Source organism: Clupea harengus, chromosome 22 (assembly GCF_900700415.2).
Source record: "Clupea harengus chromosome 22, Ch_v2.0.2, whole genome shotgun sequence".
NCBI lineage: Eukaryota > Metazoa > Chordata > Actinopteri > Clupeiformes > Clupeidae > Clupea > Clupea harengus.
In genome coordinates, this window is record NC_045173.1 from 24,532,288 (window position 1) to 24,603,773 (window position 71,486).

General features: G+C 43.8%; 5 protein-coding genes, 3 long non-coding RNA genes and 1 pseudogene across 8 annotated transcripts in view; 6 read left to right on the top strand and 3 right to left on the bottom strand.

Annotated features, from left to right (window-relative positions):
- The first annotated feature begins 2,438 nt into the window (after positions 1 to 2,438).
- Positions 2,439 to 3,796, top strand: LOC116218430 (complement C1q tumor necrosis factor-related protein 3-like). The gene is made up of 4 exons (XM_031560099.2): positions 2,439 to 2,493; positions 2,710 to 2,775; positions 3,073 to 3,195; positions 3,306 to 3,796. Exons 2-4 carry the CDS (start codon positions 2,733 to 2,735, stop codon positions 3,584 to 3,586), a joined length of 447 nt encoding a protein of 148 aa, XP_031415959.1. The 5' UTR covers positions 2,439 to 2,493; positions 2,710 to 2,732; the 3' UTR covers positions 3,587 to 3,796.
- A 14,523-nt stretch (positions 3,797 to 18,319) lies between these two features.
- On the bottom strand, positions 18,320 to 21,127 carry LOC105892123 (uncharacterized protein K02A2.6-like). Its single transcript, XM_031559927.2, has one exon. The coding sequence runs from the start codon at positions 20,801 to 20,803 to the stop codon at positions 18,830 to 18,832; it is 1,974 nt and encodes a 657-aa protein (XP_031415787.1). The 5' UTR covers positions 20,804 to 21,127; the 3' UTR covers positions 18,320 to 18,829.
- A 1,400-nt stretch (positions 21,128 to 22,527) lies between these two features.
- LOC105912787 (complement C1q-like protein 2) lies at positions 22,528 to 25,218 on the top strand. The gene is made up of 3 exons (XM_031559396.2): positions 22,528 to 22,531; positions 24,705 to 24,827; positions 24,938 to 25,218. Exons 1-3 carry the CDS (start codon positions 22,528 to 22,530, stop codon positions 25,216 to 25,218), a joined length of 408 nt encoding a protein of 135 aa, XP_031415256.1.
- Positions 25,219 to 29,004: 3,786 nt separating this feature from the next.
- On the top strand, positions 29,005 to 29,905 carry LOC122128633. The gene is made up of 2 exons (XR_006151519.1): positions 29,005 to 29,575; positions 29,699 to 29,905. It is a non-coding gene; the product is annotated as an uncharacterized LOC122128633 (long non-coding RNA).
- Positions 29,906 to 35,979: 6,074 nt separating this feature from the next.
- On the top strand, positions 35,980 to 36,716 carry LOC122128634. Its single transcript, XR_006151520.1, has 2 exons — positions 35,980 to 36,386; positions 36,510 to 36,716. It is a non-coding gene; the product is annotated as an uncharacterized LOC122128634 (long non-coding RNA).
- Positions 36,717 to 37,410: 694 nt separating this feature from the next.
- Positions 37,411 to 39,279, bottom strand: LOC105912788 (annotated as a pseudogene).
- Positions 39,280 to 50,579: 11,300 nt separating this feature from the next.
- On the top strand, positions 50,580 to 59,174 carry LOC116218330 (UDP-glucose:glycoprotein glucosyltransferase 1-like). Its single transcript, XM_031559397.1, has 7 exons — positions 50,580 to 50,583; positions 50,659 to 51,002; positions 51,855 to 52,015; positions 55,320 to 55,434; positions 55,773 to 55,889; positions 56,162 to 56,324; positions 58,957 to 59,174. Exons 1-7 carry the CDS (start codon positions 50,580 to 50,582, stop codon positions 58,980 to 58,982), a joined length of 930 nt encoding a protein of 309 aa, XP_031415257.1. The 3' UTR covers positions 58,983 to 59,174.
- On the top strand, positions 57,559 to 58,945 carry LOC116218382. The gene is made up of 4 exons (XR_004162817.2): positions 57,559 to 57,608; positions 57,701 to 57,759; positions 57,915 to 57,975; positions 58,378 to 58,945. It is a non-coding gene; the product is annotated as an uncharacterized LOC116218382 (long non-coding RNA).
- Positions 59,175 to 67,671: 8,497 nt separating the features above from the next.
- Positions 67,672 to 71,486, bottom strand: part of LOC105912810 (hatching enzyme 1.2) — a 4,920-nt gene continuing 1,105 nt past the window's right edge. The window contains exons 5-8 of the mRNA XM_031559398.1: positions 71,004 to 71,182; positions 70,750 to 70,831; positions 70,500 to 70,653; positions 67,672 to 67,785 (exon numbers count right to left, since the gene is read on the bottom strand). Coding sequence (XP_031415258.1) covers positions 67,672 to 67,785; positions 70,500 to 70,653; positions 70,750 to 70,831; positions 71,004 to 71,182 — 529 coding nt within the window. The remainder of the gene's footprint in view (positions 67,786 to 70,499; positions 70,654 to 70,749; positions 70,832 to 71,003; positions 71,183 to 71,486) is intronic.

Sequence of the window (71,486 nt, forward strand, 5' to 3'; positions counted from 1 at the left end):
AATGGCTCAGACTGAGCCATTCACTATTCCAGCCAAGAGACACATAATGTTAGACTGCAACACAGAAACAACAAAAGGCATAAACCGACCTGGTAGACAGACCTGTTTTAGATTGATCACACATGTAGCATAGTCATTGTAGTCATTCAATTCACGCCCATTTCCATGGTTCCTCATTGTTTCCACAGCTGATTTACAGTGAACTCTAACTACACTGGATACATTTCATGATTTATGAAATCAAAATGAATATGATGATACTGATAATGTAATGATTTTTATTAAATATATCACATGGATCTGTCTGACTGTCTCCTCTCGGTAGCAAGGACCATGGGGTGAGAAAGGGATCTGGGTGAGATCCTTAGTATTTATCAGCCTCTACACTGAGCCTGACTGACAGCATACTGCTCTATAATCTCAATCTATCAACCAACCGGTTTGCAAAACCAAAGCCTAGTTTTGTTTCCTCATGCTTTTCTTTTTTTTATGAATTCACTGTTTATTTATGAAACAGAGCATGACAGTATTATAAAAAACAGCAATAAATCACAATACTTCCATCCTCCCACCCCACCTACCCATCCCAACCTCAGACATGAATCACACATCTCATGGACCCAAAAATGACAGAAAGACCTATGAAAGTGTCAGGCTTTTCTCAGGGATTGAACCCGAGATGCTGGACCTGGGGAACCAGCGCTTAGCCCAGTGTGCTAATGAGAGGACCCAGTTGGAGGATGTTGAAAAAGGATTGTTTACTGCAAAACAGCGGTACTCCAAAACACAGGAGAGCAGTGAAAAATGCAAAAACACAGAAGATACGAATCCGGGGCAAAAGGCCATAAACTAAATAAGCTACTAAAAGTGTAGCTATCAGCGGAACTACGCCCTAGCAGCGAGAGGCGATGCTTGAGAGCAACGCGACAAAAAGCAGTACGAGAACTGCACAGTGAACGAACCTTGAACTCGCGCTAGGCATAGCAAGGAAAACACTAACGACCCGATGAGGGCCACAGAGATTAGCCAGGAATTTATACCCTAGCTCAGGGGTTTTCAACCGGGGGTCCGTGGCCCCCTGGTGGTCCGCGACGGCATTGCAGGGTGTCCGCAATATGTTGATCAGTTAACCATTGAATTTTTTTATTTTTATAAATTCGCTTTGATATTTCAACACATTTCCAGATTACTCTTGAATATCGTGAAAAATCTCGAAGAAATTACACTGACAAGTGCTACAGGCGGAATATGTGTGAGGGGGGAGGGGGCATGGCGACGGCGGTTAGTGATCTACCGGGATAACTGCACATATTTAAGTGTTATAGGCAAAACATCTGTGCAGGGGGAGGGGGCGTGGCGATGTCTAGAGATGTACCCTGATAATTTCACATATTTAAGTGTTATAGGCAGAATATCTGTGCAGGGGGAGGGGGCGTGGCGGCGGCGGTTACAAACACGCATGCGCGTGCAGGCACATCAGTGGGCCGCAAATTACTTTCTAGTCAGAATGGTGGTCCCTGGGACAAAACCAGTTGAAAACCCCTGTATGCTGTCCTCCACCTGCGTTTCCTTTTAGCAGGCTTAGACAGCTAGCTAACACTTTTCCTGAATGAATAAAGATGAACTACAAGTCTTGATTTTTTGTGTTTACTGTGGTTCCCCTTCTGCACTTATTCATTACAATACATAAATACCACGTAACACAATGTGGCACAAAGATAGCATGAATGCGAGAGCTAGCATCGTTTAGCTGCTATTTTCTAGCTTTGAATTCGTCATTTATAAACGTACATTCAACATATTTCCAAAAATGTCTAAACGGCATTTATACAACAACAAAACACAATATAATATGCACTTACAGACAAATACTATCCAAAGCTCTCGCGTGGAAGAATGCTCTTCGAGGATGACTTCAGCTTAAAGAAAACCAGTGTGTTCTCTCCTGGTACAACTCGATAAATGAAACCCAAGCTTGCGCGTCTTCCCTTGTGTGGGCTGTCCACTAGGTGGCAGTATTTACTTATCTCTAGCTACTAAAGCTACTAAATGTAGGTTTACTTACAGAGGGCAGAACACCCTGCCTTATTGTATCTAAAGTTCACCTGTGCAGTTTCCAGTTCAGAACCTCTCTTTTGTCAGTCTGAAAAGTGTGTTAATAACGTGGGGGTGAAAACATTGAATAGACAATTTACCCACTAACTTACACCCTCACAGAAATGATATCTAATCAGAAATCATTTTTTGTCAACAAACCGTTTCTGGTTTCTTGGAAGTCTTTGTGTACACTTTCTTTCATTTGTATGATCTGTTCATGATCTACAATGATTAACCTTAGGTAGTTACTCTTCCAATGTCCTTCATTACCTGGTTAATAAGTAAGTGCATTTTAAATCAGAATGCATATAAACCGGGGCTGAACAGGTCTGAACAGGGAGCTGAGAGGGACCGTGTCCTCTCTCGTGAGACAAATAGAGGAGCAGAAGACTAAAGGTAAAGCACAACACAGTAGTTAGTAGTACACAGGGTACAAGCAAAGACTACGAATGTAGCCAGTATAGAACTACGGAAAGGAGTTCTCTTAACGATTACATCCATCATCTACATCTTACATTAATTTTAATAGCACCTGAGTTGTCTGTTTGTGTGTGTGTGTGTGTGTTTGTGTGTGTGTGTGTGTGTGTGAACACATTTTCATTTCTCTTCCAGGGCTGCGGGACCTGAGAGATGCCATGTCTGACCTCAGGAGCCAAATGGAGGATCACAGGAGGACAGGTAACACACAACAGTTACTAGTATAGGTAACATATATCAGTTTTAGCAAAACAGACATTTTAACACAGCTTTATAAATGCCCCATTTACACCTGGCACAACAGTTGCTGGTAAAATAGGTAAAATATAACAGTTTTAGCTAAATGGTTTAATGAATGCCAGACATATTAACACAGCTTGATCAATAATGAGTTCTCCACAATTACAACATATGGTAATAGGTAGACAAGTACACTACACAGCTATTCTGACTTGATCTGAAGTGCCCAAAGCATTCATGATTTACTTTGTGTTTCAGAGCAAGTAGCATTTGGAGCATCACTGGGACCTCATGGAAATCAGGGTCCATATAACACTGAGATTACCCTGGTTTACAAGGTCGTTTTTGCCAATGCTGGGAATGCCTACAACCCAGCAACAGGTATATGTATTACAATTTGCTGCCAGTTAGCACCTGACTGAGATTAGCAATGTAATTAGGATGCAGCCCTGTTTTGGATTATGCATTATGTGCTGTTCTGATGGTCACAGGTATCTTCACTGCACCAGTGAAAGGAGTCTACTACTTCAGCTTCTCTGGTCATAATGTCTCCAGCAAGCCCATGGGTCTCAGACTAATGAAGAACGGCCATCAGATGGTGACAGTGTACAATCATGCTGCAGGTAATCGCTATGAGACCGGAACCAATGGGATGAACCTGCAACTAGAGAAGGGAGACCACGTGTACATGCGGCTTAGGGCAAACACCTGGATTGTTGACAATATCAATCACCACAGCACTTTCATTGGCCATTTGCTGTTTCCACTGTAAGAATACGATGGTTATCTACCCTGTTGTACCCCGGTGTGTATTGTTTTAAATGGTCATGTTAGCTTCTAATTGTTTGAGAGCAAGAAAATGAAAATTACAAATACCTTGATACCACACACTGTAGATGTGTCAAAGTCAGCCAAGGCATTTTTTTTTCTTTTTGATATTTTGATATTGAAGGTGTCACTGCTTACTAAGTAACTTACAGACATAGTTACAAAGTTACATACCATACAATTATGAGTAAATGTTTTGATGAGGGAAGTTTTTTTTTTTTACTAATGACTGATATATTTTCATGTAATGTATATCTGTGACATTGAGTGCGTTGACTAAAGAATGTGAATACTGGGAATGGGCTTCACTTTTGCATTGTTGAAATATTATGCTGTTGCTATATGCAGTAAGCCCTAATTGTCTCCTGAGTGGATGAAATGAAAGATATGTATATGTATTATGATTGTGTTGTTGATCAGATAATAAACTATTTAAATAAACCTGTTACTATCTACAAAATAACAGCGAACACACAGATACCTGAAGAACAAGATATGTTATGACACTAAACAGTCGTAAAATGTGCAGTTTAATCCCCAAGTGGCCAACAGAATAAAACAACAACAGAAAAAGGTACTGTATCATGGTCCACAGACTGAGATTCTCAAAATGATCTTTCAAACCACAGGGTTATAGGCCTACTCATCTGCACCTACCAAGCCTCTCTCTCCCTGGCTCTCTCGCTCACTCTAACTGTGCATGAGTTCTATGCTGTAAGCATCTTTGCCTATACGTGCACAGTATATTTAATGTATTCCAGAATGTAGTTACCACTCTTAAAACATAATACCACAAAATTTAAACCTTGTTTAGTTTGAAGAAGCTTTTGAAGACCCAACTCTTCAGAGAGCACCTCCCCTCCTAACTGGCACCTGACTAGCGCTTAACTTGCACTTCAGCAGTTACATTCCTGCACTTCTTTTTACTTTTTTCTAGGTCGTTGTTTTTCTAATTCTCATGTAAAGTAGTATTTATTGTTACACCATGCTTTTTATTGCTCTTAGCTTGACTGTTCTCTCCCTTGTACGTCGCTTTGGACAAAAGCGTCTGCTAAATGACTAAATGTAAATGATCCAATTTTTTCAAGGCATGGTATTTTTGGAGAAAACAACTTTAATGTTCCTTGGTTGTCATATTTCATTGTTACAAGGTGAGGAAGACACACGTGCAATTCACAACACAACACTTCCTTGTTCCTGGGTTATCATGTTTCCTTGTTCCTTGTACAGCAGTCTTTAGCATCAAAGATTAGAACTTGTTTGTCCTTGTGGGGAAAATCACTTGACAGTATGCCATAACAGTCATTCTGTCACACCCACACAACACAACATATTACATTTGACAGCGATAAGAAAAAAGATAACTGATATGTTTTGCCATGACTGGATACTCTGATCGATGACTTTGCTGAACTACTTTCAGTTAACTACATTTTTGAAAACATTTTTTAAACAGGAGATTTTCACATCCACATAGATAATAACATGGACAATAATACCGAAGAACTCTTTGCACTTCTTGACACTTTTGGTCTCTTGCAGCATGTTAAAGAGACTACCCACACCCAAGGCCACACTTTAAATATGGTTACTTCTAAAGGTCTCAACATTTCTTCTGTTGTGATTAAGGACCTAAGGACCCTTTCTGATCATTTTTATGTCTTCTTTGACTTACTGATCACTCTTGAGGTTCAAATAAGCTCTATCTCTGTTAAGAAAGGGTACATAAACGAGAGTACTAGTGTTCAGTGTATGAAGGCCATAGCTATGTCACCAACACCTCAACCCTCGGGCTCTAAGAAACAAAGACCAAGTCCGAAATCTTCATTCTAATAGTTCTAATAGACTCAGATATCACTTGTACCAACTGTATGAAAGCAATCACCCAAAACAGCTTTAAATCATCTTAAAAATATAGACAGAATCAAGGGTTTGGTGTCCCAAAATAACTAAGAGAAGGTCATCCATGCTTTTATTTCTAGAAGGGTGGACTACTGCCATGGTCTCTTAACTGGTCTTCCCCCAAGAATCATTAAACAGCCACAGCTCATTCAAAATGCTAGAGTTTTATACAAGATCAAGAAAACAGAGCACATTACTCCAGTTCTAAAATCCTAACATACAATTAGTCACAAAATAGATTTTAAAGTGCTACCACTAGTCTATAAGTCACTGAATGGTTTGGGCCCAGAATACAACTCTGATAAGTTTAAAAATGTAAAACTGAGTAGGGCCTTAAGATCCATGGATTCAGATCAGCTAGTAGAGCCCAGAGTGCTAATCTAACATGGTGAAGGAGCATTTAGCTGTTATGCTGCATACAACTGGAACAAACTGCCAGAAGATGGGCCCCAAATGAAGCAATATTTTCATTTAATAATATTCTCTTAATTTAATAATATCACTTCTTATTATGTGTGTATATACTGTATACTGAATATATCATCCTTTGTTGATTTGCACGCTGAGGCGATTTGCTTTGTTTCAGTTCCTTTTGCTTTTCTTTATGTAGCTAAAGCACAATGCCTCTGTGAATGAAATGTGTTACATAAATAAACTTGCCTTGCCTTGCAGCATGTCATGATGTAAAAGCTTTTCATAGGGTGAAAATAAGGACACGGAACTACATAGTTCACAGCCTGTGCCACTCACGGAAACAAAAGGGGAGTGTTCCAAGAATGTGGTTTAGTGACAAACCTAAGGTAAGTTAAGATTTAAGATTTAAGATTTAACACCATTTTCAACAAGAATGATCATAAGATTATCCCTCTCTCTGCTCTGTAAATTGCCATCACCTAATGACCTTTGACCCATGTTCCGTCTTCAGTATAACCTACTAGCCACTTTGCCCAGGTCAGATGCACACCCGCACTCTAACTGCCTGGATTATACAACATTCAGTCTCTCACCAACCAAACTCCTGACCATAAACAAAACAAGATTTTTTTACATCTTAGCCCTGTTAGGATTTGTTTTCATCTGTGTATTCTGTCCCTCTGGGAGAGGAGGTGATGTTTAACTGCTCTGTTGCACAAGATTGTTAAACTGACTGATCAATCCTCCTTTGAACTACTGGCTGTCAAACTCTGTGGATCTATACACTGTTGTTGCAGTACTGTAAAGGTCACCTAAGCCATCAAAAGTGTTTCTGAATTTCTGAATTTCTGAACTTTCAACTATGTTTTATGGATGATGGCAACGACAGGCAAGGTTGTAGTTCACTACCTGGGAAATCTCTCTGTTCCAGACAAATATATGTGTATCAGGCCAGTTTGGGCTAGAAATGATGTACATCCATTTTCTTGGATATTTCACAAAAGATCATCTTGGGAGTCAACCCATCCACTTTGCATGTGGTTTCTGGACCTGGGTAAGGCTGGTGTGTCTGTACCTTTGCTATGTTGTGATGCAGGAAAACTGGACGTGTGTATTAGGACAGTGCAATAATGTGCAGATATCCCCTTTACCTTTTTATAAAAAAACAAGCCCAAATGTTGAGTGTAGATCATCAAGATGAAGTTGCCTGGGCAACAGCCCATTTGCCCTTTTTGCCTGAGCTGCCCCTCAGAAGGAGGTGAATAAATGACAATACAATAACAATTGTGTTGCTTTTGGCCACGGCCAAACGTTTGTTAGATTGTTGATTGCTTTATCAGGACTGCAGTGTGGTACAGCGTTCTCTATATAAGCACCTGTATACGTTTTAATAGTAAAATTTGTCATGCTTTCATCCTTTTATGATTGAGTAAGAATGCCTTGCCCGGCCACACACAAATAAGTGAAACACAGTGGAAAGGAAGGTGCCGTGTTGATATTATGTAAGAAACAAATTCAACTAATTTCCCCTTTAGCTAGCTGTCTGTTCTGTGTGTGCACTCAAAAACACAAAGCCTTGAAGGGAGGCGTGAATTCCATTGGCTTTTGAGTTCAAATATAAATGATCTTTCGCCAGAATCAAGGAGTCTATCAGTGCTTAATACCAGGAGAATATGACTGAAATAGTGTCACAAATGTGTGATTCAACACTCACATCCCGCACTTTGGCAAACAGCTCTTCCAGCCCGTTACAGGATCTCACTAACATAAATCAGTCCCAGCAAACTGAAGTGTTTCCTACTGTCTGAGATGAGCACTTGCTAATCTCGGTTTAGTAGAATGCCATTTTGGTATGTGTGACAGTAGACGAGAAGCAGATGGCAGCAAACGACACCGTGGTTACAGAGATCATTGGTATATCTGCATTTCTCTCAGGAGTACTAAGATCCTTTCTTTGACCATAAGGAAATGAAAATGAATGCAAAGGGAATGTAACAAACATATTAGACACATGTTAAGATGCTAGTGTAATTTATTGAGTAAATAATGTCTTCAGGATTTTTTTGATACATTTGTTCAGTTCAAACAACAATAACTTGAGGATGTTACACGTAGTCTTTTTTTACGAAAGATTCAGAATTTCATTAAAATGGCAACAGAATATAAAGAATTTTTTTTTTTTCAAAACACAAGTGTAACCAAACATTTTGGTGATACATTGCTACCAGCTTGTTTGGAGTGTAAAGTATGAAATTTTGCTGGTTTTCAAATAGTTAACTATTCATACAGCATCTTTATTGCAGTGACATGCTGAACTATAAGAGAGGCCTGCAGTCTGTAATCATTCATATAATTTATCCTTACTGATTTACCATAGAACTACTGATTCAATTAGATCATGTTAACCCCACACACCAGAAACAGAGTGAAGACATCAAAAGAGCAGACATTGCCATTTTACAGTGGAAACAGCAAATGGCCAATGAAAGTGCTGTGGTGATTGCTATTATCATAAATCCAGGTGTTTGCCCTAAGCCGCATGTACACGTGGTCTCCCTTCTCTAGCTGCAGGTTCATCCCATTGGTTGCTGTCTCCCAGCGATTACCTGCAGCATGATTGTACACTGTCACCATCTGATGGCCATTCTTCATTAGTCTGAGACCCATGGGCTTGCTGGAGTGATTATGACCAGAGAAGCTGAAGTAGTAGACTCCTTTCACTGGTGCAGTGAAGATACCTGTGACCATCAGAACAGCACATAATGCATAATCCAAAACAGGGCTAATTACATCCTAATTACATTGCTTATCTCAGTCAGGTGCTAACTAGCAGCAAATTGTAGTACATATACCTGTTGCTGGGTTGTAGGCATTCCCAGCATTGGCAGAAACGACCTTGTAAACCAGGGTAATCTCAGTGTTATGTGGACCCTGACCTCCATGATGTCCCAGTGAGGCTCCAAATGCTACTTGGTCTGAAACACAAAGTAAATCATGAATGCTTTGGGCACTTCAGATCAAGTCAGAATAGCTGTGTAGTGTACTTGTCTACCTATTACCATATGTTGTAATTGTGGAGAACTCATTATTGATCAAGCTGTGTTAATATGTCTGGCATTCAATAAACCATTTAGCTAAAACTGGACGTCTCCACGCTTACCTAGGCCCTGTGCCCCACACAGAGAGCAGAACAGCAGCAGCAGCAACACAGACAGAGCACTCTTCATCATCATGGACGCCTGAGATGGGTTTCCACTCAGGAGTTCACATCCCAGCCTTATATACAGTCCTGTCTGAGAATTCAGGAAACAAAATGTAGGCCAAATTCTATGCAAACCGGTTGGTTGATTTATTGAGCAGTATGCTGACATTAAAAGCTCTTCATAAACGTTCCGCTGCCAACCTCACATACCTCCTTCAAAACCTGCACTCCCTCCCGTTCCCTGCGGTCATCATCAACAGGTTTACTGACACTACTTGACATCAACCTCACCACAATGGATGCCTGGGCTTTCCTGTATGTTGCACTCAAACTCTGAAACTGACTTCCTCCTCACATCCATGCACTGGACTACATTCAGAACAGCTCTTAAAACTCTCCTATTTAAACTAGCATACTCACTCTAACAGCATCAGCTACATTTTAGTTTACAATTTTGATTAAAGTCATTGCTGAACTATGCTCTCTCCAGCATCCAGCATGACAAAGCACTCTCCATCATCATGGACGCCTGAGATGAGTTTCTGTTCAGGAGTTCTCATCTTAGCCTCATTTACAGTGCAGTCAGAGAATTCAGGCTGTCTTAGAAAAGCAGGAAAACAAATTAAGTTCACTGAGAAACAGCGTAGAGTTTGGCTTGCAGTCTTAACAGCTGCAAAAAAAACGTATTATACAGAGGTGGTTACCCCCACATAAACTTCCCATTAAAAAATGGTTGACATACTTTCATGATGTTATACTGATGGAACTCTCTACAGCTAGAATTCATAATGCTAAGGCTACAACAACACCGATGTGGGAGAAGAGTGCCAGGATGGTCACTGAATGGATGGGTGATCATATTTGAGGTCACTTCACATGTTTTACTGTCGTGCCTTTATTTGATTTATTTTGCTTTGTTTTTCCACTATACTTTCTGTCACGACTTCGGGCAACCATTTGGCACATTGGCGGCCTCTGGTGGCCATCATGAACTCATTTGTGTCCACATGTGCCTTTGTTGTCTTTGTGTGCCCCCACCTGTTCCCCATTGTGATTTGTGTTCTCACCTGTTCCCCATTGTGTGCTCTCACCTGTCTGGCTAATCTCTGTGGCCCTCATCGGGTCGTTAGTGTTTTCCTTGCTATGCCTAGCGCGAGTTCAAGGTTCGTTCACTGTGCAGTTCTCGTACTGCTTTTTGTCGCGTTGCTCTCAAGCATCGCCTCTCGCTGCTAGGGCGTAGTTCCGCTGATAGCTACACTTTTAGTAGCTTCTTTAGTTTATGGCCTTTTGCCCCGGATTCGTATCTTCTGTGTTTTTGGATTTTCTACTGCTCTCCTGTGTTTTGGAGTACCGCTGTTTTGCAATAAAGAATCCTTTTTCAACATCCTGCAACTGGGTCCTCTCATTAGCACACTGGGCTAAGCGCTGGTTCCCCAGATCCAGCATCTCGGGTTCAATCCCTGAGAAAAGCCTGACACTTTCATAGGTCTTTCTGTCATTTTTGGGTCCATGAGATGTGTGATTCATGTCTGAGGTTGGGATGGGTAGGTGGGGTGGGAGGATGGAAGTATTGTGATTTATTGCTGTTTTTTATAATACTGTCATGCTCTGTTTCATAAATAAACAGTGAATTCAAATAAAAGAAAAGCATGAGGAAACAAAACTAGGCTTTGGTTTTGCAAACCGGTTGGTTGATGGATTGAGATTAGAAAGCAGTATGCTGTCAGTCAGGCTCAGTGAAGAGGCTGATAAATACTATAGGATCTCACTCCAGATCCCTTTCTCACCCCATGGTCCTTGCTACCGAGAGGAGACAGTCAGACAGATCCATGTGATATCTTTATTAAAAAGTATTTAAAACGTAGATAGCAATAGCATATCGTATTTAATTTGCTTTCATAAATCATGAAATGTATCCAGTGTAGTTGGAGTTCACTGTAAATCAGCTGTGGAAACAATGAGGAACCATGGAAATGGGCGTGAATTGAATGACTACAATGACTATGCTACATGTGTGATCAATCTAAAACAGGTCTGTCTACCAGGTCGGTTTATGCCTTTTGTTGTTTCTGTGTTGCAGTGCACTCCGTCCAGCATTATGTGTCTCTTGGCTGGAATAGTGAATGGCAGTCCGAGCCATTTGATTTGTTTCCCGTTTACAGAGCCAGGTCACTGCATTTTTTTTAACCCGACAGCTAGTGGACCATGAGGAGCAATTAGCTGAATCTGACAAAAAGTGTATGGGATTAGAATCCTAGACACTCTCCTCCTGCTGAGTCGCCCGCCAGGCCGCCCACCAGACACATGGCCCATGTTTGGCCGCCCGCCTGGTCGGCCACCAGATACGCTGCCCTTGTTCGGCTGTCCATCCGGCCAGTCGCCTGACCCTGGGCTCCTGTCCAGCTGTCGTCCCCCCGTCCGTGCCGTGGACCCCTCCGCCCACCCTATGTGGAGTGTTGTTTTATGGCCTTTGGGCCGTCTGGAAGCCGGCCCTTAGAGAGGGGGTACTGTCACGATGCTGGCACCAATTGCCACGTATTGGGACATTGGCGGCCTCTGGTGGTCAAGGGACAAAGAAATGGACTTGTTTTCGCACATGTGCATTTGTTTTGATTTGATTTGTGTGTTCACCTGTTTCCTGTTATGTTCCCTCACCTGTTCCCCATTGTGATTTGTGTTCTCACCTGTTCCCCATTGTGTGCTATAAATACCTGGCTAATCTCTGTGGCCCTTATCGGGTCGTTAGAAGTCTTTCCTCAAGGACATGCAGCCATCGCAAGCACTCAGGTGCCGCTAGTCTTAGCTAGTTCCGGTTGGTGTCTTGTTGCGGTTCTCACACCGCTTCTGTCTCTCGTTGCGGTCCCTAACCGCTTTCGGCTTCTTAAAGCCTTCATCAGGTAGCTATTGTGAAAGCTACATTTTGTATCTTGTTTAGTTTATGGCCTTTTGCCCTGTTCATATCCTCTGTGCTTTTGGATTATCTCCTGAGTTTGGATTATCTTCTGTGTGTTTGTTTCTCGCTGTTGAAGCATCCTTGTTTCTCAATAAAAGAACCATTGAGAACATCATCCTGCCATTGGGTCCTCTCATTAGCACACTGGGCTAAGTGCTGCTTCCCCACATCCAGCATCTCGGGTTCAATCCCAGAGAAAGCCTGACAGTAGAGGCTGATAAATACTATAGGATCTCACTCCAGATCCCTTTCTCACCCCATGGTCCTTGCTACCGAGAGGAGACAGTCAGACAGATCCATGTGATATCTTTATTAAAAATCATTAAATTATCAGTATCATCATATTCATTTTGATTTCATAAATCATGAAATTCATCCAGTGTAGTTAGAGTTCACTTTAAATCAGCTGTGGAAACAATGAGGAACCATGGAAATGAGCGTGAATTGAATGACTACAATGACTATGCTACATGTGTGATCAATCTAAAACACGTCTGTCACTGTAAGGTTCATACCTTTTGTTGTTTCTGTGTTGCACTGCACTCCGTCCAACAGATAAACATTAGGTAAGTATGATATCAGTAAGCAGCACTAATCTCTGTGTACCAAACACAGGCTAGTGTTTTGTTTTCTAACATTCAAACATTCTGATGCTCAAATGAGTTGTAATTTCATTGTGTATGAAAAGCACGTAGCTGTTTTCTCCGTTATCAGAAGAAGTTTATGGGTAGTCTAACCTATGGTGGTGACTGTCAATGCCCCTTGCCAGTGTGACCCCTGTGTATTCACACACTTTGCCCATGATGGGTGAGGGGTGAAGCATTCCACCACTAAAGATTCCCACCACACCGCTGGGTATATGGAAATACATATAACTACCAATGTACACTGGCTCCCTATATCACAACGGATTCACTTTGAAATCGTATTATCGACACTTAAAGCTCTTCACAAACTTTCCGCTGCCTACCTCACATACCTCCTTCAAAACCTGGAAAGTTAAGACAATATAGCATGCTACTGCACAGCCATCTCAGGTGCCAACACTAAAAGACAGTCTGTGCTGCTGCTGCTGCTGCTCTGCTCTACCGTCTGTTTGGGGCACAGAGGACGAGTGAAGGAGGAGACGACCAGGAGACCAGCGTCCTCAAGCAAGCAGGTGGTGCCGGAGGGGGAGAAGTGAGTGAGGAAAAGCCTTGATAGCTCTGTCTACAATTTGGGCTTTAAGCCCAGGAACTCAAGACCAGCAACTTTGCACTGGGCTACAAGAACCAGAGCAAGAGGTCCTGATGCATTTACTATGGGCCATGTGACCAACCAGGTCTTGGACCTCTGGTCCTGACCATTCAGCTGGAATTCAGTGTAAATGCTCTTGGTTAAGCCCTGTTTAAGCCTAGCCCAGTACAGTATAAATGCACCTGTTTAAGCCCTGTTTAATCCTAGCCCATTACAGTGTAAATGCACCTGTTTAAGCCCTGTTTAAGCCTAGCTCAGTACAGTGTAAATGCACCTGCAAGCCCTGTCTAAGCCTAGCCCATTACAGTGTAAGTTCGAGCTCCAGGTTTGGCCAACAGTAGCTACTGTGTCGCTGACTGGGTGGTGATAGAGCTGTGTCAGCCGAGGCAGATTGAGGGTCTTTCCTCGTGAACCAGCTAGAGGAGCAGAGTCCAGATAATGCACAATATAACAGTTATCTATAGTTTTCCAGAACACTCTGGGTCAAAATCATTTCACTGTGTTAATTCACACAACCCATATTCCTACAGAAGGCCCCTAACATATCACAGCTTTAGACAAACAAGCCTTCCCTCTGCCCAGAGAGGACAAAGAAAGTGAACTGGCTGGTGAGCTGAGAGAGACTCTGTCTTCCCTCATCATACTACTAGACAAGCTGAGGAGTCAAGGTAGGGCCCACTCTGACAGTAAGTCTGCAGAGAGCACCAGTGTGAGGCTTCATAACTAGTACCAGTTTGTAAAAAAAATGTACAAAGGATGTCCCAGAACAACAAGAATATGGGGCGCCGTTTGTAAAATGTCGCACGTTCTAAAACCCTGCTCAGTTTTGGTACATTTAGCATTATCATATGGGGAAAAAAGCACAGCAATATTCAAATGTCACTTTTTCAAACATTTAGAGAGATATTCATGTAAGGATACTGTTTGGCAGTGACACAAAGTTGTTGAATAATATAAATGTTTCATCTAAATGTAAATGTTAAATATAAATGTAAATGTTAAATGTAAATGTTAAATATAAACGTAAATATTAAATGTAAATGTTAAATGTAAATGTAAATGTAAATGTAAATGTTAAATGTTCAGTCTACATGTCAGATTTGAAGACTGAACCTTACAATATTTACGGTAATTGGCTTTCATAGTTTTCACGTCACGTCAGATTTGAAGACTGAACCTTACAATATTTATGGTAATTGGCTTTCATAGTTTTCACGTCACGTCAGAATTACCAGCTTGCGGGCAAGAAATACACTCCACAGCTGTCTACCACTGGAATTTATACAGCAACTGACCATCTTTCATTCAAGATTATTTAATATATCCGCTTTAAAATTGTCTGACATAGGTAGTAAAATGCCAGACAGTTGTTGCTCGGTTGGCTGTTCCAATCGGCGAGGAGACAAGCCCGGCTGTTTCCAGCTGATTGTAGACGTCTGCAGGCAGTAAAGTAGCCTTATTTTTGGAGCTTGAAATAAAAGCAGTAACCCTGTTTCAGTCGCCTCATTTATCAGAATAACTACCTAAAACGGGAATAGATCAAGAAATAAAGTCAAGAAACAAAGCATCAACACGATTAAAATTGGATTACCCGGTTTCTGCTCTGAGAATGCGACGAGTACCTAAGCAAGTAGGCTAGGCTACTGTATTTTGTCATCCAACTGGTAATACTACAATGCCAGTAGAAAATACTTGGGAAGATAATTTCAGTTGTCATTCGCCAGACCAGGTGGTTGTACTTGTGTTAACCAGGAAATTGTGTCAAATGATAAAGAACAGTGTTGGGTAGGCTAAAGGCTGCTAGTTAACAGCATGTAGCTCGCTAGCTGGTAGCTAGCTATTAAATGGCAATCATCTTTGCTCTGATAATGAAGATGTTTATTAGTTTTCACCTTCCAGACGACATTGTTATGAACCCATCCCCTTCTGAAAGTTAAATTACTATCTGTGCTTTTGGTAGGCTTTCAGTTTTTGAGGTGTGTAGGGGGACGGATTTTCTAGATAGATGTAAATATCTCCAAACTGGAGCTCAGGCAGGGACTTCTACGACGTTATAGAAATACAAATATCAGCGGGTGCAGTAAAGGGATCACAGGTTACCAAAATGTAATTTTTTTCTAGATATCTCTGTCTGGCTTTTGTGGTATGAACTGTGTTTGATGGCGATCGTAATTGAGTAGGCTGCACTGCTCGACGATGTCCACTGTTGGTCGACATCTTCGCTTTTGCCCGCAAGGTATCCCTTGTAGTGTGTGTCGGCAGGGAAAACGCATTTCCTAAGGAATGCGTGTTGAAACCGGAAGTCGTCACTTTACTCCGTTTGATTAGGACCTTTACTTTTTAGTTGAGAAGTTGTGTTGATCGCCTGACATGCAAACGATCGGTTTTCTTTAAATTATTATTATTTTTGTGAAGTTATACGGCTTATGTGAATAAAGCTATCTACACAACTTTTTATATGTCTACATTGACTCGGTTAGTTGTTCATGTGGTACACGTAGGTCTTAGCTTCAGTTAACGCTTAGACCAACAATCCAATGGAACACATAGTAGCTAGCTAGCCTCGCTGCTAATAAGTATAACGTTAGGTGGCTTAATGCTCAATTGACTTGTTAACCGAACTTTTACGAAGTCATACAACTAAACACACAAGTGACTTGTTAACCTATGTCTACATTGACTCGGTTAGTTGTTCATGTGGTACACGAATGTTGCAGAGTATTGTAGGACTTAACTGAAGCTAACACTTAGACCAGGGGTGGGCAATTCATTTCCCCAAGGGGCCACATGAGATGAGTTGTGGAGGGCCGGACCAATAGGCTGAACTAAATTCTGCTCAATAATAATCTCTTCATAAAAAAACATTAAATTGTATGGTTTTGATTAACTGCTACTGGTAAGAGTAGATGTTACATTTAGGCTATACATTTTTTTTGGTGCAGGCATAATAAAAACGCCAACATTATTTAATCAACATTTAATCAACATTTACCAAAACGATTTTGAAAATGAGCATGTTTTTGCAGTATTAAAGGTGTTCCCAGACGATCAATAGACATGGCACACACACACACACGAGAGCAAGCTTTCAATGCAATAGTATAAGTCTAAAAATGTATAGTAATATCAATTTTTATCAGCGCAAATGGTCGCAGGCACGCCCACACGCACGAATGTAGGTCTACGGAAATAAAAAAAATATCCCGCTTATTATACGGTTACTTGCCAAAACAATAGAAGACATTTCTCCAAAATACCTCTTTTTAATGATTTTGTTGCCGTTTAGTTCTTCACGCAAATGCGACGCAAGCAACCCACCTTCTGACTTCAAGTTTCAATGACTTTCAGTTACGTTAAATGACCGGACTACTTGCGTTGCGGAATGATATGAAAGATGTGCAGATGTGAAGCACAAAACCTGTTGCCAATGACAGCAGTCATACATTTTTCGCAGCAGTGAATATAAAGAAATTACAGACCTGTGAACGTTAGGATGGCCCATTCAAATCAACGGAACTTTTTGGAACATTCTGAAGAGCCGTATAATAAGTACAGGTATTTACGTTTGATTCCTAATTTACAATTGACCTCCGCGGGCCGCACAGGGACAGCCAACGGGCCGCAAATTGCCCTTGGGCCGCACTTTGCCCAGGTCTGACTTAGACCAACAATCCATTGGAACACATAGTAGCTAGCTAGCCTCGCTGCTAATAAGTATAACGTCAGCATGCTAATATGAATAGACCCATTATAGTCAGGTGGCTTAATGCTCAATTGACTTGTTAACCGAACTTTTACGAAGTCATACAACTAAACACACAAGTGACTTGTTAACCGAACTTTTACGAAGCTATATGACCAAACACAAAGCTAGCACTGTTAATTCCGCTATAGCTAGCCAGGTCAATTAGCTCGCCTAAGATACTGCAATTTAAGCTAACCAATTACCTAATTTCCCCCAAAACCCATCGATTACGTGTGTTTGTGATGTGTAAAATATATCCATAATCAGTCATTCAAGTTATTAACGTTTATTTACCGCTAGCGATTATACGACACAAGGGTAATTCAATCGCTATTAATGTTGAACTTGAACTTCAACAACGTCACACAACATTAAAAGTCCGGCATCGGCATGGTTCCTAAAGAATAAATCAAAGGTCATTGTCCATTTCTGTTGACAAGTTTTATCCAACCAGAGACCGGAGTAAAGTGACGATATCCGGTTTCAACACGCATGTTCTGTCGTCAAGTCTGACATGTAGAGTGAACATTTACATTTACATTTAACATTTACATTTACATTTAACATTTACATTTAACATTTACATTCAGCATTTGAAATTTGTATTTACATTTAACATTTACATTTAACACTTATATATAACATTTATATATAACATCGAACATTTACGTTTATATTTAACATTTACATTTACCATTTACATTTAACATTTACATTTATATTTAACATTTACATTTAACATTTACATTAACATTTAACATTAACATTTAGATGAAAGATTTATATTATTTAACAACTTTGTGTTACTGCCAAAAATGATCCTTGGAAAAGTTATCGCATGAATTTACATGAATTTATCTCTAAATGCTTGAAAAAGTGACATTTCAATATTGTCATTGTAATGACTTTCCTAGTCAACTATAGTGTACTTATTCACTATTATATAGCATCAGTATGCAAGACAACTCTGAGTGACGACCGACCACATTTGGTTATAGTTCTACACTGGTTTATTTCTTAATGCATACATCTACTATTAAACATAGCATAGCATCCCCTACTGGTGTGGTGTGTCAATGCTATTACCAATACATCACAACTCCTCCCCACTTATTCTATTACCGACTATATCAACTGCAGTAGATCTAAGGGAATAACATAGAACCAAACTTGACAAAGTTTCCTTGAGAACAATCTTTGATCACATCATTCATTTTTGTTTTTTAACTTATATACACAACATGTCTCAGACCAACAAAATATCTAAACTAAGGATCGGGGTAGACTGCCCCATCACCTTGAGTGTGTCAAGGGATTATTCTGCCCTTTGCTTGAGACAACACTCTCTAACTGAACAGATAACAAATCATTCACCAGTTGATTAAAGAGTCAGTCTATCTGGTGGTTTGCGGTTCCGGCTCGGGAACCTGCTAAGTGTCTGTTGGGGTGTTGCTGGAGTGTCAGTGGGGGCGATGTCTGACTGACCTGATGGAGGATTGTCCCCCTCCCTGACTGGGATGGAGGCTTCCAGCTCTTTACCTGTGTCGGAGGGGTCTGGCAGGCTGTCAGTGCTGAGTGTCGGTGGTTCATCAACTGGAGATTGGATGATGTTGGGATGGCAAGACAACATTTGATCTGCATGCCGGTTCCACCTATGTGTTGATCCAACACTGACCTGGTACGATACTGGGCCAGCCTGAGATGTAACGGTTCCTGGTGTCCACTTTTCCTCCCCCTACCGGTAATCCCGGACCAGGACTGGATCGCCGACGCTGAAAGACCTAGATTTAGAGTGCACAGCTCGGTAACTGCGCTGGGCGTCTTGTGCCTGATCCACCACCGCAGCCACACTCGGTTTCAGCAGATCCAGACGAGTGCGAAGCTTGCGGTGTAAAAACAGCATGGCTGGTGCTTCCTGAGTAGTTGAATGGGGAGTGTTCCTATATTGAAGCAGAAAAGCATCCAGTCGCCTCTGAACTGATGAAGTTCCCTTTGATGATTTAAGAGAATGCTTAAAAGTCTGTACAAAGCGTTCAGCCAGACCGTTCGTTGCCGGGTGAAAAGGAGCCGAGCGCACATGCTTAATGCCATTTGACTTTAAAAAGGTGGCAAACTCCTCAGATGTGAACTGTGGCCCATTATCACTGACAAGCACCTCTGGTACTCCATAGTGGCTGAACAGACCTCTTAATGCCTGGATAGTCTTCGCTGAAGTGGTTGCTTCCATTAAGATGACCTCTGGCCACTTGGAGTGGGCGTCGACCACTACGAGAAACATGCGCCCCTCATATGGGCCAGCAAAATCAACGTGAATACGCTGCCATGGGGCTGTGGGCCATGGCCATGGGTGAAGAGGAGTGAGGCATGGTGTTTTCTGCGTGCGCTGACACGGCAAGCAGGTCTTGCATTTCTCCTCGATTTGAGCATCGAGGCCCGGCCACCACACGTAGTTTCGCGCCACGGCTTTCATCTTAACCACTCCGAGGTGCCCTGTATGAAGTTCCTCTAACACCTGTTTACGCAACTTTGGAGGCACAATTACTCTATTACCCCACAGGAGGCAGCCCTGACTCGTTGTCAGCTCATCCTTCCGTACTAGATATGGCATCAGGCTACTGTCAGAGCCTTTGGTGGCCGGAAAACGGCCAGTTGACACCATCTCCATGACTTGTGAAAGTGTGATATCCGACCTGGTTTCTCTTCTTACATCAGTACAGCGAATTGGTAGACATTCTAGGTGGTTAACAAGGAACGTGTCAATTGTCCCTGGTTTTTCCTTATGTTGCACAGGAAGCGGCAGGCGAGACAAACCGTCAGCGTTGCCATGGTCAGCAGCACGTCTGTACTTGATAGTATAGTTATGTGCTGCTAGTATGAGTGCCCATCGCTGCAGTCTCGCTGCAGCCATTGAAGGAATTGCCTTGCTAGGGCTCAGTATGGTCGTTAAAGGACGGTGATCTGTGAGCAAAATGAAGTGCCGTCCATACAGATAAGAGTGAAAACGCCTGACTCCAAAAATTATTCCCAAGGCTTCTCGTTCAATTTGGGCGTAGTTTTGCTCAGCTTTGCTCAGCGTTCTAGAAGCGAAGGCTATGGGTCTTTCTTTACCACCTGGCATTCGATGGGAAATGACCGCTCCAACTCCATAAGGCGAGGCATCGCAGGCCAGAATCACAGGAAGTTGTGGATCATAATGGGTCAAATTGCTCTTGCTAGAGAGCTGCTCTTTTGCCTTGCGAAATGCCTCATCACATTCCTTTGACCATTCCCACTTAATGTCTTTGTGCAGTAGACCATTTAAAGGGTGGAGAAGCGTGGACAGATTCGGAACAAAGCGTGCATAGTAATTAATGAGTCCTAGAAAAGAGCGCAACTGGCTTGTGTTGGTTGGCAATGGAGCATCCACAATGGCACACATTTTGTCAGGTGACTTGTGAAGTCCTGTTGCATCAATGATATGGCCTAGGTACTCTAGAGAGTCTCTGAAAAACTCACACTTCTCCTTTTGGACTCTTAGTCCGAATTTTTCCAACCGACTGAGTACGGCCTCCAGGTTTTCCAGATGATGGGCATCATTTCGGCCTGTGACGAGGATGTCATCAAGAAAGCAGTGAACATTGGGGAGCCCTTGTAGCACTTGGTCCATGATCTTTTGAAAAATTGAGGGTGCAGATGTAATTCCGAATGGTAAGCGATTGAAGCAAAACATGCCCTTGTGAGTGGTGATGGTGAGATATTTCCGCGAGTCTTCACTCACAGGCACCTGCAGATAAGCCTGTGATAGATCCAGTTTGCTAAAACGAAGTCCTCCAGACAGCGATGCAAACAAATCCTCAATGCGAGGTATTGGATAATGTTCAACGCATAAAGCTGGATTTACTGTGACTTTGAAATCCCCACAAATTCTCACGCCACCATTCTTCTTAATGACAGGGACAATGGGGGTCGCCCAATCACTGAATTGAACTGGGGAGATCACTCCCTGTTGGAGCAATCGTTCAATTTCCGCTTCTACTCTTGGTCTTAATGCGTATGGGACTACACGCACTTGACAAAACTTGGGCTGTTGATCCGGTTTAAGTGTCAGCGAAGCTTGAAAGCCTTTTAGAGTTCCTAAATTTTCACTGAAAACGTTTTCATGGTGATTTAGGATGTCTTTAAGAGTCTCCTTGGCTTTGGGCAATGTTTTCACAGTCTTGATTTCACGCCAGTCCAGCCTTATGTTCCTTAGCCATTCACGACCAAACAGTGGTGGTGCATTCCCTTTCACAACATATAAGGGCAATCGAACTTTCTGTTTATTCAATTTCACCCATACTTTCAACATTTCCTCGGGAAGCAGCAACTCTCCTGTGTATGTTTTCAACACTACATCAGTCTTGCGCAAACGTATCGGGGCGAATTTGGCTTTGTAAAGCTCCAGTGAAATCAAAGACACAGCTGCTCCAGTGTCAAGCTGAAGATGCTGCATTGCCTTTTCTTACTGCCATCACTGCCTCAGTGTCGCTAACTACTGCTGAAACCATGTGCAATCTTAATTCAGAGTCTGAATCAGAATCCCCTTCACTTTCAGATGAGTTGGCCTCAACCTTATTCATTTTTCCTGTCCTAGCAGTTCCATGCTTGTGTTTCATTTTTGCCTCATATCTTTGCTTTGTGTATTTCTGATCACTCCTTTTCTTTTTACATAAACGAGCAATGTGGCCTGTTTTCGTGCAATTGTGGCATTGCTGCTCCCTAAAGTAGCAATCCCGTTCGTTGTGATTTGTCTTGCCGCATCGAAAGCATTTGTCGCCCCCTTGTGGCGATGAGAACGACACAGCGTGCACTTTCAGCGAACTTTTCAAATGCTGAGATTCTTTTGCTACAGCTTCCATCGACATTACAGTGTCTACAGCACGCTGGAATGTGAGCATTTCCTCAGTCAAAAGTTTCCTTTGAACATTTTCATTGCTTAGTCCACACACAAGTCTATCCCTCAAAGCATCCAGCAAATAAGCGCCAAAATCACAATGTTCTGAGAGCTTCTTCAGAACAGCCACATACTGCGCAACACTCTCCCCCTCCTCCTGATTACGTTTGTGAAAACGGAATCTTTCCGCAATAATAATGGGCTTCGGAGAAAAGTGAGCATTTAGAGTGTCCACTATATCCTTGAATGTTTTAGTTGCTGGTTTAGCAGGAGCTAGCAAGCTACGCAGCAATCCATACGTAGTGGCTCCCATTACACTCAAAAACACAGCCACAAGTTTCGCTTGAAGGACATCATTAGCACTGACAAAATGTTCAAACCTCTCGACATATGTCGACCATTGCTCCGTGGCTTCATCGAAGGCATCAATGTGTCCGATGAGCGCTGCCATTTTCGCATTCGTTCCCTCTTGAATATCGCGTTGGGGCTCAATCACGTCTCTCTCTTCCTCATCCGACGGCATGAGTAGGTTACCTTTCTCGTCGCCAATTTGTAATGACTTTCCTAGTCAACTATAGTGTACTTATTCACTATTATATAGCATCAGTATGCAAGACAACTCTGAGTGACGACCGACCACATTTGGTTATAGTTCTACACTGGTGTGGTGTGTCAATGCTATTACCAATACATCACAGTCATGCTTTTTTTTCTCCATATGAAAATGCTAAATGTACCAAAACTGAGCAGGATTTTCGAACGTGCAACATTTTACAAACGGCGCCCCATACAAGAACAATCCTAATAAATACTCTTATTCACACGTATATTTCTGTGATCATACTGGAGTTTCTGAAACACTGAGTTCCAGGCATGATCCAAGAGCAATATTTTCAGCATTGTTGGGTAGGTCACAGGTATCTTCACAGTGCCAGTGAGAGGAGTTTACTACTCCATCTTTGGGGATGAATCGGATGTTGGAGCCGGGAGATCAGGTGCACATACACAGGTGCCTATGACTGGATTTTTGATAATGAACATAAGCTCAGCACAACTTTGACCTGACAATTTGTTTGTCAGGTACATGTTAAGATCCATGTTAAGACTAATGTATTCCGCTGCAGGACTGTGACCACTTTACCACCCAACGGGAGACCATTCAAATGAACCCAAACATGACAAAGAAATCATCTTCTAATGCAATCACACTAAATCTATTTTCCTGCCCTTAGTTTAACCCTTACATAGAAAAGCACAGGTAGAAAACCAGAGACAAGTGATAGAGATAAGAACACCAGCAGGGGTGTGAGAAACTCAACCAAATGGAACAATTTGAAGGAGTTCTGAAATGTTGTTAGAGGCACAATCTAACAACAACTAACCATCCAAAGATTTCCGTCCTGACAAGATTGTTGTCAGTTCCCAGGCCTCCAGCCAGCCCTCCAGGCTCAGATGATACAGGTCTGACAGGTTTGCTTGGTAAGATTTGTTTTTATACACCATTTCCTGTTCCCTTTGAAATGTATGTATATGTCTAAGTACTTGTTATTAACAGCGAGACTTACCAAATCATGGCAGACACACACATCTTAGTGGGCTATGTAGGTAAAAGCTAACGGACTTGCCTGCTGAATGGGCAAGCCGGTGGCTGTGGGTGAAGAGGAGAGACGCCACCTGGGCCCCAAAATAGCATCTGTGGCGCAGAAGGGTTAAAGCAGAGGGGGGCACATCTGGGACGCTAGGTGTTGCCGATGAGCCCTCTGGAGGTGTTGTGGGCCTATCATCGAAACACCGGAGAAGGAGGGTGCCCACCTGATGACTCCACTGAGGCTTTCTAACCCTTTTGTCCCACAGACAGCACCATGACTCTTACCCGGAAACACCTTGCATGTCTGCGTCAACCCACTTCACATCTCAGGAGTGCAAATCAACCAGGGATTGTAAGACCTAGTCCTAAAACAGAACCAAACCCCAACAACAGCACAGTTGTCACTGATGAACTTGTGGCAGAAGGAGAGGGGAAACAATCAGGAACATGGCAGAGTAAATCATACATGTATCAGGATGAGCATGCTAGCACACATGTGGTCAATGTACACTCTACATACAAACATAACATTGTATATAATGTTATATACAAAATTGGTGGGGGGGTGGGGAGAGAGCTTTCAAGTATTGCAGAACAGCTTGGTGGGTATACAGTGTGCTCGTAAGGTTTCTATTGCAAAGGTAAGTCAATTAATGGAACAAAAAACGATGTTGATTATTTACATTGGAGGAAAATGCTTGCACAGAGTATGGGGTAGAATAAGTGTATGACAGTGTGGTGGAGGTGAGTAGGTGTCGTGAGGGTTTCTACAAGTAGATCAGATGGAGAGTCTGGAGAGACTACAGCAGCATCCCATAGCAAAGATGTTTTTAGTATAGGTAAAATATATCAGTTTTAGCAAAACAGACATTTTAACACAGCTTTATAAATGCCCCATTTACACCTGGCACAACAGTTACTGGTAAAATAGGTCAAATATAACAGTTTTCGCTAAATGGTTTAATGAATGCCAGACATATTAACACAGCTTGATCAATAATGAGTTCTCCACAATTACAACATATGGTAATAGGTAGACAAGTACACTACACAGCTATTTTGACTTGATCTGAAGTGCCCAAAGCATTCATGATTTACTTTGTGTTTCAGAGCAAGTAGCATTTGGAGCATCACTGGGACCTCGTGGAATTCAGGGTCCATATAACACTGAGATTACCCTGGTTTACAAGGACGTTTTTGCCAATGCTGGGAATGCCTACAACCCAGCAACAGGTATATGTATTACAATTTGCTGCTAGTTAGCACCTGACTGAGATTAGCAATGTAATTAGGATGCAGCCCTGTTTTGGATTATTCATTATGTGCTGTTCTGATGGTCACAGGTATCTTCACTGCACCAGTGAAAGGAGTCTACTACTTCAGCTTCTCTGGTCATAATGTCTCCAGCAAGCCCATGGGTCTCAGACTAATGAAGAACGGCCATCAGATGGTGACAGTGTACAATCATGCTGCAGGTAATCGCTATGAGACCGCAACCAATGGGATGAACTTGCAGCTAGAGAAGGGAGACCACGTGTACATGCGGCTTAGGGCAAACACCTGGATTTTTGATAATCAAAATGACCACAGCACATTCATTGGCCATTTGCTGTTTCCACTGTAAAATGGCAATGTCTGCTCTTTTGATGTCTTCACTCTGTTTCTGGTGTGTGGGGTTAACATGATCTTATTGAATCAGTAGTTCTATGGTAAGTCAGTAAGGATAAATTATTTGAATGATTACAGACTGTAGGCCTCTCTTATAGTTCAGCATGTCACTGCAATAAAGATGCTGTATGAGTAGTTAACTATTTGAAAACCAGCTAAATTTCATACTTTACACTCCAAACAAGCTGGTAGCAGTGTATCACCAAAATATTTGGTTACACTTGTGTTTTGAAAAAAAAAAAAAATCTTTATATTCTGTTGCCATTATAATGAAATTCTGAATGTTTCGTTAAAAAAAACTTCATATAACATCCTCATGTTATTGTTGTTTGAACTGAACAAATGTATCAAAAAAATCCTGAAGACATTATTTACTCAATAAATTACACTAGCATCTTAACATGTGTCTAATCTGTTTGTTACATTCCCTTTGCATTCATTTTCATTTCCTTATGGTCAAAGAAAGGATCGTAGAACTCCTGAGAGAAATGCAGATATACCAATGATCTCTGTAACCACGGTGTCGTTTGCTGCCATCTGCCTCTCGTCTACTGTCACACATACCAAAATGGCATTCTACTAAACCGAGATTAGCAAGTGCTCATCTCAGACAGTAGGAAACACTTCAGTTTGCTGGGACTGATTTATGTTAGTGAGATCCTGTAACGGGCTGGAAGAGCTGTTTGCCAAAGTGCGGGATGTGAGTGTTGAATCACACATTTGTGAAACTATTTCAGTCATATTCTCCTGGTATTAAGCACTGATAGAATCCTTGATTCTGGCGAAAGATCATTTATATTTGAACTCAAAAGCCAATGGAATTCACGCCTCCCTTCAAAGCTTTGTGTTTTTGAGTGCACACACAGAACAGACAGCTAGCTAAAGGGGAAATTAGTTGAATTTGTTTCTTACATAATATCAACACGGCACCTTCCTTTCCACTGTGTTTCACTTCTTTGTGTGTGGCCGGGCAAGGCATTCTTACTCAATCATAAAAGGATGAAAGCATGACAAATTTTACTATTAAAACGTCTACAGGTGCTTATATAGAGAACACTGTACCACACTGCAGTCCTGATAAAGCAATCAACAATCTAACAAATGTTTGGCCGTGGCCAAAAGCAACACAATTGTTATTGTATTGTCATTTATTCACCTCCTTCTGAGGGGCAGCTCAGGCAAAAAGGGCAAATGGGCTGTTGCCCAGGCAACTTCATCTTGATGATCTACACTCAACATTTGGGCTTGCTTTTTTATAAAAAGGTAAAGGGGATATCTGCACATTATTGCACTGTCCTAATACACACGTCCAGTTTTCCTGCATCACAACATAGCAAAGGTACAGACACACCAGCCTTACCCAGGTCCAGAAACCACATGCAAAGTGGGTGGGTTGACTCCCAAGATGATCTTTTGTGAAATATCCAAGAAAATGGCTGTACATCATTTCTAGCCCAAACTGGCCTGATATGATACACATATATTTTTCTGGAACAGAGAGATTTCACAGGTAGTTGTGAACTACAACCTTGCCTGTCGTTGCCATCATCCATAAAACATAGTTGAAAGTTCAGAAATTCAGAAGTTCAGAAACACTTTTGATGGCTTAGGTGACCTTTACAGTACTGCAACAACAGTGTATAGATCCACAGAGTTTGACAGCCAGTAGTTCAAAGGAGGATTGATCAGTCAGTTTAACAATCTTGTGCAACAGAGAAGTTCATCATCACCTCCTATCCCAGAGGGGCAGGATTTACAGATGAAAACAAATCCTAACGGGGCTTAGATGTAAAAAAAAAAAAATCTTGTTTTGTTTATGAGTTTGGTTGGTGAGAGATTGAATGGTGTATAATCCAGGCAGTTAGAGTGCGGGTGTACATCTGACCTGGGCAAAGTGGCTAGTAGGTTATGCTGAAGACGGAACATCTCAAAGGTCATTAGGTGATGGCAATTTACAGAGCAGAGAGAGGGAATAATCTTCTGGTCATTCTTGTTGAAAATGGTGTTCTTAAATCTTAACTTACCTTAGGTTTGTCACTAAACCACATTCTTGGAACACTCCCCTTTTGTTTCCATGGATGGCACAGGCTGTGAACTATGTAGTTCCGTGTCCTTATTTTCACCCTATGAAAAGCTTTTACATCATGACATGCTGCAAGGCAAGGCAAGTTTATTTATGTAGCACATTTCATTCACAGAGGCATTGTGCTTTACATAAATAAAAGCAAAAGGAACAGAACTGAAACCAAGCAAAGCGCCTCAGCGTGCAAATCAACAAAGGATGATATGTACAGTATACAGTATATACACACATAATAAGAAGTGATATTATTAAATTAGGAGAATATTATTAAATGAAAATATTGCTTCATTTGGGGCCCATCTAACATCTTCTGGCAGTTTGTTCCAGTTGTATGCAGCATAACAGCTAAATGCTCCTTCACCATGTTAGATTAGCACTCTGGGCTCTACTAGCTGATCTGAATCCATGGATCTGAAGGCCCTACTCAGTTTGACATTTTTAAACTTATCAGAGTTGTGTTCTGGGCCCAAACCATTCAGTGACTTTAAAATCTATTTTGTGACTAATTGTATGTTAGGATTTTAGAACTGGAGTAATGTGCTCTGTTTTCTTGATCTTGTATAAAACTCTAGCATTTTGAATGAGCTGTGGCTGTTTAATGATTCTTTGGAGAAGACCAGTTAAGAGACCATGGCAGTAGTCCACCCTTCTAGAAATAAAAGCATGGATGATCTCTTAGTTATTTTGGGACACCAAACCCTTGATTCTGTCTATATTTTTAAGATGATTTAAAGCTGTTTTTGTGTGATTGCTTTCATACAGTTGGTACAAGTGATATCTGAGTCTATTAGAACTATTAGAATGAAGATTTCGGACTTGGTCTTTGTTTCTTAGAGCCCGAGGGTTGAGGTGTTGGTGACATAGCTATGGCCTTCATACACTGAACACTAGTACTCTCGTTTTTGTACCCTTTCTTAACAGAGACAGAGCTTATTTGAACCTCCAGAGTGATCAGTCAAAGAAGACATAAAAATGATCAGAAAGGGTCCTTAGGTCCTTAATCACAACAGAAGAAATGTTGAGACCTTTAGAAGTAACCAGATCTAAAGTGTGGCCTTGAGTGTGGGTAGTCTCTTTAACATGCTGCAAGAGACCAAAAGTGTCAAGAAGTGCAAAGAGTTCTTCGGTATTATTGTCCATGTTATTATCTATGTGGCTGTTAAAATCTCCTGTTGGGATAAAAATGTTTTCAAAAATGTAGTTAACTGAAAGTAGTTCAGCAAAGTCATCGATCAGAGTATCCAGTCATGGCAAAACATATCAGTTATCTTTTTTCTTATCGCTGTCAAATGTAATATGTTGTGTTGTGTGGGTGTGACAGAATGACTGTTATGGCATACTGTCAAGCCATTTTCCCCACAAGGACAAACACGTTCTAAATCTTTGATGCTAAAGACTGCTGTACAAGGAACAAGGAAACATGATAACCCAGGAACAAGGAAGTGTTGTGTTGTGAATTGCACGTGTGTCTTCCTCACCTTGTAACAATGAAATATGACAACCAAGGAACATTAAAGTTGTTTTCTCCAAAAATACCATGCCTTGAAAAAATTGGATCAAACTAAACAAGATTTAAATTTTGTGGTATTATGTTTTAAGAGTGGTAACTACATTCTGGAATACATTAAATATACTGTGCACGTATATGTAACCGGGTCATATTTTGAGGTTGTATGTTTTCTAAGTGGTAATGGGACATGTCTCCTTTAAATGCCAGAAAACTACATTGCATCATGTTGTAGTTCCTGGGTTCGTATGTGGTGAATTCTGGGTATTAAGACTGGAGCGAGAACGCAGTGCATCAGAGAAGGTGGCTGGCGTGAGGGATATTTGGTGATACTTGGTTAATATTGCTGGTAAGTGGGACATTTGTCTTAAAATACTTTAATAACCATGCAATTGTATATATCATTGATTTATATGAATGGATGAGTTCGTTTGGGAAGGAATGTTTGTGGATTCTGGCAGCATGTGGATTAGCCCAGTCGCTCTGTCATTTGGGGATGTAGCTAAATTTAAGTTTACATTTGTGAAATACAATTCCGTTTTGGCTATAGAGTGAAGAGTATGAGGTGATGTAGTTAGTGTAGATGTATTTTGTAGGAAATTAAGTTGCATACAGGCTGTATTAAAGTGAATTGTCATGTTTCACCTAGCAGACATATAGCCATACTGGTATCCTGGGAGCACACGTGTGTGGAGGATAGAGATGTGTGCGTGTTAGGAACATGTAAGTGTTGGTATCATTTCATTCGGACATACTGGTGTATATTTTGGTTTTATGTATATTTTGGCTTTATGTATTTGATGTTAGTGGTATACTAATGATGTTTTTGTATTTGTCTACTCTCAGTATCACCACTACCGTTTTGTATTGCTGAACCTTACTTTCATTTATTTTCTTATACGGCTAGTTCAGCTACAGAGTTGGGATAGGCTTAGCTTGTGTACAGGTTAGTTTATCATATAAGATTTCTATTTGATGTCATTTTATTTTTGTACTTTTCTATACAAATCTTTTGTTTTATATATCTATCAGATAAAGAACCCTTACTCTTAATTTTGTTGGACTTTGTGTGTTTTATTCCCCGCCAACAAATTTTGGTACCAGAAGTGGGGTCACATTGTCTGGTAGTTAATTAAATAATAGCATAGTTTATTGTGGCATTAAACGGTAGTGGTGGTACGAAGCTGCAGTGACAGGTTGGACAGACTGAGCCTGGTGTGGTGCAGACTGAGGAAGTGGCAGTGGTGACCCGTGGACTTCAGGCCAGCTGAGAGGGATTTCAGCACAGAGACTGATCAGCTGAGAGGGATTTCAGCACAGAGACTGATCAGCTGAGAGGGATTTCAGCACAGAGACTGCATCGACTGCGACATCATCGGGCCAGCTCGTCACGTCAACCGCTCAAGAACTTTATCCTTTGAAAAAAAAACCTTAAAGGACGCTATTTATCATGGAGGGAGAGGTTCCTGCAGCTGAAAACGCAGCTGACAACATTAACATTTTAGAACAAATTGCTGAACTGAATAGGATACAGCAGCAAGCAGCGGCATCTATTGCTGCCTTGAGTCAAGATACACCGAGGTCTTATGTTTATGTACCTAGAGAACGACATATTACACCTTTTAGTGGGGAATATGACAAAGATGGCCGTGCAGTTGATGATTTCATTGAAGAGGTTGAGCGTGTATTGTGTGCTAGAAATCAGTCAGCGAATGATAAATATGACTTTGTCATGTCACTTTTGAGAGGGGCTGCTTTAGAAGAAGTGAGATTTCGTAGCGCCATTGGACCTAAGCAAGTCAGTGATTTGTTCAAATATCTCAGAGAAGCCTTTAGAGATAAGAGAGGCACAGCCCAGCTGCTGCATGACTTCTACCATCGCAAGCAGAAAGATTTTGAGGATGTTCTTGAGTATTCGCATGGTTTATGTCAGATATTGAGAACGGTGTTGAAGCAAGATCCAAATGCTTTACCTAATGAGAGACAGGTTCTTAGGGATCAGTTTATCGAAGGCCTTAGAGATCCAGTACTCAAGAGGGAACTGAGGAAGTTTGCTAGAGTGAACCCAGACTCTACTATGATTGAGGTACGAGAAGAAGCATCTTTGTGGTCAATAGAGGAGCTCCCTAGTCACTCAAAGATGTGTAAGACTAAAAGCAAAGGGGATAGTGTGGATACAGAAGCCAAGTGCAATGTAGTCAAGGCCCCTGAACAGCAACCGGTGACTTTAAATGATCTCCTTAGAGTAGTAGCAGAGCAAGGAAAACAGATCGGTGAGTTGACTGCAGCTGTAAAGGATCTGACTATGCAGAAAACAAACTCTAGTGGTCAAACCAGCACCAGACCCCGGGCTCAAATGAGATTTACTGATGATGGCAAGCCAATCTGTCTCAAATGTCAAGGAGAAGGACACATAGCCAGAAACTGCCCAAAGAAATGGGATGCGAACGGTCAGCAAACCAGCAGAGTACAGGGAAACGAGACTCCTCGGTCGCTGTGAGTCAAGCGATCAGGGGGAGTACTTTAGACTCAGTCAAAGCTTCACCAACCCATGATCAATTCCTTGCCCGGGCTGTTGGAACATGCCCTGTTGTAGAGATGAAAATTGGCGGTGTCTCCACCCGCTGCTTGTTAGACACTGGCAGCCAAGTAAGCACAGTTACCGAACAGTTTTTCCGCCAGCACTTATGTGGTGAAGAAGATGATATGCTGTCCACAGCTGGTTGGCTCCGATTAACTGCTGCCAATGGTCTTGAGATTCCGTATCTGGGCTATCTTGAGTTAGAAGTAGAGACCATGGGCCTAAAAATCCCTGACTGTGGTTTTCTAGTTGTTAAAGACCCATCAAGCCTTGAAACATCCGTACCTGGTATTGTTGGAATGAATATCATCAGTCAGTGTCGTCAGCTTGTCCATGCTGAGTTTGAGACTACTTTGAAGGGAAACCTAGAGTCAGACTGGAGAGGTGCATTTCAGCAGGTGCAAAAATGTGCTGTCCGAAGGCAAACAATAGCTCGAATTGCGGGTAAAGAGAAAATACACATCCCCTCTGCATCAGTAGTTACAGTCATGGCAAAAGGAGTACCCCAGAGGTCAGAATGTGAACGACAGATGCTACTAGAGCCGGCGAACATGCCTGTTTCAGGTGGTCTTGTGGTTCTGCCCACCTTAGTTGATGCTAGCAGCAACACAGTTCCCGTGCAAGTAGTGAATCTCACTCAAGAAGATGTATGGCTTAACCCTCGGACGCGTCTTGGTGTCTTGTCTCCTGTAGAGTGCATAAGTGATGAACCACAGGTCAAAGTAAAGTTTCACCGGATCTCAGCAAGTGCTGAGCATGTCTCAGTCGAGCAGAGCAGTCCCATCAGTTCTGGCACACAGGCTATACTGGATAAACTCGACATTGGGGGTAGTGAAGTACAACAAGAAAAGTTACGAGCATTACTGGCCAGATATATTGATGTTTTTGCTAGTGATGAGGATGACTTGGGGTATACTGACAGAGTCAAGCATGAGATTCAGCTAGTAGATGATGTACCAGTGAATTTACCATATCGTCGCATTCCCCCAAATCAGTACACTGAGGTCAAGGAGCATATCTCCAAGTTATTAAAGAAGGGCGTAATTCAAGAGAGCTCTAGCTCATATGCATCTCCGGTGGTAGTTGTGAGGAAATCTGATGGTAGCATACGACTGTGTGTTGATTTCCGTAAACTTAACCAGAAGACGAAGAAAGATGCTTTTCCGTTACCACGGATTGATGAAAGTTTTGATGCTCTGCAAGGTGCTGAGTTTTTCTCATCTATTGACTTAGCAAGTGGTTATCACCAGGTAGCAGTTGAAGAGTGTGACCGATATAAGACTGCATTTACAACCCCTTTTGGGCTTTATGAGTACTTGCGTATGCCCATGGGAGTCTGTAATGGACCTGCGACGTTTCAGAGATTAATGCAATCCACAATGAATGACTTGACCTTCCAAATAATGCTAGTGTATTTAGATGACATCCTACTGTTTTCTAGGAACTTTAGTGATCACTTGGATAGGCTTGATATTGTTTTGAAACGGCTGCAGGACACAGGGCTCAAAGTAAAGATTGAAAAATGTCATTTCCTGCAACAGAAGGTGAAATTTCTAGGCCATCAGATTTCATCTGAGGGCATTGAAACTGATCCTGACAAAATCGTAGCTGTGAAGCAGTGGCCTGTGCCTACGACATTGAAGGAATTAAGATCTTTCCTAGGCTTCTGTGGTTACTATAGGCGATTTGTTGAACATTTTTCCCGTATAGCAGGCCCACTCCATGACTTGGTTAATCTTTGCCTTAATTCAGGACCCCCATCAAAAGTAAACCAGTTGATGTGTAGTTTGTGGACCTCTGAATGTCAGACCTCTTTTGATGTTTTTAAAGCAGCGACTCACTAGTGCACCCATATTAGGATTTGCTGATTTCACACATCCTTTTATTGTTGAGACAGATGCCAGCAACCAGGGTTTAGGCGCGGTTTTATATCAGCAGCAAGGAGGGAAAAGGAGAGTAATAGCATACGCGAGCCGTAGGCTAAGAAATGCAGAGAGAAACGACAGAAATTACAGCAGTATGAAGTTAGAACTTCTTGCTATGAAATGGGCAGTAACTGACAAATTCAGAGGTTACTTGCTTGGTTCTAAATTCACTGTTTTGACTGATAATAATCCACTTTGCCATCTCGGTACTGCCAGATTAGGAGCGTTAGAACAAAGATGGATGGCACAGCTGGCAGTGTTTGATTTTGAAGTCCAGTACAGGCCAGGGCGGTCCAACAAGGCTGCTGATGCTCTATCTAGGCACCCTTTAGCAGGGGAGCATGTGCCTGTCACGGATGATGTGGAGTATGATGGTTGTATAGCTATCTGCAATGTGATAGGAAAGGGGACCACACTTGGGACAGAATTGACAACAGCAGGACTGGATAGCTACAAAATCAGGCAGGTCAGGGCTTTAGAGAATGGAGACCCTATTGTCCACTCTATAGCTCAGGGTAATACCCCTACCTTACCTGGCTACTCCAAACAAGAACTCAGCTCGTTCCAGAGTCAGGACCCGGTCCTGAGTGTGTTTCGGACTTTTTGGGAGGAAAAGCGAAAGCCTAATTTTTAAAGAAAGAAATGACTTGTCAAAACCTGTGAGGTCTTTACTGAAACATTGGTCACACATTAGAGAGAGAGATGGACTTCTTTATAGGGTAATTGAGGACAGGAGACATGGGGAGTGCTATCAATTACTGGTACCTGGTTGTCTGAAGACACAAGTGTTGGAAGGTGTGCATGATTCTATGGGCCATCAAGGTAGTGAACGTACGTTGGAGCTTCTTAGACAGAGATGTTTCTGGGTGGGAGTTCATGAAGATGTCAAGCAGTGGATTAAGAAATGTGAGCGCTGTGTGTTGACTAAAATGCCTAATCCTAAGATTCATCCTCCTATGAAAGCATTTTTAGCTAGCAGGCCTTTAGAAGTAGTGGCTGTTGATTTTACCATACTGGAACCGGCTCGTGATGGGAGAGAAAATGTCTTAGTTATTACGGATGTGTTCACAAAGTTCACTCAAGCTTTCCCTACACGGGATCAAAAAGCGGATACCACAGCAAAAGTTTTGTTGCGGGAGTGGTTCATGAAGTATGGAGTACCTGAGCGCTTGCATTCAGATCAGGGGAGAAATTTTGAAAGTGAAGTGATAGCAGAACTCTGTAAGCTTTATGGTGTGAAAAAGAGCCGTACCACTCCGCATCACCCCACGGGAAACGCTCAGTGTGAGCGCTTCAATAGAACACTACATGAACTTTTACGCACCCTCCCGCCTGAAAAGAAGCGTAGATGGCCAGAACACCTGCCAGAGCTGGTTTATGCATATAATGTGACCCCCCACTCTACGACAGGGTACTCGCCCTATTATCTGCTTTTTGGCGTTGACCCTCACCTTCCCGTTGATGCTCTTTTAGGGCAGGAGTCTACTGTTGAGCCCCGTCACGACTGGCTAGCTATACATCAGAGGCGTCTGAAAGACGCCCATGCCAGGGCCAAAGAGTATTGTGAGCAGAAAGCGGCTGAACGAATCTCCAGGCGTAATGAGAACGTGTACTGCCCCCCTATTGAAATAGGCCAGACAGTTTATCTGAGGAACAGACCCCCAGGCCGAAATAAAATCCAAGATGCCTGGAAACCCGCCCCGTCACCGAGTGGTGAACATACAAGGGACCACGTATACAGTCGAACCGGTTGAAGGAGGACCTATAAAGAGAGTAAACAGAGTTGACATTAGACCTTGTGTGCCCATGCCTGTTTTCATGCCGCAGCAGAGAAGCAGATCCCGGAACACACCTCCAGCTGCCATGCAAGAGACCAGTCCACACCCAGGCGAAGCTGCTGATGTTGATGATGGTGTCGTGGTGGAAACAGGTGACCGTCCCTAGCTTTGGCCCCGGTCTGAGTGGGACGCAGCAATCAGTCCTCCTGGATGAACCCGAAGAGACCAGGCCATATAACACTGTGAGCAGTCCAGACCCCGAGCTCGCTGAGGAACATGCAGAGCCTGGACGTGATGGAGAATGGCTGGAACCAGACCCTGAGCCTGAGGAGGAGCATCAGAGGCCGGAGCATGATGGTGAAGGGCAGGAGCTTGAACCAGTGCTTGATGAAGACCCTCCCACACCTGAACTGGAATCCGAGTCAGAATTGGAATCCGAGCCTGAATCTGACCCAGGGTCAGCCCCCACCCCCCGTAGAAGCCAGAGGTCAAATGCAGGCCAACATCCCCAATCTGCATCATGAGCCAAAGTCAGTGCTAGACTCTAGTCCAGCTGCAGTCTCTCAGATGATCGCTACTTTAGGCACAGCATTCATTAAGGAGGTTGCAAGAGAAGTTATAAAACTATTAGTAGTCACCGAGGCCGTTGACTATTAAGCAGGGGAGAATGTAACCGGGTCATATTTTGAGGTTGTATGTTTTCTAAGTGGTAATGGACATGTCTCCTTTAAATGCCAGAAAACTACATTGCATCATGTTGTAGTTCCTGGGTTCGTATGTGGTGAATTCTGGGTATTAAGACTGGAGCGAGAACGCAGTGCATCAGAGAAGGTGGCTGGCGTGAGGATATTTGGTGATACTTGGTTAATATTGCTGGTAAGTGGGACATTTGTCTTAAAATACTTTAATAACCATGCAATTGTATATATCATTGATTTATATGAATGGATGAGTTCGTTTGGGAAGGAATGTTTGTGGATTCTGGCAGCATGTGGATTAGCCCAGTCGCTCTGTCATTTGGGGATGTAGCTAAATTTAAGTTTACATTTGTGAAATACAATTCCGTTTTGGCTATAGAGTGAAGAGTATGAGGTGATGTAGTTAGTGTAGATGTATTTTGTAGGAAATTAAGTTGCATACAGGCTGTATTAAAGTGAATTGTCATGTTTCACCTAGCAGACATATAGCCATACTGGTATCCTGGGAGCACACGTGTGTGGAGGATAGAGATGTGTGCGTGTTAGGAACATGTAAGTGTTGGTATCATTTCATTCGGACATACTGGTGTATATTTTGGTTTTATGTATATTTTGGCTTTATGTATTTGATGTTAGTGGTATACTAATGATGTTTTTGTATTTGTCTACTCTCAGTATCACCACTACCGTTTTGTATTGCTGAACCTTACTTTCATTTATTTTCTTATACGGCTAGTTCAGCTACAGAGTTGGGATAGGCTTAGCTTGTGTACAGGTTAGTTTATCATATAAGATTTCTATTTGATGTCATTTTATTTTTGTACTTTTCTATACAAATCTTTTGTTTTATATATCTATCAGATAAAGAACCCTTACTCTTAATTTTGTTGGACTTTGTGTGTTTTATTCCCCGCCAACATATAGGCAAAGATGCTTACAGCATAGAACTCATGCACAGTTAGAGTGAGCGAGAGAGCCAGGGAGAGAGAGGCTTGGTAGGTGCAGATGAGTAGGCCTATAACCCTGTGGTTTGAAAGATCATTTTGAGAATCTCAGTCTGTGTACCATGATACAGTACCTTTTTCTGTTGTTGTTTTATTCTGTTGGCCACTGGGGGATTAAACTGCACATTTTACGACTCTGTTTAGTGTCATAAAATATCTTGTTCTTCAGGTATCTGTGTGTTCGCTGTTATTTTGTAGATAGTAACAGGTTTATTGAAATAGTTTATTATCTGATCAACAACACAATCATAATACATATACATATCTTTCATTTCATCCACTCAGGAGACAATTAGGGCTTACTGCATATAGCAACAGCATAATATTTCAACAATGCAAAAGTGAAGCCCATTCCCAGTATTCACATTCTTTAGTCAACGCACTCAATATCACAGATATACATTACATGAAAATATATCAGTCATTAGTAAAAAAAAAAACTTCCCTCATCAAAACATTTACTCATAATTGTATGGTATGTAACTCTGTAACTATGTCTGTAAGTTACTTAGTAAGCAGGGACACCTTCAATATCAAAATATCAAAAAGAAAAAAAAACTTTGACTTTGACACATCTACAGTGTGTGGTATCAAGGTATTTGTAATTTTCATTTTCTTGCTCTCAAACAATTAGAAGCTAACATGACCCTTTAAAACAATACACACCGGGGTACAACAGGGTAGATAACCATCGTATTCTTACAGTGGAAACAGCAAATGGCCAATGAAAGTGCTGTGGTCATTCTCATTATCAAAAATCCAGGTGTTTTCCCTAAGCCGCATGTACACGTGGTCTCCCTTCTCTAGTTGCAGGTTCATCCCATTGGTTCCGGTCTCATAGCGATTACCTGCAGCATGATTGTACACCTATCACCATCTGATGGCCGTTCTTCATTAGTCTGAGACCCATGGGCTTGCTGGAGCGATTATGACCAGAGAAGCTGAAGTAGTAGACTCCTTTCACTGGTGCAGTGAAGATACCTGTGACCATCAGAACAGTACATAATGCATAATCCAAAACAGGGCTGCATCCTAATTACATTGCTAATCTCAGTCAGGTGCTAACTGGCAATACATTGTAGTACATATACCTGTAGCTGGGTTGTAGGCATTCCCAGCATTGGCAAAAACGTCCTTGTAAACCAGGGTAATCTCAGTGTTATATGGACCCTGATTTCCATGAGGTCCCAGTGATGCTCCAAACGCTACTTGCTCTGAAACACAAAGTAAATCATGAATGCTTTGGCCACAGAATAGCTGTGTAGTGCACATGTCTACGAATGACCGTATGTTGTAATTGTGGAGAACTCATTATTGATCAAGCTGTGTTAATATGTCTGGCATTCATTAAACCATTTAGCTAAAACTGTTATATTTGACCTATTTTACCAGTAACTGTTGTGCCAGGTGTAAATGGGGCATTTATAAAGCTGTGTTAAAATGTCTGTTTTGCTAAAACTGATATATGTTACCTATACTAGTAACTGTTGTGTGCTACCTGTCCTCCTGTGATCCTCCATTTGGCTCCTGAGGTCAGACATGGCATCTCTCAGGTCCCGCAGCCCTGGAAGAGAAATGAAAATGTGTTCACACACACACACACACACACACAGACAACTTAGTAGCTATTAAAATCAATGTGTCAGATGTAGATGATGGATGTAATCGTTAAGAGAACTCCCTTCCGTAGTGCTATACTGGTTGCATTCGTAGTGTCGTTTGCTTCTCCCCTGTGTACTACTAACTACTGTGTTGTGCTTTACCTGTTGTCTTCTGCTCCTCTATTTGTCTCACGAGAGAGGACACGGTCTCTCTCAGCTCCTGCAGCTCTGCAAGAGAAATTAAAATGTGTTCACACACAAACACACACACACACACACACACACACACACACAAACAGAAAACTCAGTAGCTATTAAAATAAATGTGTCAGATGTAGATGATGGATGTAATCGTTAAGAGAACTCCCTTCCGTAATTCTATACTGGTTGCATTCGTAGTCTCCTTTGCTTGTCCCCTGTGTACTATCGGCAAACGTTCGCGTTGTCATGTGAATCCATTATTAAACTGAAGTTATAGATTGTTAATCCATTATTAAACTTAGCATTTTGATTGTTTAACAGAATGGCCGATGTTTGACACTGTCCGATAACATGACATAGCTACGCTACTGTGTTGTGCTTTACCTGTTGTCTTCTGCTCCTCTATTTGTCTCACGAGAGAGGACACGGTCTCTCTCAGCTCCCGCAGCTCCGCCACCACTCCGTGAGGGTCGCAGAGGTTCTTTTCCTCTGCAGCATCACCGTGCTGAGGGACACTGCTCTCCTGGATGCCTCCGCCCTCACCTTGGCTCTGTGCCCCACACAGACAACAGAGCAGCAGCACAGACATAGAACTCTTCATCATAGATACCTGAGATGGCTTTTAAGAGGACCTGTTCGGCCCCTGTTTATATGCATTCTGATTTCAAATGCACTTACTTATTAACCACATAATCAAGGACATTGGAAGAGTGACAACCTAAGGTTAATCATTGTAGATCATGAACAGATCAAAAGAACTAGATACAATAAGGAAACAAGAGCCAATGTATTTACTGGAAAGTTTGTCAAAGTCACGTGCCAACATGTGGGTAGACTCTTTCAAATGCTGCAAGAAACCAAAAGTGTCAAAAAGTGCAAAGTTATTCTGTATTATTATTTTGTTCTTCAGGTATGTTTGTGTTTGCTGTTATTTTGTAGATAATAACAGGTTTATTGAAATAGTTTATTATCTGATCGACAACACAATCATAATACATATACTGCATTTCTTCATATCTTTCATTTCATCCACTCAAGAGACAATTAGGGCTTACTGCATAATATTTCAACAATGCAAAAGTGAAGCCCATTCCCAGTAATCACATTCTTTAGTCAACGCACTCAATGTCACAGATATACATTACATGAAAATATATGCGTCATTAGTCAAAAAAACTTCCCTCATCACAACATTTTCACTCAAATGTATGGTATGTCACTTTGTAACTATGTCTGTTGAGAGGATCTGTTCGGCCCCTGTTTATATGCATTCTGATTTCAAATGCACTTACTTATTAGCCACGTAATCAAGGACATTGGAAGAGTAACTACCTAAGGTTAATCATTGTAGATCATGAACAGATCATACAAATGAAAGAAAGTGTACACAAAGACTTACAAGAAACCAGAAACTGTTTGTTGACAAAAATAATTTCTGATTAGATATCATTTCTGTGAGGGTGTAGGTTAGTGGGTAAATTGTCTATTCAATGTTTTTACCCCCACGTTATTAACACACTTTTCAGACTGACAAAAGAGAGGGTTCTGGACTGGAAACTGCACAGGTGAACTTTAAATACAATAAGGAAACAAGAGCCAATGTGTTTACTGGAAAGTTTGTCAAAGTCACGTGCCACTGTGTTTTGGTCAACATTATATACCTCGTTATGTATCACACAGCAGTCAACCATGAAAACACTATCTTAACATACAGCAGGTTGTAATCTAAATTTGTAATTGTAGATGAAGTTGCATTACTGTTTTACAAGGAATGTTTACAATACATCCACTATCAAAGTATGCAAATTGACTTACAGAAGAGAGATATGACAGATACACAGAGGTCAGTCACTATGGTGTTGCTGAGCATGCTGGGAATGCTGGGAATGTGGAGTGAGGTAACCATGGAAGTGAAAAAGAAGTCAGCATCAAATTCCCCTCAGTCAAATCAAACAAGCCCCCTGAAGTCTAATATATATATCAATATATTTATATATATATATATATATAGTCAATTATATATGTATATATATATATATATATATACGGTACCAGTATATCATCTTAAATATATCATACAAATACTGTATGCTCTGTCACTGTGCCAGACTGTGCCACTTCACAACCCCTGCAAATGATGTCATGGTATTATTGTTAGAGCATGGCTTTCTCTGTTTTTTTCCAGGGGGAAGTAAAGTGTTATCAGATCTACATTTTCCAAAACATGAGTGAGGATACACACACCCAATCTCTCACAAATCCAGAACAACAGAGATAACCACATCCAATCTCTCTCTCTCTCTCTCACACACACACACACACAAAGTATCTGTTAGGTATCTTAATGTTACAGATTAACTGTTGATTGTGTTATCAGGAAAAACAGACTTTGGTCTACTCTGCTGTGCCTCATTTAAATAACACAGTATTTGAATAAGACTTCTGAAAGAATCGTTTAACACTGTTATTCGGATATTCTGACATTTCTGACATCACTGACATTCAATTTATCCAATTTATTCACATAGATACATGAATACCAACAGAAAAGAGAAGCATCATGGTGTCATATCCAGGTATTTTCCCTGAGCCATCTATAAACCATGAAGGTATTATACCTGGAGAGATTGAAAATTACCTCCCATTCATTTCAGTGGAAGATGCTATGCAAGCTATCTAAGCCGATCCTGCATTACTGAAAACGTCTCGGTTACTTACGTAACCTCGGTTCCTTAAGCAGGAACCAGATATAACACAATGGTACATGACGTCAAGTCATGGCTACAAATCGAAGCATTTATCTATTCACGCCTGAAAGGCCGCGAGATCTGTCAGCGCACGCTCCTGGCCCCGCCTTCCAGGAGCTCTATAATATCATTACGCGCCCTCAAATCTTCCTCGGAAAGAAACTGAGCAAGACAATCAATCCAAGGTAACACTGTACACGCCAACCTTGTTATATCTGGTTCCTGCTTAAGGAACCGAGGTTACGTAAGTAACCGAGACGTTCCTTATCGCAGTTCACTGCGATATAACACAATGGGACCCTATACATTCCCACGTGATAATACAGTGGCAGCCAATTACACACACCAGCTCTACTGAAGCCTTTGCCCTCATAGTGGTTCATACGACCGCTGGCGGTGAACATATTAACAGGGCAACCTTTGTCATAGGCGGCAAGGATCGCGATCCTGCGCCTGTAGGAAACCACCCTGGAGTGTTTCATGTGCAACAAACATGTAGACACCGATGAACACACTTATCATATACATCGTTCTCAGGTCAGGGGATTCAGAGATCGCTCGCCTGCAGAACACCATGAATTTAACAGGGCCACCTTTATCATGGGCGACAGGGATCCGTGATCCTGCGCCCGTAAGAAAACCCTGGGATGTTTCATGTGCAACATAACATGTAGACACTAATGAACACACCTATCATATCTATCGTTCTCAGGCCAGGGGATTCAGAGATCGCTTGCCCGCAGAACGCTATGAAGAAAACTAGGTTCAGCCACATCTAACATATAGAATGTAATGAAAGTGTGGCGAGAACTCCTGCTTGCAGCTTTGCAAATATCTTCCACTGAGACGCCCTTTAGTAAGGCCCAGGAAGACGAGACCCCCCGCGTAGAGTGCGCATGCAACTTCTCCGGGGGATCTAAAGACAAGCTCTTATAAGACAACACGATAGCCTCTACTATCCAACGGGAGAGGCTCGGTTTTGATAGAGGTCTGCCTTTTGCGCGTGCACCGAAGCACACGAATAGCTGATCTGACTGTCTGAAAGCTCTAGTGCGCTCTGCGTAACAGCGGAGAGCGCGCACTGGACAGAGTTTATTCAAACGGTCCTCCTCTGCTGACGCAAAAGGAGGAGGCGAGAAAACTGCTTAATTCAATCACCTGATTGCGGAATGGGGTTACCACCACTTTAGGTTGTGTAAGCAGCATTAGGTCGCATAACCACTCTGTCACCAGCGATCGAGAACTGAAGGCACGATGGACTGACTGACAGGGCTTGCATGTCACCAACGCGTTTTGCTGACGTTAACGCCAGCAGCAGCGCGGTCTTTAAAGAGACAAACTTTATGTCCACTGTCTCCAGGGGCTCGAACGGAGGCCCTGTGAGAGCACGTAACACCACTAGCAGATCCCAAGAGGGTATGAGGTGTCTCTCTGGCACCCTGAGCCGTCTCAACCCCCGCCATAAAGCGTGACGCTAGCGGGTGACTGCCAGGAGAACTGCCATTAATGCCTGCGTGGCAGGCTGAAATGGCAGCCATGTACACTTTGAGAGTAGAAGCCGCCTTCCCCTCATCAAACAACTGCTGTAGGAATTCGAGAATAACGCCCAGCGCGCAGTTAACGGGGTCGTGCTGACGCGCAGCACACCACTGCTCAAAACTGCGCCACTTCAGCGTATACAGAGCCCGTGTTGATACAGCTCGGGCACTCTGAATTGTAGCCACCACCGCGTCCGACAAGCCTGACGCTATGAGCCTGCACCTTTCAGGTGCCAGGCTCTGAGATACCACCACTCCGGATGGGGGTGCCACACTGTCCTGTGCGCCTGCGTTAGGAGGTCTCTCCGTAGAGGCAGCTCCCAAGGCTGCTGCACTGACATATTGACCAGATCTGCCACCCACGGCTGGTTGGGCCAGTGGGGGGCTATCAATATCAATTCCCTGCCCTCGTCCGCAATCCTGCACAGCACCTGCTGGAGGAGCGGGATTGGGGGAAAAGCATATAGGGGTAGGGCTGGCCACTGGTGGCCCAGCGCGTCTATGCCTAGTGGGGGATCGTCGCCCCCTAGCGAGAACCAGAGCGGGCAGCAGGTGTTCTGCCTGTTCGCGAACAGGTCCACCTGCGCTTTGAAAAAACGCACCCAGATCTGACCTATCACTTGTGGGTGAAGGCACCAGTCTGCTGCTCGAGGATCGCCCCTCGATAACAGGTCCGCACCGTAGTTGAGGTGGCCTGGTATATGAACTGCCCTGAGGGACAGGACGTGCCTCGCTGCCCACAGGAGCAGGCGAGTCGCCCAATGGTGCAATGACGGGGCGCGCACTCCGCCCTGGCGATTTATATACGCCAAGGTCGCAGTGTTGTCCGTCCTCACTAGTACATGCTGACCACTCAGCCTGGGCAGAAAGTGTTGTAGAGCTAGGACTACTGTTCGCAGCTCTAACACATTTATGTGAGACGCGGCTTCTGTCACAGACCAGAGACCGTTCACGCCTCTCCCTTCGCAGACAGCTCCCCAGCCTTTGGTGGAAGCGTCTGTGGTCACCACCACGCGACGCGACACTATGCCCATAGTGCCTGACGCGGCGAGAAACCAGGGGGTTCTCCAGATCGCTAGGGCTTTCCTGCATCTGGAGGACACCACTACTCTGCGATGCCTGTCTGTGACTGCGTTGAGCTTCATAGACAGGTACCATATTTGGAATGGCCGCATACGCAACATCCCCAACGGGAGCGCTATAGCGGCCGACGCCATCATTCCTAACAGGCGTTGGCAGCGCAGCGACGAGACTGACTGTCCCCGTCGGAACTGGCGCACGCATGTTTTGATGGCCCTTATCCGTTCTTGAGACAGCCTGACCTCCATGGAGGTGGAGTCTAAGATCATACCCAGAAAATGCGTAACTTGCCTGGGGCAGAGAACGCTTTTTTCTCTGTTTACAACAAAACCCAGTCGATACAGGTGTGCCACCACTAGATGGCCATCCTGCACTGCTGCAGCTTTTGAATGGGAAGCAATTAACCAGTCGTCCAAATAATTGTAAACGCGTAAGCCGCGTAGACGTAATGGGGCGATAGCTGCCTCTACGCACTTTGTGAATACCCTCGGCGCTAGGGACAGGCCGAATGGGAGTGCGTTGAATTGGTACGCTATTCCTCCGAACGCAAACCTCAGATATTTCCGATGTCTGTGGTGGATCGGAATGTGGAAATAAGCGTCTTTTAAGTCTATTGTGATAAACCAATCGTTTGGCCTTATAAACTGCACAAGCCTGCGTGGGGTCAACATTCTGAACCGTAGCGGCATGAGTGCTTTGTTTAACACACGTAGATCTAATATAGGCCGATAATTCCCGTCTCTTTTGGGTACGAGGAAGTAACGGCTGTAGAAGCCTGCATTCCTTTCCTTGAGAGGAACTCTGCTTATGGCCTTTTTTCTGAGCAGGGAGATTATTTCTTCCCGTAGAAAGTGAGACTGTTCTCGCTGTATCACAGACTGTATTACTCTGCTGAAAGGCGGAGGGGAATGGGCGAATTGCAGCACGTAACCCTTTGAGACCGTCTTTAGCACCCATGGTGACACTGCGCATGCGCGCCAACTTTCTGCACAACCAGGGAGGTTGTGCTCTGAGTTGAATTTGTCGGGGACTAACCCGCTCATGGTCAATGAGTCTAAGCCTAGATCTACACCCACTCCGCCTAGGGAGGGGGACGAGATCTGGGGCTGCCCCCTCATGTTTTCGAAAAAAATGTGGGGGTGCGATTGCACTGTGTGCATCGCGGGGGGAGTTGCACAAGCATGCCTGGGCACTGCGCCATCTGGGACAGGAGTTAGGACATATGATTGTGGTGCTTGTGAAAACCTGCTTACCGTGCTGGACATGATTTCCACATGTGAGCGACGGGCTGATTTCTTTGGAGGCGGTGTGGGCTCCACCGCTCCCCCCTGTGTGACGAGTGGCTGACTGTCACGTTGTTGTGCTGCAGGCTGCGCTGGAGGGCGGAAGGGATGTCTCTGCCAGCCTCGCCCGGTGGATACCTTTGCTGGAGGCGCTGGCGAGCGGAACCCGCTTCTCTTCCGGCCCGGTGCGGGTGTGGTGTGTCCTGAGGAGGACGTCTCACCCGTGCCACTAGAGCGAGGCATCCAAGCCTGGAATACCTCTCTGCTCTTCTGCTGTTCTTCGAACTTGGCAGCCATTGTGACCACTGCCTCCCCGAAGGCGCCCTGGACAGAGACCGGGGCTCAGTCAGGAGCTTTGCCTGGTAGCGCTGTAGCAATGCAGCCGTATTGGTCGTGCAGGCAGCCTGCCCTGCAGCCAAGTAGGACTTCTCCGCCAGCTGAGCCTGGTGTCTGCCCACCCGCGTGGGCAGGAGAGGCTTCTGGCCGAGACGCATCGTGGGGGATGCGGGCGAGAGGTAGCCCGCTACTGCATCCTCCACCTGAGGAAAGGAGAGGTAGCCCCTCTCCTTAGCCATGTGGAGCTGCATGTAGGGCGCGAACCCCGGCACCGGGGCTCGGCCCGAGTAGGGTATTGCCCATGTCGCCTGCAGTTCCTCGTGCACCTCCTCAAAGAAGGGGATGCTGGAGGGAACTGACATGGCGGGGCCAGCATAGAACTCCCCGTCCAGCAGCGAGGACCGCACACTGGGAGGGGGAGGGAGAGGGAGCCCGAGGCAGCTGGCTGCTCTCAGCGCAACCTCGTGGAGCTGCTGGCCCAGGAGCCGAGACGAGGTAGGAGGTGTCTCCACCCGCAACCTGACGTCATGGCTCGTCTGCATTGTTTCCGCGATTGAGCCGTGCTCATCGGAGAAGTCTAGCAGACTATCATCATCCAGGCTGATGTCCAGCTCGAGTGCATCGTGGGGGATGTGCTGGACACCGCTTGGTTGAAGCTCCTCAGCCTCGCTGCCCGCAGCCCCAGGGCTGACAGGCGGCGGAGACGGGGAGAGACCCGGGAGCGGAGCTGCCGCCGCAGGGCGACTGCTCACGCTCACCAAGTCCAAGGCTGAAGACGCACTCATTCCTACGGGGGCGTCAGCCCCGGATGGAACTAGTGCCGCCTCCTCGGCGTCTTTGCGCTTCCAGAACGCAAGGCGCCTGGTAGCCTTAGCTAGCGGGAGGCTAGCACAGATGGGACAGACAGGGGCTTCGCCTGAGAAGGCGCCCTCCGCGTGGTCCCTTCCTAGGCAGGTCACGCACCGACGGTGGCGGTCGCCATTGGGACGGACGTGACCGCAGTCGGGGTAGTGTCTGGCCATCTTTTATCAATCTGAAAGTAGAGAAGAATGTTAAAACACAAGCACACTATCTCCAACGAACACGTTGTTAGCAAGCTAGCAGGCTAGTCAGAGACTTAGCCAGCCAGGCAGCAAGGATAGCAGCAACTACTTTCAAAATGAAATTAAGCCAATGAATTTCGTAGCGCCCTGAGCTAGTGAGGGTTAAGGAACCCGATAACTCACCAACCCGTAGAGAGCGAAAAGCACACAAAACTCTTTTGACTGTGGTAGAGCGTTTGAGATATACTCAGAGATGTTCACTCCGTCTTGCGAAGTTTTAAAAGAGGAAGATCTGAGGGCGCGTAATGATATTATAGAGCTCCTGGAAGGCGGGGCCAGGAGCGCGCGCTGACAGATCTCGCGGCCTTTCAGGCGTGAATAGATAAATGCTTCGATTTGTAGCCATGACTTGACGTCATGTACCATTGTGTTACATCGCAGTGAACTGCGATAAGGAACCAGCCTATGGGAAACATACCTTCTGGCAACAAACCAATGCTAATTGGCTGAAGCTACCACCCTACAGCCTGACTTCCTGGTATAAATGTGGCCTCCCTGTTGTAGCTGAAGGTTCATCCCATTGGTTGCCATGTCAGGCTGGTTCCCTGAAGCATGGTTGTACACTGTCACCATCTGCTGGCTGCTCTTAAACAGAGGGCCTAGAAGACTGAAATGAACAGGGAAGCTGAAGGAATTGTGTGCAGGAAGATTCCTCAGTCAGATAATTCCTCAGTTTGATAATTGTATTCTGTCACAAATGCACATTTAAACATCCTTTTACAACTTTAACAACCCCCCTGGATCACATGTCAAACAACCATGAAAACACTGCATCAAAATAAACCAAGTTGCTATTGAAAGGTTGTAAATGAAGGACACTAACAGCATAGCTGCAGGAGTGCCTCACTGTGATGTTTATAAATAAAATGATGAATGTGCAACAGAGTGCCTTACTAGATAGGAGTATGTTCTTTGAGACTAATGAACGAGTCTAACAGGGCCTTTACAATTGGTGTACAGGACACAGGGGTATTGCTCTGACGGCTCTCTCCCATCCCATAATGATGGTGGGGAGGTGATCCCACTTCTGACATCATATGTAGTGAAGGGAGAGAGCAGTCACCCCACCTGGCCTTGAATGCAGGTCTATGGGGTACCAAACCTGCACCCTGACCACAATTCCAAAGAGCCAGGCTCGTTGCTATGACAGTCAGAACACTTACTCCACTACAGTGACGGCACTCCGTCACACTGATCAAAAACAGAAGGAAATAAATGATCACAGACTGAGAAAAAGATCATTTGTTTTGAATCTAATTATTTGCTCATTCTTGTATTTTGTATACAATTTATCAAATAGTTTCTATACAATGACTTACTTACTGAACTTACTGCACTGTGCTGATCAGCTGTCTCCGGTGTTCACAGACATTCTTAACACCTCACTGGAGACATGCCACGTACCAGCCTGCTTCAAGACCTCCACCATCATCCCCGTCCCCAAAAAAACAAAAGTCACTGAACTCAACGACTACAGACCCGTCGCCCTGACCTCTGTGGTTATGAAGGCATTTGAGTGTCTGGTGCTGGTTCACCTTAAAGCCATCACTGACCCTCTACTGGACCCCCTGCAGTTTGCCTACAGAGCCAACAGGTCTGTAGACGATGCAGTTAACATGGCCCTTCACTTCATCCTCCAGCACCTGTACTCCTCAGGAACCTACGCCAGGATCCTGTTTGTTGACTTCAGCTCTGCCTTCGACACAATCATTCCGGCTCTGCTTCAGGACAAGCTCTCCCAGCTGAGCGTGCCTGACTCCACCTGCAGGTGGATCACAGACTTCCTGTCTGACAGGAGGCAACGCGTGAGGCTGGGGAAGCATGTCTCTGACTCCAGGACTATAAGCACTGGTTCCCCTCAGGGCTGCGTTCTTTCCCCTCTACTCTTCTCCCTGTATACCAACAGCTGCACCTCCAGTCACCAGTCCGTCAAACTCCTTAAGTTCGCGGACGACACCACCCTCATTGGGCTCATCTCTGGGGGGGATGAGTCCACTTACAGGTGGGAGATTGATCATCTGGTGACCTGGTGTGGACAGAACAACCTGGAACTAAATGCTCTGAAGACAGTGGAGATGGTCGTAGACTTCAGAAGGAACCCAGCCCCACCCACCCCCATCACCCTGAGTGACTCCCCAGTCGATACTGCAGAGTCCTTCCGCTTCCTGGGCACCATCATCTCCCAGGACCTCAAGTGGGAGCTGAACATCAGCTCCCTCACCAAAAGAGCTCAACAGAGGATGTACTTTCTGTGGCAGCTGAAGAAGTTCAACCTGCCAAAGACAATGATGGTGCACTTCTACACCTGCATCATCGAGTCCATCCTCACCTCCTCCATCACCGTCTGGTACACACACACACACACACACACACACACACACACACACACACACACACACACACACAGGTGCACTTCTACACCTGCATCATTGAGTCCATCCTCTCCTCCTGCATCACCATCTGGTACGCTGCTGCCACTGCCAATTACAAAGGCAGACTGCAGCGTATCATCCGTTCTGCCGAGAAGGTGATTGGCTGCAATGTGCCATCTCTACAGGACCTGTTCGCCTCTAGGACCCTGAGGCGGGCAGGTAAGATTGTGGCCGATCCCTCCCACCCGGGTCACAAACTCTTTGAGGTCCTTCCCTACGGCAGGAGGCTGCGGTCCATCAGGACCAAAACCTCACGCCACAAAACCAGCTTCTTTCCGGCTGCAGTTTGCCTTATTAACAAGGCCCGGGACCCCCACCTGACCTGGACTCTTATCCCACCCCCACACCTCAAGCCTGTGTTATGTTAACACACACTACATTGCACACTGCACATTGCACATCCACTTTTGCACTCCTGCCTTGCTTTTTGTATTGTAGTACTTATTGTGTTTGTGTAGTACTTATTGTGTTCGTATGTTGCACCTATACACCAGAACAAATTCCAGGTAGGTGTAAACCTACTTGGCAATACATACTATTCTGATTCTGATTCTGATTCTGATTCTGATTACTGGACACACAGAAATGCAATACAATGCTTAAGGTGACAACAGGACATTCTTACAATCTGAGCTTGAGCTATCTGGTCATCCAGGGCCCATTGGATTGGGGAAACAATCATGTATGGTGGGTGGATACTTTCAGGATCCTCTGACCCTTCGGTATCCCCATGGGTCCTGGAGCACATCTGCTAGCACATTCTTGGGCCCTGGACGGAAGGAAATGACAAAGGTAAAGCGTGTAAAGAAGAGGGCCCATCTGGCTTGTCGGGGAGTTCAATCGTCGGGCCTCACAGATATAACAAGTTCTTATTATCTGTGAGGACGGTGAAGGGATACTGCGCCCCCTTGAACCAGTGGCGCCACTCTTCTAGGGCCAGCTTGATAGCCAGGAGCTCCCGGTTGCCAATGTCATAATTCTCCTCCGCTGGGGTGAATGTTTTGGAGTAAAAGGCGCAAGGATGGAAACGTAGAGGCCCGCCCTGGTCTTGGAAGCGTCCACTTACACCATTAAAGGCAAACCAGGATCTGGAAGAGTGAGGACGGGTGCGGTCCCGAAGGCCTTCTTCAGCAGAGAAAAAAGTCTGGTGCCGTGATCCGGCTGTAGCTCAGGATGAATCTGCGATAGAAGTTTGAGAATCCTAGGAACCTCTGCAGCTCTTTGACTGTCGTGGGCGACGGCCAGGTCCTGACCGCTGAGACCTTCCCCTCGTCCAGGAACTGAACTCTGTCGGTGTGGAAACATTTTGTTCACTAATAGTGTCCACCGGGGAAAACTAATGTTGGCTGATAACCAAAACCAATTTTGCAACATATCAGTTTACTAGCCAATATCTGTTATTGGCAGAAACCCATTTGTTATGCGTATCCCTCTTCATCTCTTTTTGCATTATACATTTTAACTCCCCCCCCCCCCCCCCCCCCCCTCTCACTTTCTAGAGTTTTTGGCTCAATTCAATGGTGTTCATCTGGTTGGAGTTCATCTCTCTCTCATTCTCTCTTTTTTTGAGTTTATAGTCCGATTCAATGGTCTTTTGTCTTTATCTTGCTGGAATTCATCTCTCTCTCTCTCTGTCTCTCTCTCTCTCTCGCTCTCTCAGGAGTTTATCCCCTACATGGCGGAGCAGCATGGCTTCCAGTATGAGCTCATCCAGTACAAGTGGCCCCGCTGGTTACACCAGCAGACAGAGAAGCAGCGCATCATCTGGGGCTACAAGATCCTCTTCCTGGACGTGCTCTTCCCGCTGGCCGTCGACAAGATCATATTTGTGGACGCCGACCAGGTACTGCTCAGAGACTGCAGTCCAGAGCCTACGAGCTGATCCAGAGTCAGACACTAGTCCCTTTTATACAGTCTGTTCAGGGGGGGGGGGGGGGGGGCGAGCTGATCCAGAGTCAGACACTAGTCCCTTTTATACAGTCTGTTCAGGGGGGGATGTTGGTGCTTTATTCTGCCTCGCCGTTCTGTATAAAATGGTACGAACGCGGGATGGGGAGGGGTCATTGTCATTCTGCCTTTAAGCCGGCAGCGGAAGTAGTCACAGAGCTGGATTAACGTCTGTGTAAAAGGGAGAGCCGGCGTGGTGGGATAGGGGTGTGACGCAGCCTAGCAGCTAACCAGAATTAGGCAAATCTACTGTACTGTTGTCAGAACAGAAGGATAAGCATAAACATGTTTTACATGATGCACACCAACTGTCTGCTGAAACTCAGCACAGCTCAGAGCATCAGAGAATTAGTCTTATTTGCTGTACACTACTGCCCTCTAGAGGAAGTATATAGTATGGATGTTTTTACCTTGATAAGGGCAACCACACTTATAAAAAGTAGATACACTGCAAAATAAGTACACATGTAGATTCAAAAATAACATCATATCAAAATGAAAAAAGCAGCAGCAGATATGACCTTGGTTTGTTTCACATGCATCTCAATATTGCTGAAATTATTTTAAAGCATTATTATTTATACCTTTCTTTTAAAAGACGATGAAAAAGAAGTGTGTACTAACTCTCATACAAAATAATTCAAGAAGCCAATGACATGGGGATGAATGGGACTGCGAGAAGAAGTTCTCTTGTACTGTATCAAAGTAAGAGTCCCCTCTGTGTGTCTCTCTCTCTGTCTGTCCTCAGATAGTCCGCACTGACCTGAAGGAGCTGCGTGACTTTGACCTGGAGGGGGCGCCCTATGGCTACACGCCCTTCTGCGAAAGCCGGCGGGAGATGGATGGCTACCGCTTCTGGAAATCTGGCTACTGGGCCAGTCACCTGGCTGGACGCAAGTACCACATCAGGTAGGGCCAGACGCAACACCGCAGCGACAGGAAGGGGTTACAGGTAGTGTTACTGTGTGCTTGCATGTGTATGTGTGGTCTATGGTGTTTGTGTGTGTGTGACATTTAAATGTTTTCATAAGTGAGGGATCGGTGGCATTTTGGAGGCTGTGGTGTGAATGTGAGTGACCCTTAGCTGTGTCCCTGTTAGACTTGATTTCCTTGTTTATGAGAGACTGTGTGTGTGTGTGTGTGTGTGTGTGTGTGTGTGTGTGTCTTGACTGAAACTCCCTCTCCTCATTATTGTATGCCTCCAAGTGAGTGTTACTTCACAAGGCACACTGGCACACTAAACATCTTAAAATTAGTAATGTTTTTATTTAGCCTAGAATGAACATATCAACTTGTTATAGGTTTGGTAAGTTAAGACCGCAAATACACTTTTGTGAAGAAGTTAAATAACAACTGAACAGTTTAATAAATAGCTTACTAATTATTTTGCCTTTCTTAAGTAGCCTTTGTTGGTTTGTCTGTCATTTAGAGGTAGAACATTTCCAATATCCAGATACAGCTCTGTCAGCATACACGCCACCTCTCCGGTCTGAATTAACCAAAGCTAGACACAAACAACACAAAGCGTACTTCACTTCTGCAGCTAGATAGCATTTGACTCTATTTGTCCTAATGTGGTCCCCCCATACACACAGACAGACACACACAGACACACACAGACACACACAGACACACACAGACACACACAGACCCACACACAGAGACACACACAGAGACACACACAGAGACACACACAGAGACACACACAGACACACCCCATAGCCGCTGTGTAATCATTCCTCTAGGGCAGGGGTTCTCAAACTTTTGCAAGCTGGGCCCCCCCAAAGCTGGTTAGGGGTAGTTGGGGCCCCCCCAGCGCGCGGCCCGCCGCCACCACCCTCAACTACACCACCATATATAGATAGATAGATAGATAGATAGATAGCATATTGTTATTGATAGGCCTGACATGTCAAGGTTAGGCTATTGTTAGGCCCATACAGAAAATTATTATTTTTATATTATATTCAACTATTTATTATTATTATTATTATTATTATTATTATTATTATTATTATTATCAGTAATAGTAGGCCTATTAGTAGGCTATTCATTATTATCACCATCATTATGTTATTATTATTATAATTAATGATTATCGACCAATTATTATTATTGTATTATTATCATAATAATAATTAGTGTTATTATTGCTATCATTTGGATACTGTTATTATTATGGGCCTCTTGTGATCTTTACAAAAAAAATCCTACAGGTCTGTCAATGTGAGACATGAGCCTGCTTTGCAATGCAAAGGTTCTCAAATCTTGGGGCAATGTTTGACAAACATATCCTCAGGTCATCCTCGATCTGTCCGCGGTTGCGGTATTTAGTTTTGAGCGCAGTCAGTCTTGAAAAGCCTGCCTGGCACAAATATGTCGACGCGAAAAGGAGGCGCATTTTTAAGGCTATGTCGCAAAGCTGATCATTGCTATCCAGAATGACGAAATAGGGGAGATGCTTAAGTCTACTGTCACTCTTCAGCTGCTCTTTCATGTCTATTGACAGCTCGTCTGCTGAGCAGAGAAATGGATCCCGAACTTAGGCGAATGAACGGTAGTCCTCTTTGAAATAGGACCCAAACTGATTTCTGATATTCGGGGTGATACAATGTCATTTGACATAAGTATTGCGCTGAGTTTAGCTCCTATTCTACACGTCTTGCGCGGCCGGCAAAATCCGTGTTTCGGCAATTGTATGGGGTTGGCCAAGCTTAGCAATTCTATGAGCAACTACATAAGATGCCTCCAGACACTGCTTGGAGATGGTGGTTCGTTGTTGCTGGAGGCCATCACGTTCATGTTTAAAGAAGTCCACAGGCTTCTCTTTCTGACTTTTACGAATCAGAAACGTGTCCATAGTTGTGTTTGTTTGCTGATACAGTGTGTGTGAAGTTAATAAGGTTCTAATTTCAACGTCGTGTTCTTGTATGTGTGGTTGTGAACGACATGGATAAGGATAAGGCTGTGCTAGGCAATGATTCCAAACAAAACTAACTGTACACAATGTAGACAGGGACAGCACAAAATAGTATTCAAGTGCTGGTGTTTTATTTGTTGCAACACGGTGGATGATACAAAAATGTAAAGGTAGGTGTTAAGGAGAAAAGGGCTAGCTGCAGTTGGAAAAAGGTAGCTAGCTAGGCTAGCTCTCGGGGCTACGAGCTTTTTCAAAAGACTGGAGCAAATTACTCCTTAGAATAGGCTACGAATAGACCTACTGCAAGCGCAGTAAGGTATTACTAAGGAAGGAGTGAGTCTTTAAAAAGACTGTTTATAAAGCAATGAATATCTGAATGATACAGGAAACAAGAGAAATTGAACAAACTGCAGAGTCGTCTCAGGGTGAGCGCTTACCAATGCCTGCGGTTTTTTTTATACTCGGAAACTTAGGTGCAACTCGCGTTCAAATGATAAAACTCCGTTTTGATTGGTGGATCAGGAGCAAAACCGTATTTGATTTGTTTGGGTCAGTCCAGCCCCTTGCATTTCGCCACTGAGGGAGCTTTCACTAACCAGTGACAGGTCGGACTTAGTTTTTTTTTTTTCTCCGTCTGTGACATCGCGCCCCCCCTGGAGAGTGTTCGCGCCCCCCCAGGGGGGCGCGCCCCCCACTTTGAGAACCACTGCTCTAGGGGGAGAACTGTAGACCTTGAGCGGAGCCCTGCACCAGAGCAGGGTGAGGGCGGCGGCGGTGGTTTGACATTTAGAGTGCTGCTGTAGCCAGCAGAGATGAACGATCATCCCTAAATGTGATTCACTTATCTCAGCAGCAGGAAAGGGTTTATAGATCACATTTTGGTGAATTCTCATAGGCCAAGCTATATTGATTTTATAAATCTCTGAAACACTTTATATTACATTGTGTAATGATATGCCATACCATAATGTAAGTTACAGTATGTCATAGTGTGTGCAATACACACTACACTGCAGTGTTTAACCATCTCTACTTCATGACCACTATGACTATAAAGACCAGAACCGTAATTCTAAAACCAAACTAAACCTAACCTTAAAACCTTAGTTCTGTGTAATAATGTCCTGTTATTACATATTAATACACAGTTTATTACAGTGTTATTAAATGTGGTAGACCATAATGGGTTCCCTGACTGCACGTCACTGGTGATGATGGAGCTAAGGGGCATGTAATATTAAGTGTTGCCTGAATCTCTGACCCCCCCCCTCTCTCTCTCTCTCTGTGTGACAGTGCCCTGTACGTGGTGGACCTAAAGAAGTTCCGGAAGATTGCAGCAGGGGACCGCCTGAGGGGGCAGTATCAGGGTCTCAGCCAAGACCCCAACAGCCTCTCCAATCTGGACCAGGTGAGACCCATTTAAACTGGATGGCCAAATCACTATGCGCCGCTAACTAATGTTGACACTGTGACGGCTATTATTACTTCAAATAGTGCTAATTATATAGCAGTATGTGTATATAGAAGTAGAACATAAATGAAAATAGTTTATAGTTATTGACTACCAATATCCATATAGCAGCATCAAAAGAAATAGTCAAAATGTTCAAATTGTAAATATTTGCATGGGCTAAATGAAAGGTTTCGGGGTGGGTGGTTTGGGGTGTATTTGGTGAAGTACACTGAGACGTGGGTACACAGTGCTGATGTAAGCTCTCTCCCCCCCCCCCCCGCTGCTCTCCTCAGGATCTGCCCAACAACATGATCCACCAGGTGCCCATCAAGTCCCTCCCTCAAGAGTGGCTGTGGTGTGAGACCTGGTGCGATGAGACATCCAAGAAGAAGGCCAAGACTATCGATCTGGTGGGTGGATGGCAACCTGCCTCTCTCCTCTTGTTTATCTCACTATAATTCTGGTTAAAGCATTCACCATGCCTTTACAGTAGTTTTGGCTCTGACTGGCTTTAACATTTTCTTTTTTATTAGGAGTCGTAGGTTATAGTTTTGGAACTCCCTAGAGGACCATTGCCTCTCAACCCAATAAAGAACCAAATAGAACATATCTCCACTTCCTCTGCAATAGCACAACAGCATGCCTCTGAGCCCAACAATAACGCCTGTTTTCCCCCCACCAGTGTAATAACCCCCAGACCAAAGAGCCCAAGCTGCAGGCTGCCGTGCGCATCGTGGCCGAGTGGAGCGACTACGACCAGGAGGTCAAGCGCCTCTATGGAAAGTTCCAGAAGGAGAAGGAGACGGGAGGGACCAGCGCTGAAAAGCCTCAGAGCACAAGCCCGGGTGGGTCCAGTGGAGTGCTGACACACTCTCTGTCTTAAAGAGCTGAAGAGATAAGGATGGAGATGGCTTTACTAACTATGTGTAACCGGCAGAATCATGGTCCTGTCAACCAGCAGCCACGGTAGATTCTGTCTTGCTCTGCCACGCCCCCAAGTAGCACTCAGTGGTTGTGCATTCATTAGCACAAAATGCCGCTCCTATATAACAGGCTCACCAGGTAGATGGTAGCGGTCTCTGGGTTTTTACATTCTTTCTCTCCATGCTGTTGCTTCTACAAAGGTATGTGCTGTGTTAGGTACTTCCACTGTTGGCGCCTAGCTGTATCACCATACGTATCTTAAGTTTACTATGTAGCTGTGTGACCATACGTTTCTTAAGTTTACTGTCTGGCCACAGGTGTTGATGTAACGATGGTCAAGCAACGGGGAGACGGAGGCGAATCTGTTGAACTTTCTTTTATTTTCCTTTAGAAAATAAATCAAAACATTGCCATCAGGCTTTGGTGTGAACGTACAGCATCCGATCAAAAGCATAGGCTTCTCTGCTGATTACTTCAGTAATAGAAAATATGTACAAAACTTTTAACTTCCCATACACAGTGGAATGGGCATAACTGTAGCCTAAGTGCACAGAGTTACAGCACTTCATTCAAACCTATTTACATTATGGAGCCACATACCTTTAGAAAATAAATCAAAACATTGCCATCAGGCTTTGGTGTGAACGTACAGCATCTGCACAAGCAAAATATAAAGCGTTACATATAGGCAACATCTACGTCAATATCCTATTGTACACTATCAGCGCTTGCTAGCCAGCAATGCGCCAGACAGAATGTCTGAACACATGGAACGATAGCTAATTAACGTTCGGTTAAACTAGCTAACATTCGCTGTCATAATAATAATAATACTTCATACTTCATACTTAATACGTAATAATACTTTCAATGCATGTTTAACTAAACAGTTAAATCCCTGCATGTTATATTGAACAGTACATTTAAAGCATGGACGTGGCTAGCGGAGTTTACGGCTAGTCGGGAACATATCAGGTACAGTGCTTTGTACAGTCAACCTACCCGATCAAAAGCATAGGCTTCTCTGATCGGGTAGGGAGACAGCACTGGACTACACGCATCAGATCTGCAGTACACCATATGGCCAAAGGTGGCTCCCATTCACACTTTTTAAACAAGGCAGTTTAACTTTGGCGAAAATCATACTCTGTTACATCGACAATTCCCCAAACGCTTCCGGGTAGCGTGCAAGTTCGCTACTGAAGGTATTAACACACACACTATTTTACCTACCACCTTAATCTGCGTGACTATCAAAGAGGTTCTGTGCACGCCTAATACTGATGTTTTAATATAGGTTTTGGTCGGACGACACTGAGCGAGCCCCGCGGTGGTACATTGAGAAGACTGGTCGAGGTAAACTTTACTTGCAGAGTGAAATGCTTGTGGGTGTGTAACTTCGTATGGATGCGTCACTGATACGAAGTGACTGATGGCGTTTACATCTTAGTTTGTTTGCGGATGATCTGAATGTCTGTTGTAACATGTATTTTAACTGTCTGCTCATGTAGGTCTTGGTTGTGAGACGCCCGAGAGCCAATTGTCAGTTTGTTCTGTCGGTGCTGCATGAAGGTAACGTGAGACAATGTAATGTCTTGCTTTGTCAAATACATGTTTACTCTGTATGATTTTATACATAACAGATTTAGAGCGGTGTATTTCTTTCTTCAGGAGATTTGCCACTGCTGTTTTGCTTTGTTACAAATTTAGTTTCATTTCAGTTTTTATCTATTGTAGTTTTTGGTTGGTTTGTCTTTGGTTGTTTGACCTAGCCTAAACCTAGGTGTGAGCTAGGTTTAGTGTGCTGCTTTTATATTACTTTTATTATTGGTCCCCTCTCCTCCCCGCCGTGCTAGAGCGATAGATGTTGTATTGGCTGCCCCAGCATTGTTCCCTAGTTGAAATAAGCCTTTTCTTAAGCTGGAACTCTGCCTGGCTTTAGCCCGTTAGGTTTAACACCAACTTCCTCACCAGGGTGTTGCAGCTGTCTACGGGGCAGGTCGCCGGAGGCCTCTTCGCGCACTGCATGTCATGTTGAGTGGTAACGTGCACCTCACCATTGCTTTGATACCTGTTTGCAGTGCTTGTGCCTATGTGTGTTGTGTGCAGAGGTGTTTGTGTGTGAGTAGGCATAAGAACCAAGATCACGGGTGGTGTGTCGGTCTCACTCCCCTTTTCCAGGACAGGTAACCCCCTGTAACAGCTGCTCCCTATGCCCCTTACTATCCTGGTGGCAGCCATTACCAACTCTCTCGCCATCTTTCAACGAAGTCTAGCCATGTATTAATAAATACTGTTAGTTTTATACTGGAATACCTCGTCTCTGTCGTTACTGGAACGTACCTGGGTGAGAGCCCGCTTGTCTCTGTCGAAAGGTACAATTCACACAACAATATATCTTGGTGTGAAAGTCACCAGGTGGCGTAGTCGCATCCAGAGCCAAGACCTAACTACCACTAGGTTACATATGCTTTCTGCCTCTCTTTCTGTTTCTTTGTCTCACTCTCCCTCCCTTTTTTTTCTTCTCTCCCTTTTTCTCTCTCTCTGTTGCAGGTACTGACGAGCATATTGAACTGTGAGCACAGCCCTTACAATTAAGGAAAACTTGACTCTGTTTAAAGAGTTTTTTTGTGGTTTTGTTGGGATTTTTTGTTTTGTTTGTTTTGTTTGTTTGTTTTGTTTTTTTAGCAGAAGTCCATTCTCATGGAACATGGCTGCTATGATGAACTTGCTACGCTGAGAGACTTGATTAAAAAAAAATCCTATCCGTCTTTGGTTTGACATTAGCAGTGGTGGCGTAGAGGTGTAGGGCCGTAGACCTGATGTTGGTGTTGCTGTTTGTGTTGGTGTTGGTTAGTGTTTGGGAGAACAGAGGGGTCAAGGGTCATATTTCACACAGAGAGAGTTGGTTACATCATGCTCTATTCCATACCCTTTCTGTTGGAGTTGACCTGACTTCAGAGACCAGGTGTACATTTATATGCGCGCACGCGCACACACACACGCACACACAATGCATACGTTTTCATACAAACTTTGGCAGAGATGTCATGGTGGCAATAGGGGCCTAATGTTGTGATTTATTTGCTGTACAATGCAAATTGATTTATTGATTGATTGGCCAATGTTATAATATTTACTTTTGTAGTAAAACATCCTCAGTAGTATGTGGCTTATAATCTTCTTAACTTCTGTGTGTGTGTGTGTGTGTGTGTGCATGCGTTTGTCTGTGCGCGTGTGTGTGTGAGAGAGGGATGGGTACAGATAGAGAATGTGTGTGTGTGTGTGTGTGTGTGTGTGTGTGTGTGTGTGTGTGTGTGTGTGTGTGTGTGTGTGTGTGTGTGTGTGTGTGTGTGTGTGTGTGTGTGTGTGGGACAGGGTGATAGATAGAGAATGAGTGAGTGTCTGTGTGTGTGAGGGATCATGTAGGAACTATGGAGTGAAGTCCAACAGGTCTGTGTGTCTTCTGCATTACCTCACACGAGTGGAGCTGTTGTGTATGTGTGTGACGTGTGTTTCAGACTCTCAAGAGAGATTTTTTTTTTTTTTTTAACATTAAATAAGAACACTGGTCCCTCTCTTCATAAAGGGTCTCATGTAGAGCAGTGTTAGACTCAGGGAGGATCACTTAGGCCTGCCAGACACACAGTGTGGTGGCATGTCCAGTGTGGGACCATCTGGTCATTTTTGGTCACATGCAGAAGAAGTGGAAGCATTTCTCTAATGCCACTATTGAAGCATTCGTCTAATGCCACTATTTGTTTTCCCTTCTTGTAAGGAATTAGGGGGTCAAAGCCACATGAGAACATCGCACAGTACTGGAGGGGTGGCTGGTTGGCAGTCCCAGGTGTGTGATATCAGACACGTCCCTGCTGTCAATGTCAATATCTGCATTGTTTCCCTCTAGTGGCACCACTTAGAATTGCAAGAGAAGACGACCCAGGTGGATTAGATGGATTGATTTATGGCCCGGATTTCTTTGAATGTGCAGGTTTTTGCTCAGAGGGTAGGGCCACTGATCATGAATTGTGATTTCATCCTCACTTTCACTCTGCTCACAGCCATAAAAAAAGCAAATCTGTGCCTGAAATAGGTTCATGGTCCAAGCCCCCCCATACAGTCCTCTCCTCTCCTCTCCTCTCCTCTCCTCACCTCCGCTGTTGGCACTCGACCACTTGGCTCTTGGCACTCGACCACTCGTGAAGTCTCCTTGTCCCTGGTGAGGTTTCATTCAATGTTCTAAAGGCCTTTTTTTCAACACAGCCCAGCTGGTGAAGAGGAGCGAAGGCCCCTTTGGCCATCATGGCTGTTAGACTTGGGTTCGTTTTTCTGCTGTTCTTTCTGTTTTCTTCTTCTAAGGGTGTCAATCATTCTGGTGGGGGGGGGGGGGGGGAATGAGCAGACTACCTTCTAGTCAATTGTGGAATTTTGTTTGATTCAAAGATTGTAAAGTGATCTCTGGCATATCGATATTTTGTAATAAAACACAACTACCGAATGTGTGTGTTTCCTGTGTGGTGTCCTCCGTTATATATGAAGACGAGTTAAAGGAAGTGCTGGGGGAAGCTTAGAACTGTCTGTCTGTCGGTGATTAAAACCGGCAAAGCCTCGGCCACTTCCTGTGGTGTATCGGGGACTCGTGTACCCCTCTACACTCCCAGATACTCCACACGTAATCATGTGTGTGTGGGAGATTGCTGTCCTGTTACACAGTCCCGTATACTCCTGGATATGTCCCAGGTCTGGGGGGCCTGCCTAGAGCCATTAGTTGCTGTGTTGAATAATCCCCTGGGGGTGCTTGCCAAGGAACATTTGCATTTCACACCTTTGGCCACTAGGTATTCTTCACTTGGTGAAAAGCCATTAAACAAATGCTTTTACTAGAAATTAATAAAATACAATTCATGAAGTGAGTAGACATGTAAACTAGTAATATATATATATATATATGATGTAATGTAATACAATATAATATAACATGCCAAAGGCTTTTAGTGAACATAAAGGAAATACTGATCACTGATTGTGGCGTTCGTCGCCTAGACGAATAACAGGACTCAATAGTCACTGCGTTTCAACAATGAATGGCTGTTTATTCAGAACATGTGTAGCATCTCTTAAGTGCAATCAAAATGGTGACGGCGCGTACATGCGCATATGGTTTATATATTGAACGTAACAATATCACGCATGACATCACATGACATCTCCCCCCTTTTTTCAAGTATGCATTACATAAACATAAACATAAACCCTCTTTGTTTTAGTCTCCTGTTAATTGTTACTATTTAAGCAAAAATCTCTTTAACACAGCCAACAAGATTTTTTTTTCTTTTTCTTTTCTCTGAACATCTCTAACTAAGGGTGTGGGTAGACTACCACGATCCCTTGAGATGGGACAGGGTTTATTCTGCCCTCTATGTCCTTCATCTCACTAGCTCACATACCTTGGGTTTGGCTTTACAGTCCTACCAAACCTGGTGACAACTTGACCCGAGGACTTAGGGGTACTGGGGGGTTCACTGGGAATGCACTGGGTGTCGCCAAAGTCCGGTTCCGCTGGCCCCTCTAGGTCTTGTTGCTGAGGAGAATCCGTCTTCGGAGTTTAGGACGGCTCTCGACTCACCAGCTGGATGTGGCGCCGGTTTCTCCTTGGAGTGTTGCCTTGCTCTGTCTCCATAGTGAAGGAGCGTGGTGTAGCCTCCTGGCGCTTCACAGTCGCGGTGGTTGTCCAGGCCTTTTCTCCATCAATCTTCAGCCTCACTTTATCACCGATGCTAAGTGACGGAAGAGGTTTGGTGGAGTACCTGCGGTTGTAGTACTTTCATAGCACTTCTTTTGCTTTTGCATCATTTCTTTTGATGGTTTCCAGGTCAGGCCACACTGGCCGCAGGTTCTCTTCAGGACTGGAAGTGTTGTGCGGATCTCACGTCCCAATCAACAGCCTGGCAGGGCTCTCTCTTGTTGGTTCTGTTGGAGTTGAACGGTAACTCAAAAGTGCCAGGTGGGGGTCATCCTGTTTCAAGATCCATTTTGCCGTCTTTACAGCACGTTCGGCCATGCCGTTGGATTGTGGAAAATGAGGACTTGAAGTCACATGTTGGAAAACATCTCACGTCCCATCAACTGCAAATGCTGCAAAGCATCTGAACTGTTCAGCTGTGAATTGTGGTCCGTTATCGGTCATTAACTCTTCTGGTGTTCCGTAACGTACGAAGATGCTTTTCAGTTTTTGTATGACTGTTTCTGAGTTTGTCTTTGGCAGTTCCAAGATCTCGAGCCATCTTGAAAAGTAGTCAATTACAATTAAGTACTAACGACCCTTATGCTCACACAAGTCTAGCTAGCTAGCTTCTGCCAAGGTAGGTCTGGCAGTGGTGTCGTGAGCAGCGGTTCTTTGTTCTGGCTTGGTCTGTGGATACAGCAGTGTTTACATGACAACACAAGCTGTTTCACGTCACTGGCTATGCCTGGCCACCAACACAAGCCACCTCTGTAACGTTTCTCTGCACTTGGTAAGGCCTAGATGGCCCTGGTGTATCTTCTGGAGCACTTCGTCTCTCATGCTTTCAGGGATCACAATCTGTTTACCACGGCGCAGCAGTCCATTGGCTTCACTAAGTGAGCCACGCTCTTTGAAAGTAGGCACTTGCCTGTAAACGCTCACTCTTAAGATGTTTCGGCACACCTTTGTGGATGTACCTGAGGACACACTGGAGCTCGCCATCTGTCTGGTCTTGTCTTTTATCTGATTGATGACAGGCTTTCTCACCCTAAGGTCATCCTCAACTGAGTCGACGTATGCTCGCACCTCTGCTTCCAGGTCACCTGGTGGAGTGTTCGCCACAGGTTGCCTGGACAGGGCATCTGCTACTACCAGTTGTTTTCCAGGAACATATTCGGAAACTGGATTAAACTTCATTAACCTGATGAGCAGGCGCTGACAACGTAAAGGTGTGGTGTCAAGGTCTTTTGAATTGATTAGGGTTACTAAAGGCTTGTGGTCTGTAAGCAACTTGTATTTCTCGAGACCGCACAGGTACTGATAGAAACGTTCTGATGCCCACACTCCTGCGAGGCACTCCTTTTCGATCTGAGCGTACCTCTTTTCAGCGTCAGTCAGGGTGCGTGAACAGAAGGCCACTGGCTTCAGTCTTCCATCATGGCTCTGCATGAGGACTCCACCGAGCCCATAGCTGCTGGCATCAGCACTGACGACCGTTGGCTTTGCTGGGTCAAAGAACTCTAGGACCGGAGCTGACGAGATTAACTGCTTCACTTCTGTGAATGCTTGTTTTTGTTGCGGTCCCCAGCACCAGTCACGCTCAGACTTGAGCAGCTCGTTGAGCGGTTGGAGCACGGTGGACAGGTTCGACAGATATCGTCCGATGTAGTTCACCATCCCCAGCAGCCGTCTCAACTCACTGATGTTTTGGGGCGGATCCATTGCCACAATGGCCTTGACCCTCTCTGGGCTTGGTGCAATGCCGTCTTTGGTCACCACTTGCCCTAGGAAGTCCAATTCTGGCTTGTTGAACCGACATTTCTCCTTATTTAACCTTAGACCTGAGGCCTGTATGGTCTCCATGACCCGCTTGAGTCTCTGGTCGTGAATTTCTTGTGTTTCACCAAACACCAAAATGTCGTCCATGTAGACAACTGTCCCGTCGTGCCCCTGCAGTAGCTCAGACATCTTTCGTTGGAAGATTTCGGGCGCTGACGTGATGCCAAAGGGTAACCTTTTGAAGCAGTATCTGCCCAGCGGTGTGATGAAGGTGGTCAGACGTGCACTGTCTTCTTTTAGAGGGATTTGCCAAAATCCACTCTCGGCATCCAGGCTGGAGAACACTGTACTCTTGGCTAACTTGGGAAGTATATCGTCCAACGTAGGTAAGATGAACTTCTCTCGTTTCACATTCTCATTAAGTCTTTTTAAGTCCACACAGATTCTTATTTTTCCATTCTTTTTAATCACTGGCACCATAGGAGCACACCATTCAGTTGGTTCGGTTATTTTCTCTATTATGCCCATTGACTCCATTCTTTTCAGTTCCTCCTCTACTTTGGAGAGTAAGGGAATAGGAACCCGTCTTGGTACGGCTACACTGTACGGCTCTGCATCATCTTTTAAGGTGATTTTCACCGGATCCCCTTTGAGTGTGCCCAGACCACTGAATGAGCTGACTTCATCCAAGCGCTTAATTAAGCCTAGCTTAGTAGCCACAGTTCGGCTAAGGAGGTTTTCTCCACTGGTTTTCACAACCACTACACGGAAACAGCAGTTTCGTAGCTGTCCATTGACATGGGCTTTAATTTTGGCTAAAAACTGCCCCCTTGTGGCCACAACGCCGCCTGGACTTTGCAGTGTGTTTTTCACCTCTACGAGTTTGGGCTTTTCCTTTAATGTTTCATATGTGGTTTCAGACATCACTGATGCATCCGCACCGGAGTCAATCTTGAACGAGACTGGTGTGTGTGCTACAGTCAGAGTAGTGCGCCACGGTGGCACATCCTCAGCTAACAATGAATGCATCATGCTTTGCTCCTGTTGCACTGAACCTAAGAACATGCATTCTTCCACATTAGCCTCAGTTATTTCATGTACAGATGCTTTTGAGTGGCACACGGCAGCGTAGTGTCCTACTTTGTTACACTTTAGACACTTTTTCCCTTTTGCAGGACATTCTTCGCCATCGTCATGATTACGGCCACATCTTGTGCATGTTCCTTTTCTATTCTTTATAAATGTCTTTCCTGAGTAGCCAGTTCTTTTGTATTCTTTCTTTTTAACTGACTTTATGTTGTCCACGTGCTGTGCTGTTTCTCTCCTTCAGTGTTCTGAGATTTTATTAACTCGCAGTGTCTCGCCATTTCAATTGCTGTGCGCAATGTGAGATCACTTTTCATTTGAAGTTTTTGTGACACTTGTTTATCACGAATTCCAATCACTATGCGATCCCGCATCTGTTCATCTTTCTGTGCTCCAAAAACACAGTTTTCAGCTAACTCATAAAGCTGCCTGACGAATGCTTCCACACTTTCCCCGGGAAGTTGGGCTCGTGAATGGAACTTTGCACGTTCATAGATAACGTTGCGCTTCGGGATAAAATGTTCATCAAACTTGGCCATTACTACGTTGTATTTGTCGCTATCACCTACTGCTGTGAACGTGAATGACTTGAATATGTGCTCAGCCTCTGCTCCCATTGAATATATCAAGGCATTTACCTGTACCACTTCGTCATCCTCCGCGAGCAATGATGCAACTCGGTATCTGGCAAACCTTTGCTTCCAGTCCGGCCACGCTTCGGGCTTGTGAAAGTCGAACTGCTCAGGCGGGGAAAACTTGGCCAAAGCCATGGCGATGCACACTTCAGTACCAACAAAATCACGTCTTCACACACTTTTCTTCTGACACCATGTGGCGTTCGTCGCCTAGACGAATAACAGGACTCAATAGTCACTGCGTTTCAACAATGAATGGCTGTTTATTCAGAACATGTGTAGCATCTCTTAAGTGCAATCAAAATGGTGACGGCGCGTACATGCGCATATGGTTTATATATTGAACGTAACAATATCACGCATGACATCACATGACACTGATTATCAAGAAGGACCCAGCTCCTGGCTCTGTTCTAATCTCTCTGCACACACACACACACAAGCACACACACTGTTCTGGTCTGTTCTAATCTCTCTGCATTAACACATGCATAGGGAATCACAATGTTCTGGTCTGTTCTAATCTCTCTGCATTAACACATGCATAGGGAATCACAATGTTCTTGTCTGTTCTAATCTATCTGCAGTAGCCGGTGGTGGTGTTACGTTCTTGTTGTTGTGTGGGGAAAGGTACACTGGGGAGAAGAAAGGAAGATTGATTAGAAGTTCATTTAGATTTAGAATTGAAGTTACTGAAACAATCATGAATCACAATAGCCTAGCCTAGCAGTGGGATGAACCTGCAGCTAGAGAAGGGAGACCACGTGTATGAACCTGCAGCTAGAGAAGGGAGACCACGTGTATGAACCTGCAGCTAGAGAAGGGAGACCACGTGTACGTGCGGCCCACAGCCCTGTTTTGGATTATGCATTATGTGCTGTTCTGATGGGCACAGGTATCTTCACTGCACCAGTGAAAGGAGTCTACTACTTCAGCTTCTCTGGTCATAATCGCTCCAGCAGGTCCATGGGTCTCAGACTAATGAAGAACGGTCATCAGATGGTGACAGTGTACAATCATGCTGCAGGTAATCATTCCCTACCTGGCAACCTGACAGAAATAATTTTAGGCACTTTGTGAGTAGGCAAAATAATTCAATAAACCAAACTAGTTTTATTGTTGAGATCAGTTGCACTACAACGAGATGATACTAACATAAATTGATATGTGTTACAATACTTAAACACTACCAGGTGATCAACAAAGTTGTCCGAGGTACATCAGTGTGAGGAATAATTGTTGGTGCTCATGAATGATAAAATAACCTACTACTAATACTGAGGAAGGAATCACCTGCAACTAATTCACCAAGCTACTGTGACTGTATTGGGGTCTACTTTCACCTACTGCGGACTGAAGTCTTTTACTGACTGAACTGCTGTTTCTAATGGGAATGAGGACTGACTCTATGAACCTGCCATGCAGTTTCTGAAGATGGACTTGTTTTCTTCTCAGTAAGTGGATTGCATATGATGATATATGATAGTAGCCTCTGTATGACACTTAACAGCTGTGAAAACAGTCGTATTCAGCCTCGTTGTTCACGTAACGTTATCCCGTGCACCCCCCTGCCCTCCCCTCTCCTCTTCCGAGCAGTACATCCCTGCTGCTTAGCCTGGGAATGTTTGGACAAAAAAACCTGACGCCGGCCCCACTAGAGTTGGATGCGGACCTCGCTGTTATGGTGAACAGTTTGCTGAGTACACAGCCTACCCGGTATGAGAGAGCGAAAGAGGGTCCCCAAACAGATTTGTGTAAGCAGGCAGCCAACGAAAACACACACACACACACCAGGGTGGCGCTGTGTCTGTCCGATCCGGGCCAAGAGGGAGTCTGAGCCGGTAACCCTCCAGAATCACATTCTGACAGTGGCGCATTATTCCCCACCACTCCATGGGGTCCCGAGGCAAGTATGTGAAGTTCGAGTCGTCCATTATCAGATCGTTCAGCCTCTTCACAGAGCCCCCCTGCTTCAAATAACAAAAACGCCGCTGACGGAGCGAGCAGGGGGTCCGGGCCGAACTTGAACTTCGTGCTTACTTGTCAGGGTGTGGAGCGGAGCCGTTCGCCGTTGGCCCCGAGCAGACGAGAGCTAACGGCCAAAAACCAGGTGGAGGAGCTGGCTGCCGTCCCTCTGGCACGGTGCTGTGTGCACACCTGGACAAGGTGAGGAGGCCAGCGGGAGCCTGGCCAACGTGTCCAGGAAACATTCTTTTGGTCTGGGCGAGGCAGGGAGTACGTCTGCAGCCTCTGATGAAGGGAATGTTTTGAATACACGGTGGTACTCGTAGCACGGTTGTGTTTTCATGCTCGGAGTGAACGTATTACTGAATGTATTATTTAGGTCCACAGAGGCCTTAGCCTGACTACTTGAATTGGCAAGGCACTCAAAAGCTTGCAGCAGGCCGACGGCCTCTTCCACCCAGGTTTCTTCTGTCAGAAGTCATTTTCTGTGGTGCTACAGAATCCACGTTTCCACCAACTGTTCGATTCAAGGGTCTGTTCTGACTGAGAGGCGGCTGGGCCCCCCACTGATGGCCTTGCACTGCTGTTTCTGTATATTGGGGTTCCTATATTTCTGTAAGTGACACGCCCCTCTCGCCTCTGGTCTGCATGCTCCCCCTTGACTTTTTGCACTCGCCCAGTGGGCATAACAGTAAGTCCCTTTTTAATGCGTTGACACTGGGAACAACAATTATAGACACACTGTTATTCTACAGGTGCAGATAAGACAAAGGGAAACAAATATATACGTAGATGCATATAGCAATAAATAATGCAAATATATAAGTACACATTTGTTCATGTAAGATTGCTTACAATTAGAGTGCAGTATCTGTAGGTCTTCTAACCTATTCGGTGTCATTGTTGACTAAATTCATATCACACAAATGTGTTACAGTATGTGAAAAAGCCTTTAAAATATATTTGATTTTATATATTATTTTCATATTCGTATATTGTGTTTTATGTGTAATGTATTTAAAGTACCAATGAGAAAAGGTCAATGATACATGTTATTATTGTGAAAGTGGAAGACATGATGAATTAATTGTCTTATGTGAGCTAGACAGTGAATATTGTGTACTCTGATTTCTGTAATTCTGATGAAATCCTGTGTTTTGTGGAGCACTACTGTGTTTTAGCCCACTGCACCACCATAGAACGATACCTCCTCTCCATATAGACCACACGAAGGAAGAGGGAAGAAGGACAAGTTTTTTATTATTATTATTTATTGCAGAAAAAGAAACATAAACACTATCATGATGTTGTCTTCAGACAAACATTTGCACGGTATTTCAGATTGTCAGTTTAATGCCAATTTATAGTGATAGTATAGGGTTCTTACAGATTTATAAGATATATATTAGTATTTTTAGCCCACTGCACCACCATAGCACGATACCTCCTCTCCATATAGACCACACGAAGGAAGAGGGAAGAAGGACAAGTTTCAGGAAACGGGCAGGAAAAATCACTGCAGACCCCTCACACCCCGGACACAAATTATTCAAACTCCTCCCCTCTGGTAGACGCTACAGATCACTGTTCGCCAAAACCTCCAGACACAAAAACAGTTTCTTCCCCCTCGCCGTCTCACTACTGAACAACTAACCCACTGTAGCATATATATTTATATTTATATATTTTATCCCTGCACTTCTCGCCACTCTCCACTTCTTCTTTGCACTACTGTTGTGCAACATTTCACAGCTACTGTATATAGCCATTCCGCCTTGAACATACTTTCTTAAACTCCTTGGTCCATTGCACTGTTGCACTGTTTGTTTGTTTGTATTGTATTGTATTGTGTTGTATATTTTGTGTAAGTACACTGAGAGTCACTTTACCAAGTCAAATTCCTTGTTTGTGCAAACTTACTTGGCCAATAAAACCTGATTCTGATTCTGATTCTGATTCTGATTCTGATTTAGTGTTTGATATATCCTCTCAAATTCATTTTGATGGATTAGTTTCTAGTGAAGGGGGGATAAACCCATCTTCTTTTTCCACTGGCTACCTAAGCTGTTCATTCTGATCATTTGTGGTTGCAGACATGAAATCCTGCAAAAATGTGAGAATGACTTTACAGCATGATGCCAAGTATATTGCAGAAACACAGGAATTAGCACAGTTAGCTGTTATCAGTGCTGCTGTTGGTGTTTGTAAGGCAAGGATGCTGGCTATCAACATGCTTGCTACTTTAAAACATAATTTCCTCACAGCCAGTATAATAACAATTACTGTACATGGGAAGCCATAATAATTGTATTAGCATTAAGCTGGCTTTGTAAAAGCAACAATATGATTATTTTTTATTTTTGTATGCATGTTTTTGTTGATCACTAGCTTTTATAACACCCTCAAATTGTTCTTGATACTTCAGACACAACTAGACCTGACATACCCCCTGGTCGCCTAGGCTATTGACTGTAAGTTTATGTTGCGAAATCCCCAAAACCAAAAAATATAAAAACGTAACAACAGCTTTTAGAGCACAACACCACTAATATATTGCCAAAATGCATCAGTTAATGGCGTTAGATATCTTTAATCAGTTTCAGCACTCCTGAAGGTATCTGCAAGGCAAGTCTGGTGGCTGTCAGTGAGTTAGCATTCTAGTTTTAGAAAAAAAAACTGTCCTGTCTCGTAAGGGCATAGTCTACTGGACGCTTCCCATATTGTGCCCACACTCTGCGCCTATTCCTGTTCCCATGTTAAAGATGCTACGGAGAGCCCATCATGGGTGGTACCAGACTAGGACAGCATCAGTTTGGGTTTGGTTCTGTTTGGAAGAGGAGAAGATTGTCAGAATTCGATTGCAGTATTCGTCATTTCAGCATTCTCAAAGATATATGATGTTTCACCATATGATGCAGGAGGTCATACTCACAGCATTCATAGAGTTTGTTGATCCTCAGGATGTCAGTAGTGGACAATCCACGTCTCTGTCCAATTTGCACATTTGGGTTTGGAATTGGAGTGATTGTCTCCTTTCCATACTGGGTTGTGAAATCAGTTCTACAGAAAGACATGTGGTCAGTGATTTATAGTTTTACAAAATATATTTTTATATAGTAATGAATACGTTTTATTCAGTGGTTCCCATTTTCTTACCTCCCATAATGCATCACAGAAGAGTAGTCATATGGAGTGTTCAGGTTGTTGGTGTTTTGTTTATGAAAGTTGTAAACCGTTTCTGACAAGACAAAAATAAAGAATTAATTTAGAAATCCTTTTAGCTATTATAGCCTTTTGATCATTTTTAAATTAGATTTGTTTACATTGTCCAAAGCTCAAAATAACACAAGTCTACATACATTTACATATATTAGTCTGAGTAAGAATTGAAGGTAGGGAATGCAGCTTACGTGGGTGGATGTATTCCCAGTTGATTTTCACATACTGGTCTCTGTCACTCCTGGTTTGTTCATGGTAGAAGCCCAGAGCATGGTTGAGTTCATGCTGGATGATGCCGTTGTAAACACATCCAAAGCTGCTGATTGAGACCACCTGTTTGCCACCTGTCCTCCCAAGGCTTGAGAAGCACCTGAGAAAGATGGAAAGAATAATGGGTCATATGTTATTTGGATAGTCTGTTGGAAATCTGTTAACTACAATTTATGGTTAAGGGTTAGGGTTAGGGGTTGGGTTGGGTGACAATCTAATCTAATTCTAACAATTAGAAAGACTGAACTTGAATTTCATCAAACCATCTGCGAAATTTCTGTAGGTGGACTATTCCAATGAAGAGTTACCAAACAATGACAATAACAATTACAGAAGGGTTTCCATTTTAGTTTATGCATTAAATGTTACGAACAACCCATGTATCTCGGTATTGATGCATCACA

Coding starts and splice junctions, on each gene's coding strand:
- LOC116218330 (XM_031559397.1), top strand. Junction 55,435..55,772: donor GCCTCTCCAATCTGGACCAG/GTGAGACCCATT, acceptor TGCTCTCCTCAG/GATCTGCCCAACAACATGAT. Junction 55,890..56,161: donor AGGCCAAGACTATCGATCTG/GTGGGTGGATGG, acceptor TCCCCCCACCAG/TGTAATAACCCCCAGACCAA.
- LOC116218430 (XM_031560099.2), top strand. CDS start 2,733: ATGTCTGACCTCAGGAGCCAAATGGAGGATCACAGGAGGACAG. Junction 2,776..3,072: donor GGAGGATCACAGGAGGACAG/GTAACACACAAC, acceptor TTTGTGTTTCAG/AGCAAGTAGCATTTGGAGCA. Junction 3,196..3,305: donor TGCCTACAACCCAGCAACAG/GTATATGTATTA, acceptor TGATGGTCACAG/GTATCTTCACTGCACCAGTG.
- LOC105912787 (XM_031559396.2), top strand. Junction 24,828..24,937: donor TGCCTACAACCCAGCAACAG/GTATATGTATTA, acceptor TGATGGTCACAG/GTATCTTCACTGCACCAGTG.
- LOC105892123 (XM_031559927.2), bottom strand. CDS start 20,803: ATGTTTTGCTTCAATCGCTTACCATTCGGAATTACATCTGCACCCTCA.